Source organism: Rhinopithecus roxellana, chromosome 6 (genome assembly GCF_007565055.1).
Source record: "Rhinopithecus roxellana isolate Shanxi Qingling chromosome 6, ASM756505v1, whole genome shotgun sequence".
Lineage (NCBI taxonomy): Eukaryota > Metazoa > Chordata > Mammalia > Primates > Cercopithecidae > Rhinopithecus > Rhinopithecus roxellana.
Window position 1 is genome coordinate 664824 of NC_044554.1, and position 72089 is coordinate 736912.

General features: G+C 40.7%; 1 protein-coding gene across 1 annotated transcript; it reads left to right on the forward strand.

The window, feature by feature from the left end:
* Nucleotides 1–11289: 11289 nt before the first annotated feature.
* On the forward strand, nt 11290–45837 carry LOC104679414 (zinc finger protein 273). Its single transcript, XM_010384975.2, has 4 exons — nt 11290–11456; nt 28528–28654; nt 29159–29254; nt 44209–45837. Exons 1-4 carry the CDS (start codon nt 11454–11456, stop codon nt 45591–45593), a joined length of 1611 nt encoding a protein of 536 aa, XP_010383277.2. The 5' UTR covers nt 11290–11453; the 3' UTR covers nt 45594–45837.
* Nucleotides 45838–72089: the final 26252 nt, after the last annotated feature.

Consider the following 72089-nt stretch of genomic DNA (forward strand, 5'->3'; position numbering starts at 1 on the left):
TAGGAGAAATCAGAGTTCCTCTTTCATAGATAAAAAACAGTATTCAAACCTAAAAAGAAAACAATTCTCCTAAATGCTGCCACACTTGGAGAAACAATGGAAAACAAGCACTGGAATCAGCTAGGCCTACCAGAATTGCTGAGGGAGAATTAAATGAGTTATTATGTAATTTGCTTAGCAACCATGCTTGGCTCATAGTTAGTGCTCAGTAATATCAGCTAGTCTTGTTTTTATGGTAAATAGAAGAGAAGCTAGGAATGAATCCATGACCTTGGATGGGCATCCTCTCTGTCTTCCCCAGGACAGGGGTTCAGTGTCATTTTCCAGGAACCTAATGAAGCAGCCTTTTTCTTCTGGGGTGATACCTGAGATTTGTTGTCTAATGACCATAAAAAACTAGCATATGGACACACAAGAGTGAGGTTAAGAGCAGAAGTCTAATAGGTGGAAGAAAGAGACAAGCTCCCTCCGCTGCAGAGAGAGAGGTCCCAAATGGGCTGCAGGATCCACAGTGAAATGCAGGGGATTTTATAGATGCCTGATGAGGGGGGCGGTGTTTGATTTACATAGGGCATGAAAGATTGGTTGGACCAGGTATGTCATTTGCATGAAGCATGAAAAATTGGTTAGAGATATGTCATTTGCATGGATAATGGAAAATTTGCATAGGGTGAAAATTTGTGTCCACTCCCACCCTAATCTTATATTATGTAAGCAGGTCTTCTTCCTGAGCTGCACCATATTACCTATTTCTTTACTGTACATGTAGTAACAACAACAACAACAACAACAAAAATGGAACCTCCATGTTGGACATGCCTGGCTCACAGCCCTTTTCTATTGGCACAGCTGCCGTCCCTTCCAAGCTTCCAGCTTGCTTATCTATGTTTGCAGCTCCATTTTTCAGGCCAATCTTTGTTAGTAAGAAAAAAATTTATTTGGCTCTCTTGCTAAAGGGAAGCTCTGCCAAGTATTCTTTTATGCTCACTATCCATCAAATAATTTTATTCTACTTCCTGTATTATTAAGACTCATCATCACTCAGAGACAACCAAACACTGTGACACTTTGATATAACCCTTTCCTAAAGTGTATATTTTTCACAACTTCGAGCATGCATGGCATACCATTTTTTCACTGAACACAGTCTATCATGAACATCTTTCCATAACTTAAAAGAAGCTGTGTACCAGAACAGTCCATCATGTTCTGTTTTCTTTCAGTAAATAGAAATCTTTAGAGATGGATCATTTTCCTTACAAGTACATACCAAGTAAGAAGAGCAGACTCTAAAGCAGAGAATAGCAGCTCATGCATGCTAATTATTTGCTAACTTATCTGGCTCCCCTAGTGAGGGCATCTTGAGGGCAGGTGTGAACATGTCATGCAGTCTCCAAGCAACACACAGTAGGCCCACCATAAACGGATTTTCTGACCCGCATGGGAGGTGCAAAGGTGAGTTGCTCTGTTTCCTCCCTCCCGTTCCCTTCCCCTCCCCTCCCCTCCCTTCCCCCTCCTCTCCTCCCCTCCCCTCCCCTTCCCTTCCTCTCTCAGGAATCTTAGTCACAGAGAGAAAGGACAGCAGGGAACATGGTGAGGTGCTGACGATTCTGGTCCACTGGATCCCACCATCCCTAGGACAGTAAATACCGTCCTAGTCACCACCCAGCAAGTTACCACCACATCATTTCCTACATGTTCCCAAATGAATAAAGGTAATTAAGCATAAATGCAAGCATAAGTGCAAATAAAAAGTAATTTCTCATGTTTTAAATCTAAACTGTCACAGTTTAGTTTACTATTTCAAGTTCTTTTCATGCTAAATCATTTGTTTTTATTTATTTATTTATTTGAGACGAAGCCTTGCTCTGTCGCTCAGGCTGGAGTGCAGTGGTACGATCTGGGCTCACTGCAACCACCGTCTCCTGGGTTCAATTAATTCTCCTGCCTCAGCCTCTGCAGTAGCTGAAACTACAGGTGTGTGCCACCACACCTGGCTACTTTTTGTATTTTTAGAAGAGACAGGGTTTCACTGTGTTTGCCAGGCTGGTCTCACACTTCTGACCTCAAGTGGTGCACCAGTCTCAGCCTCGCAAAGTGCCAGGATTACGGGCATGAGGCTCCATGTCCGGCCAATCATTTGTTTTTTTAAAGTGGCAGCCATAGTTCCTGTCCGTCTGGATATATTTTGAACTTTTGTATGTTAAATATAACACTAAAAAACTTTATTATGTTTTATGTAATCTAAGATTGGTGTATACAAACAAACATTACAGATTACTGTAGGGTTCAGAAAATGATGTATATATTATGACATTTATATCTCTAGTTTTTGATATATAAATCTTCCTTTAGAAAAGATTGGCTTCTTTAAAAAATTTCTCCACAAATTTAGGCTTATTTTATAAAATGGCACAACAGTAAAAAAAATAAAAATACTTTTTACTTTTCTAAAAAAGTAAAATACTCTTTTGCCATTTCACAAAATAAGCCTGAATTTGTCATACTATATAAATACTGGTACTCAAATAAAATACCAAATATTTTAATCAAAATTGTTTAGACAGTATATTTATATAATTTTATGATTTTTAACTACAGTGATAGACATTCACAAATCTTCCATAAATCAAACATATTAGTATTAGGTTTTACATAGTAGTTATATATGAAAGATTGAGCCAGGCACAGTGGTTCATGCTTGTAATCTCAGCACTTTGGGAGGCTGAAGCGAATGGATCACGAGGTCAGGAGTTCAAGACCAGCCTGGCTAACATAGTGAAACTCTGTCTGTACTAAAAATACAAAAAACAATTAGCTGGGTGTGGTGGCAGATGCATGTAATCTCAGCTACTCGGGAGTCTGAGGCAGGAGAATCGCTTGAACCCAGGAGGTGGAGGTTGCAGTGAGCCCAAATTGTGCCACTGCACTCCAGCCTGGGTGACAGAGCGAGACTCCATCTCAAGAAAAAAAAAATTCCAAGATCTTTTCAAAATGGATATTTTTAATTAATAATTTGGTGTTTTCAAATACACTGGAGTCTTGCGTTAATCACGGTAACTCTGGGGATAGTTAATTAATTTTATTTTTTTATGGTGTGTTTAAAAATTTTTAGTTTAACCTAATATTGATTGATGATGAGTAAACAAATTTATTTTTTTCAAATTTCATAGGTCTATTAAATTGTCAAATATATTTTTAATTTAAAAATTCTGTCTTTCAATATTGTTTCAGGGATTTAGGTCTAGTTGAATCTGCTCAACCTGTTAATCAGTGTCACATGCCAGATTCCAATTCACTAACAGTGTGCCTGTATGACTTTTCTTTCCATAGTGTTTGAATTAAATTTTTATTACTTATTATATATAAGTTATATACACACACACACACACACACACATATAGCAGCTCATACATTTCAAGTGAAACCACAAGGTAAAATGAGTTCTGGCTTAGGTATAAAATGAGTTCTGGCTTAGTATAAAAAAGCTATTGGCAACTTAACATGTATAGATGGATGTGGCTCAACAAGAATTTAGACAAAAATATTGAACTATAACGTGTTGCTATGATTTAGTCTCTGATGAGCTTATAAATAAATCCATATTTCAGCACATATATCCAGTTGTGTTCAGTACCTCTAAAAGTGGTATATCAAGAATTCTTAGGCTACTGAGAAAACAGATTCTGCTATTACCCAAGAAATCAACTGGAAGGCACTTTTATAACCTTATACCACGTAAGGAAAAATTGAAAGGTAGTACTAATAAATGCAAATTAGCAAAATCACAGTACAGAAACCTATAGTCTGTTATTCCAGGAAAAATAATAAAATTCTTATTTTGGCATTTTTCAGAAAGAATAAATACATTAAATATGACAAAATATACCCAGTCAAGTATAAAAAAATCTTTGAAATATAAATGATTTTATTCTTATTCTTAAATATTTACTGTAATATATTTAGAAGAGTTTTTCAGTGAAAAATGCTTGTAGCTACTATGTATAAATTAAAACAATCCTTGGAAAAATAGTGTCTTTTATTAATAATGTAGATCGAAGCTCCAAGGATATAAAAGAATTTCTCCTGGGTTCATAGCTCATGACCCAAATAAAGCTCAAATGAAGATATGTAACAGTCATAAGATATATTATTAAATGAAAATACTTCTAGAAATAAAAATAAAAAGAGTTAAAAGCAAATGAAAAAACGGAAGGAAGTGGATTGCTCACAATTACTCCTAAGGTATGGAATCAAACTAAGTGCTAATCAACAGGTGAATGAATATAGAAAATGTTGTATATTTACACAACGGAATGCTATTCAGCCCTTCAAAAGAAGCAACTCTAGTTATTTGCGACAACCTCAATGAACCTGGAGGACATTATGCTAAGTAAAATTAGCACAGAAACTATAGAAGCAGAGCATAGAATGATTGCCTGGGGCTGGGGGTGGAGGAGATGTGGGTCAAAAGTAATGGGTCTTCCCTATGTCTCTTACCTTAACATATAATTTATTCTTCTCTCAGTTTTGATTCACCAGGGAATGGAATCACATCCTGAGGAGTCAAAACTGAAGGAAATATATATTTGTTAAAGAAATGCAGGCGGTATATTGAAATTTCAGAGGCTTAGAAAAATAATATATTTTCTGCTCACATCACTATCCCCTGTGGTTTTTTTCGTTGTTTTGTTTTGTTTAGTTTTTCGTTTTTTTCAGGTTAAGAGGACTTCATGATCTTACAGGAATCATTATTTTTCATTATCTGCATTCTTCTTTTTCTTCAGTGAATAAATTAAAAAAGAGATGAAGAGAAGACACATTTGCTTCTTATCCACACATCACTTTCACTCGCTATTAGTTAATGTTGGTAGAGCTGAGAACAGCAGTATCCTGGTAGAACAACCACTTCTCAGCAGTACAGAAATCACTGAAAGAAAAGTGTGTCTCTCATAAAAAGCTTTTTTTTTTTTTTTTTTTTGAGACGGAGTCTTGCTCTGTCGCCCTGGCTGTAGTGCAGTGGTGAGATCTCAGCTCACTGCAAGCTCCGCCTCCCAGGTTCATGCCTTTCTCCTGCCTCAGCCTCCCGAGTAGCTGGGACTACAGGCGCCTGCTACTACGCCCAGCTAATTTTTTGTAGTAGAGACGGGATTTCCCCTTGTTAGCCAGGATGGTCTCGATCTCCTGACCTCGTGATCCACCCGCCTCAGCCTCCCAAAGTGCTGGAATTACAGGCGTGAGCCACCGTGCCCAGACAAAAAGCTAATGTATTTTAAGCAAAATAAGCATATGCATCAATACTAAAATGCTTCTGGTAAAATAAAGATTCATTTTATTGATTTCTTTTTCTCTCCTTTTTTTTTTTTTTTTTTTTTTTGAGACTGAGTCTCGCTTTGTCGCCCAGTCTGGAGTGCAGGGGGCGATCTCCTTTCACTTCAAGCTCCGCCTCCCGGGTTCACGCCAGTCTTCCGTCTCAGCCTCCCAAGTATCTGGGACTACAGGTGCCTGCCACCACGCCTGGCTAATTTTTTGTATTTTTTAGTAGAGACGAGGTTTCACCGTGTTGGCCAGGATGGTCTCAGTCTCCAGACCTCATAATACGCCCGCCTCGGCCTCTCAAACTGCTGGGATTACAGGCGTGAGCCGCTGCGCCCGGCCTCATTTTGTTGATTTCTATTGAGCTCAGGTAATATTTCACCAAAATGCTGGCATATATGTAGCCAAAAAAGGAATATTGTTTGAAATAAGAATATTGTGAATAAAGTTATTCTGTCAATAGGACAACATTATGACTTCATACAAATCTTACCTGTAGTTGTACATCAAATGCTACTTTTTATTAAAAATTGTATTTTATATAAGTATTCAATTTCTATCACCTTTCTTCTCTATTTCAACACCTTCTTCACTTTATACCAATGAAAAGCAAGCCAGCTGGTGACAGGAAAGCACGTGTTGCTATTGCCATTTTAATGATGACAATGAAGAGCACTCATTTCAGTAGCACTCACGTGCCAAACACTGTTATTACTGATAAAATTTTTGGCTAAGAAGACTATCTCATTCAAGTGTGTTTTATGGAATTTGATTGACATTTAAGTGTCTGTGACTTACCTGGATTATTATAATTTTTCACGAATCCAGATTGAGTACTATCAATAAACAATCTTTTACTAAAAGCGTTTCTGAGGCAGAGTTGGATACATCAAATTTTATTATAATATGGTAAAAGTGTGTTAACCATGTGTAATCCCTCTGAACACAGCACTCTCAGTTTTCAGTATTCACATTGAGTCACTCAGGGGAAATCGGTATCTCCGTAAACAGGCAGAAGAAGGTGCCCAGTGGAGGTGCACCACATTGCATGGAAATGCTGTCCACATGCACCTTTGGGGTCTTAATGTAACTAACTGGGCTGTCATTTGCATGGCTAGATACTCACTGAATCTGGTCATACTGTTTTTGGCAGCTAATGGTATTTGTTGCCCATCAGTTTTCTACAATTATTTGCTTTGCTGAAAAATAAATCTTTTGTTAACTTACTCTAAGAGACTAGATTTTCAATTTTCAATTTCAAATATGAAAGCAAATCAGAGAAGAACAATATGTGTATGTAGCATGCATTTTCCTGCCTATCAAAATTCTTCTTGTATTGCCTTGGAAACCCTAGGAAACCACCTAAAGAATTCTCCCTTCAAATTGTTTAGCCAGAATTTTAGATTTCAAAAGATCCAAAACTTAACGATTGAGCAAAGCAAAAATCTTGTCTTTGCTTCTTGTTAGTAATCTGTCATTTCAGAAAACATGGCAATTATACCAAGCCATTGAAAAAAAGGTGGTTTTGGTTAATTTCATCCCATTTAAAATGTTGTCTTTGTTACTTTTATCATGTTAATCTAAGATAAACTATCTACATAACTATTTATGCATTCAGGAAATATTACGTCAGGCACGGTGGCTCACACCTGTAATCCCAACACTTTGGGAGGCCAAGGCGAGTGGATCACTTGAGGTCAGGAGTCCCAAACCAGCCATGCCTACATGGTGAAACCCCATCTCTACTAAAAATACAAGAATTAGCCAGGTGTGGTGGTGTGTACCTGTAATTCCAGCTATTTGGAAGGCTGAGGCAAGAGAATTGCTTGAAACTGGGAGACATATGTTGAACTGAGCCAAGATCTTGCCACTGCACTCCAGACTGGGAGATAAAATGAGATTCCATCACACACAAAAAAATGTATATATATATATATTTATATTAAGGAAGGTGTTTAAAGTTGAGTATTGTAGTACAGTATAGCAGAATTCTCTAAAATTAGCAGAAGTTCAATGTAATTTCAGGTTTTTTTTTTTTTTTTTTTTTTTTGAGACAGAGTTTTGCTCTTGTTGCCCAGGCTGGAGTGCAATGGCGTGATCTTGGCTCACAGCAACCTCTGCCTCCCGGGTTCAAGCGATTCTCCTGCCTCAGTCTTCTAAGTAGCTGGGATTACAGGCATGCGACACCAAGCCTGGCTAATTTTGTATTTTTAGTAGGGATAGGGTTTCTTCATGTTGGTCAGGCTGGTGTCGAACTCACAACCTCATGTGATCCGCCTGCCTCAGCCACCCAAAGTGCTGGGATGAGCCACCACACCCGGTCTGGTTTCAACGTTTTTTAACTGTGAAAACAAATGATTAGGTATGCTTTATGCTTTTTCTTTTCTTTTCTTTTCTTTTTTTCTTCTTGTTTGTTTGTTTTGAGACCGAGTCTCATTCTGTCACCCAGGCTGGAGTGCAGTTGTGAAATCTCAGCTCACTGCAACCTCCATTTTCTAGGCTCAAGTGATCCTCCCACCTCAGACTCCTGAGTAGCTGGGAATACAGCCTTGTGCCACCATGTCGGGCAATTTTTGTACTTTTATTATTAAGAGATGGTGTTTTGTCATGTTGCCCAGGTTGGTTTCAAACTCCTGGGCTCAAGTGATCCATCCACCTCAAACTCCCAAAATGCTAGTGGTACAGGAGACATAAAGAAATTGTTTAGATAGATAGCAAGGGTAAAAGAGTCCCTGGCAAGGTTTCCCTTTTAACCAAAAGCAGCCTGAAAAATTGAGCTGCAAACATGGATAAGCAAACCCGAACCTTGCACTAGTGAATGCCAGAAGCTGTGCCAATAGAAAAGGGTTACCTGAGAGCCAGGTATGTTCGACATGGAGGCCCTGTCCTCCCTTTCCTCATCATGCCTACGTTAAAGAAACAGGCAATATGGCTGCTGGCCAGGCAGAGAACCTATCTGCATAATAAAAAATTAGGGTGGGGGTGGCCAGATTTTCGCACCTACGCAAATAGCACAACTAGACCTAACCAGTTTTTTGCACTGTATACAAATGGCGCACTTAATCCAATCAATATTTCATACCCTATGTAAGTCAGGCACCTTGCATTTCACCAGGAAACTGGCAACCCACTTCTCCAAGAACCCTCTCTGTCGCAGAGAGCTCTTTCTTTTCTTTTGCCTATAAAGTTCCACTCTGAACCTGTGGTGTGTCCATGTTCTAGTTTTCCATGCCACGATGCCATGAGGATTATAGGCATGAGCCAAGGCACCAAGCTGGTATGCTTTTTTTTTGGAGACAGAGTCTCGCTCTGTCTCCCAGGCTGGAGTGCCATGGCTCCATCTTGGCTCATTGCAGCCTCTGCCTCCCAGGTTCAAGCGATTCTCATACCTTGGCCTCCCGAGTTGCTGGGACTACAAGTGCACACCACCATACCGGCTAATTTTTGTATTTTTAGTAGAGATGAGGCTTCACCATGTTGGCCAGGCTAGTATCAAACTCCTGACCTCAGGTGATCTACCCGCCTCAGCCTCCCAAAGTGCTGGGATTACAGGCATGAGCCACCGTGACCAGCGCTGATATGCTTTTTCATAATAACTTCAATTCTAGGAGGGTGCCCACTGGTCTTTATGGGGTTTCTGTAAGGATACTGTAACCCTATGCCACCAGAATGGTGCAGACATGCTGATTTTATTAGAATGAGTTCAGTCTTCTTGGTAGACTGTCGGTATCCCAGAGGCTGACCATTCACCTCAGCTTACTAAATGTAGCTTCATGATGCCAATGAGTCCTTTCAGCCAGGATGCCTTTTTCTTCTCATTGACGTAGTCATGTTGTGACCTCTTTTGCTTGTCTTATGCTATTCCAGATGATAGGTGATTCTTTCTTCCATAAGTCAGACCTTTCTTTCTTTCTTTCCTTCCTTCCTTCCTTTCTTTTTTTTCTTTTTCTTTTTTTTTTGAGACGGAGTCTCCCTCTATCGCCCAGGCTAGAGTGCAGTGGCGCGATCTCGGCTCACTGCAAGCTCCGCTTCCCGGCTTCACGCCATTCTCCTGCCTCAGCCTCAGGAGTAGCTGGGACTACAGGCGCCCGCCATCTCGCCCGGCTAGTTTTTTGTATTTTCAGTAGAGACGGGGTTTCACTGTGTGAGCCGGGATGGGATGATCTCGATCTCCTGACCTCGTGATCCGCCCGCCTCGGCCTCCCAAAGTGCTGGGATTACAGGCGTGAGCCACCGCGCCCGGTCCTCTTTCTTTTCTCTGCCATGGGATCCTCCTATGACGTGTCTGTCTCTTTCTCTTAAAAGCACTTGTAATCCCAGCACTTTGGGAGGCCGAGGCGGGCGGATCACATGAGGTTGGGAGTTCGAGATCAGCCTGACCAACTTGGAGAAACCCCGTCTCTACTAAAAACACAAAATTAGCCGGGCATGGTTGCGCATGCTTGTAATCTCAACTACTCAGGAGGCTGAGGTAGGAGAATCGCTTGAACCTGGAGGTGGAGGTTGTGGTGAGCCCAGATCATGCGAGTGAAACTCCGTCTCAAAAAAAAGTATCTCTGGGTCGGGCGCGGTGGCTCATGCCTGTAATCCTAGCACTACTTTGGGAGGCCAAGACGGGTGGATCACTTGAGGTCATGTATAATATTATACATAATATTATATATTATTATATATTTTTTATATTATATACAATAATATATTACATGAAAAATTACATACTGCTCACATATTAAAATAATATTTTGAATAATAGAATATTTGAATTCTAGAACTAGAGTATTTAACGATGAAATTGTTACAATAAATTCCACCTGCTTTTTTTTTTTTAAGTTTGGCTACTAGAATGTTTAAAATTCACATGTTACTTACATTTTGTTTCAGAGGATTGCCTCCGTTTTAAAATTTCAGGCTGCCTGCTTAAAGGACCAGAAGCTAGGAAGGTCCTAAAATCTGAAATTGTTGAATAATGTTATTATATTTTTTCCATTTGTTAATAGCCATATAATTGTGAACCTCAAATATCTGAGACAGATCTCAGTTAATTTCGAAAGTTTATTTTGAGGCCAGGCGCGGTGGCTCACGCCTGTAATCCCAGTACTTTGGGAAGCCGAGGCGGGTGGATCACCTGAGGTCAGGAGTTCAAGACCAGCTTGGCCAACATGGTAAAACCCCAGATCATGTGAGTGAAACTCCGTCTCAAAAAAAAGTACCTCTGGGTCGGGCGCGGTGGCTCACGCCTGTAATCCTAGCACTTTACTAAAACAAAAATTAGCCGGCTACTCTGGAGGCTGAGGCAGGAGAATCGCTTGAACCACGGAGGTGGAAGTTGCAGTGAGCGGAGATCGGATCGTGCCACTGCACTCCAGCCTGGAAGACAGAGCGAGACTCGAGAGAGAGAGAGAGAGAGAGAGAGAGAGAGAGAGAGAGAGAGAGAGAGAGAGAGAGAGAGAGAGAGAGAGAGAGAAAACTGGACATGGGGAGGGGGCTTCCAGGTCCTAGGTAGATAAAAGACAAATGGTTGCATTCTTCTGAGTTCCTGATTAGCCTCAGAAAAGGAGGCAATCAGATATGCAGTCATTTCAGTGAGCAGAGGGGTTACTTTGAATAGAGTGGAAGGCAGGTTTGCCTAAGCAGTTCCCAGCTTGACTTTTCCCTATAGCTTAGTGATTTTGGGGCCCCCAAATTTATTTTCCTTTCACACAGTATACTATTTATTAATACAAATGCGTATGACTTTATACTCAAGGGTAAATGCAAATACCCGGTGGGTGGGCCTGGCTCAGTTCAGGGAGGAAGCCCTGACTGAAAAGCCTGCAGCTTACGTTTCATTCTATCTTCTTTCAGCCCAGCAACTGAGCACGTCTTCTGTCATTCAGGGCCTGAGGGGGCGGGTCCTTAAACATCATCCAATCAGAGACGCTGGACTGGGACCCGTCCAATCAGGCACACAGCTGGAGCGAACAGGACGGCTTCCGGGAATTGGCGGGGCCTTTGTCTCTCGCCTCAGCCGGAGCTCCGGCTCTCGTCTTCATTGCTCTGTGTCCTCTGCTCCTAGAGGTCCAGCCTCTGTGGCCCCGTTACCTGCAGGTATTGGGAGATCCACAGCTAAGACGCCAGGACTCCCTGGAAGCCTGGAAATGGTGAGAGTGCCGGATCCCAGATCCCGAGAGAGGGGGAGGGGCTGGTTGGAACTGCTGGGAAGTGGCGGTGGCGAGACTCCGGCTGCTCTGCAGTCGATTCCAAAATCCGCGGCCGGGAGTTCTCCTTGGCGCAGCTCGGCCCTCAGTCCCCTTCAGTCATAAGATGGCTGCTGGGCTGGCAGCCGGGACCCCGGGCGTCCTGTCTCCTACCTGCGGAGTGACCGTGCCCTGGCCTGGAACCCTTTCTGGGCAGCTCTGCACCCGCAGCGCCGCATCTCTCCCCGATGACTCAGGGTGCAGGGTTCATGAATAGGAAGAGCTTTGGTTCGTGGGGTTCCCAGACCCTCCTTTTTTAAATTAAAATATATGGAAGTCACCCCGAAAATATTAAAGAATTTAATCAAGACAGTCATTCACAGATTATAGAGCACCCAGCTGTGGTTTGTAGTTTGTGGTCCATGGGAGGGGCTTGAAAGAAAGACTTTTATAAGGTGTGTGATGAAGAAAACCAGTAGTTGGTTAGGTACCGTTATGTAGTTTCTTAATTTGTAAAATCAGGGTGAACATGTCCTGGTTATGTCATCAGAGGTTAATTGGTAGTTTATGGTTGGTTAAGCCTGAATTTTGTTTCCCCCATGTTGTAATTTACAAAAAGTTTGAGTTAGATTTTTTTTTTTTTCATTTCTTTCTGAGACGGAGTCTGACACTGTGGCTCAGGCTGGAGTGCAATGGCGCGATCTGGGCTCACTGCAACCAGCGCCTCCCGGGTTCATGCAATTCTCCTGCCTAAGTCTCCCAACTAATTGGGATTACAGGCGCACGCCGCAACGCCCAGTTAATTGTTTTGTATTTTAGTAGAGACTGGGTTTCACTGTGTTGCCCAAGCTGGTCTCGAACTCCTGAGCTCAGGCAATCCACCGGCCTCTGCCTCCCACAGTGCTAGGATTACAGGCGTGAGCCACTGCGCCCGGCCAATTTGACTTAAATTTTTTTTTTAAATGGGGACCCTGGGACTGGAGCTACCTCAGTCTGATTGCCTACTACTTAATTATGTTCACACTCCACAGGGGACAGATTTTCCCCTGAATTTTTCACATGTGGCCCAAGCAGAATCTCAAGACTACTCCCCACCCCCAATTCCTCCAGCTTAACTCTGACTTGCAGTAAAATACCAAATTTCCAGTTCTGACATTCCGAAATGCCAACTTCCTCATCCTACTTCACATTGTTTTAGTGTACATTTTAGATACTGTATTTTAATTAATCATTTTTTGACAAAGCATCGGATAGCACTTTAGAAAAATTTTTGTCTGTTTGAAAATATTTCCCAGGAGAAGAAAGCAAAGAATCATCCCCTGACACTGTGTTGTAAAAAATGTCTGCGCCTCTTTTTAAAAAAATCTTCCCTAGGCACAGAGATCTTATCAAAATGTTTTTGGGTCAAGGTTTCCCTTTGGAAACTTTATGGAGTGATGTTTCCTCAGCCGCTCCTCAGTGTTTTCCTGGTTTTGACTTTTAGTACTGTCTGGGGATAAACCAAGATACCCACAATTGCTATGTCTGCTAGAATGTTTAGTGAATATCAGCTCCTGGGTCATTTTCTCCCATAGGACAGTCTCATGTATGGAGTGTAGCTTTTCCAAAGAGCAGATGGATGTCATGGGGCTGACAGGCATCTCCTGGTGCACTTTTTTTTTTTTTTGAGACTGGCTCACGCTGTCACCCAGGCTGGAGTGCAGTGGGACGATCGTGGCTCACTGCAACCTCTGCCTCCCAGGTTCAAGCGATTCTCTAGTTTCAGCCTGCCAAGTAGCTGGGATTACAAGTGCACGCTGACACACCTGGCTAATTTTTGTGTTTTTTGTAGAGACAAGGTTTCACCATGTTGGCCGTACTGGCCTTGAACTCCTGGCCTTAAGTGGTCTGCCCACCTTGGCGTCCCAAGGTGCTGAGATTACAGGCACCCTGCGCTGGCCACACTTTTTGTGTTTTTTGAAAAGCTAACCCGTTGAGACATTAAGATTGTCTTCACCCAGCCCAGCTTTCATTTCTTGGAGACAGATTGCTGGTCAGCCAATCAGATGCTGGTATTAAGGGGAAAACAAATAATTTCTTCCCCCTGAATTCTCTAACATTTGTGAAAGAAAAAATAGTGTACCAAAAAAAAAAAACAAACAAACAAAACTTAAAAAAACTTACTCCAGTGAGGTGGTGCAAGAACTTGCAAACGGCCGGGCGCGGTGGCTCAAGCCTGTAATCCCAGCACTTTGGGAGGCCGAGACGGGTGGATCACAAGGTCAGGAGATCGAGACCATCCTGGCTAACATGGTGAAACTCCGTCTCTACTAAAAAATACAAAAAAAAACTAGCTGGGCGAGGTGGCGGGCGCCTGTAGTCCCAGCTACTTGGGAGGCTGAGGCGAGAGAATGGCGTGAACCCGGGAGGCAGCGGAGCTTGCAGTGAGCTGAGATCTGGCCACTGCACTCCAGCCCAGGCGACACAGCGAGACTCCGTCTCAAAAAAAAAAAAAAAAAAAAAAAGAACTTGCAAACTAAAATGCATCTGGAGCAGTAACTGAGGTATAGTGTCTCTGAACAGCGTGGTCATTGAGCACTTAGCAGGATGGGGTGGGAGAGTCAAGTGATCATGGCGTGACTTGACAGGAGTCAAACACATCAGTTTTCTGATCAGCACTGCCACTCTATGGGGGTTTATAATCTTGAAAAATGTGTTCACTTTTTTTGACTTCAGTTTTTTACTGTAAATTGCTTTTATTAGTAAAACTTGAAAGGTAAAAATTTTTTAAAAAGTGGGTTTCAGGGAGAGAAATATCTAATTATATAGTCCATTTGTTAAAAATCATCATTTATCTTTTTCTTTCCCAGAATGAGTTTAAGAATTTTCTCAGGTGTGTCTTTTATGGGTGAGATCAAACAGAATTCCAAGTCTTGACTTTTAGAATGCTACCAAGGAAAAAAATAGGGAGAATCTCTTTTTAATTTTGGCTGTAGAAAATAAATACTTTTGGCCGGGCGCAGTGGCTCAAGCCTGTAATCCCAGCACTTTGGGAGGCCGAGACGGGCGGATCACGAGGTCAGGAGATCGAGACCATCCTGGCTAACACGGTGAAACCACGTCTCTACTAAAAATACAAAAAAAAAAAAAAAAAAAAAAAAATACTAGCCGGGCGAGGTGGTGGCACCTGTAGTCCCAGCTACTTGGGAGGCTGAGGCAGGAGAATGGCGTGAACCTGGGAGGCGGAGCTTGCAGTGAGCTGAGATCCGGCCACTGCACTCCGGCCTGGGTGACAGAGCGAGACTCCGTCTCAAAAAAAAAAAAAAAAGAAAATAAATACTTTTCCACAAGAATATGTAGTAGATGATTGGTGAGTTACTTACATTTGTGAAAACATCAGTTCGTACATGTAGAGTACATTTGTGACAGTGAATATCTCTGGCCTATGTCCTGTTATCTTGATTTCTGAGTTTAATGCTGAATTATATGGTAAAACTTGGTACCTCCCAGAAGTGTTCCCATATGACTAACTGTTTACTACATGATTTTTAATAAAAATTATAAAATAACACATTTATCATCTAAAAGGAATGGATACTTTTGCTTTTCTTGTTGAGGTATAAAATGTAAACACCTTAAAATGTCTTCCCCTTATATAATCACTGTGTTTGAGTAATTTTGCTGGATTTTTTAAAACACTTTCAAAAACCAAGTGAATACCTCTGACATGGAAATTAAAGCTTCAGCCCAGTGACTCCAAGCTAAGGCTAATATGGAGCCTGCAAAAGGAGGTTATTAAAGGCCCAGTTAGGTTTTTTCTGGAGAGCCTCCCCTGCAGATGTCCCAGCCTGCTTACACCAGCCATGGAAGAAGCCTTTATACTGAGAGAAGCAACAGAGCCCAGGAAAGCTGGGGACACACAGGCAGATGCAGTTAAGGTTAAGATGGAAGGGGACTGGGAGGGTCTTACTGAAGATGAAGTTGTTACTGTTTTAAGGTAGTTTCTAGACTTTATAAAATAAAACAAAGTTATATTTATGTACAAAAAAATTTGAATTCCAAAGGAGTATTGCAACAGGCAAAGTACCAACTATAAGATCTTTACGGATTGCAAAGTTTAGGCAGACAAGATTAGAAAGAAGGTGGGAGGAGATGGCAAATAGAGGGTGGGAAAATTAGATTTTATATCAGAATGTTTTACTCTGAAGTCAGTGTGTTCTTAGCTGGGACATAAAATGGTGTATGTTGGCTCAGACTGAGGGTAGCTCAAAGTTCTGAACCTGTGGGAAGAAGATAAACTTAAGAAAAGTTTGATTAAGAAGTATTTTTTCTTAGCCACTGAGACCAATTCAGCTGTTTTTTTTCTGTTGTTGTTGTTGTTTGTTTTTTAATGAGAAAAGAAAATGTGGAGTCTGTGTTTGGTTATGTGATAAGTAAGAAAAGAGAGCACCATCTAAATCATAATGGGAAGGGTGTTTCTTTCCATAAACTGTTCCTGGAGAACAAAAAGGATGGATAATTTTATTAATCACAGCTATTTACCAGGATTATCTATGTGCTTCATCTTTCCCCACCTCTTTTCTTGGTCCTGTTTCTTCCATTTGAGTTTTCCTGTGTTGTGTCTTTTATAATAAACTGGTGAGCATAACTACAGTGTTTGCTGAGTTCTGTGAGTAGCTCTATCAAATTATTGAACTTGAGGGAGGTTATGGGAATCCCAGATTTTTAAACGGTAACCCCAGTGTATAGATGGGCCTATGGAATTTGTGACTGGCATCTGCAGTGAGGATAGTGTTGTGGGACTGAGCCCTGAATCAGGGTCTGTGCTGACCCTGGGTGGTGTCAGAATTCAGATATTAGACAATTAGTTGATGTTAGAGAATTGCTTGGTATTCAACAAACTTTAGATATTTGGTACCAGAGGAGAGATATCACAGAATCCTGGCCTGGAATGGAACTCTGGGTATGTGGGAATGGGAGACTCTGCTCTCCTGTACACAGGCTGTCACACTGCCCATTGTCCTGTGATTCCAGGTCTCCTCCCAAGGTAAGCAAGAACTGAAAACTTAGAGGAAATGAGCTGTGATAACGGACCCCTTTTTTCCACAGCTGCCACCACAGGATTCCCATCCACTCTCAAACATACCCACTAGACATTGATGTGTCCACACCCCTCCCAGGACTAGGCACCGCCCTCAGGAATTTCACCATTTTTGATCCTGGTATTTTTTGCCAAAAATCCACAAAAGTGTCTACATGTCTCTGGGCATATCCCCACCCCCGTACACTGAATCTGCAGTAGCAACCTGCTTTCTCCACCAACCAACAGTTCTGCACCACCTGTTCATCATCTCGTCTGCCTGCATGGACACAAATCAGAGTACAGCCCCCCGGGCTATTTGTCTGATAGCACAAACAAATCCTTCCACCTACATTGTACTATTCTCCACTCATGGATTTTTTTTCCTTTTAACTTTTATATTTGGTTCGTGGTACACGTGCAGATTTGTTATATAGGTAAAATTGTGTCGTGAGGCTTTGGTGTGCAGATTATTTTGTCACTGAGTTAGTAAGCATAGCACCAAACAGGTACTTTTTCTGATCCTCTTTGTTCTCTCACCCCCCACACTCAACTTGGCCTCTGTGTTTGTTGTTCCCTGCTTTGTGTCCATGTGTTTTTGTTTGTCTGTTTGTATGTTTTTAGATGGAGTCTTGCTCTCTTACTCAGGCTACAGTTCAGTGGCATGATCTTACTGCAACCTCTGCCTGCCAGGTTCAAGTGATTCTCCTGCCTCAGCCTCCCTAGTAGCTGAAATTACAGGCACCTGCCACCATGCTTGGCTAATTTATTTATTTTTAAAAATAGTGACAGGGTTTCACCATGTTAACCAAGCTGGTCTCAAACTCCTGACCTCAACTGATCTGCTGGACTCTGCCTCCCAAGATGCCATGTGTTCTTATTATTTAGCACTTACTTATAAATGAGAACATGTATTTGGTTTTCCATTTCTGCATTAGCTTGCTAAAGGTGATGGTCTCCAGCTCAAACCATGTTGCTGCAGAGGACATAACCTTATTATTTTTTTAGGGCCACATAGTATTTCATGATGTTTATATATCGTATTTTGTTTTTATTAAATCTTTTGTTTTATTTTGGAGACAGGATATTCTATTGCCCAGGCTGGAGTACAGTGGTGTGATCTTGGCTGACTGCAGCCTCAATATCCTGGGCTTAAGCAATTCTCCTACTTCAGCCCCCAAAGTAGCTGGGACTACAGGCATATGCCACCACACCTAGCTAGTTTTTCTTTTTGTATTTTTTGCAGGTACGGGGTTTTGCCACATTGTCCCGGGCTAGTTTCAAACTGCTGAGCTTAGGCAATCCAACTGCCTCGGCCTCCCAGTGTGCTGGGATTATAGGCGTGAGCCACTGTACCCAACAATATGTTTTCTTCTTTTTTTCTCTTTCACAGTCTCCCTCTGTCACCCACACTGGAGTGCAGCAGTGCGATATTGGCTCACTGCAGCCTCCACCATCCAGGTTCAAGCGACTCTCCTGCCTCAGCCTCCCAAGCAGCTGGGATTACAGGCATGCACCACCATGCCTGGCTAATTTTTTTCGTATTTTTTAGTAGAGATAGGGTTTCAACCTGTTGGCCAGGCTGGTCTTGAACTCCTGACCTTAAGTGATCTGCCCACCTTGGCCTCCCAAAGTGCCAGGATTATAGGTGTGAGCCACTGTGTGAGCCATAATGTTTTCTTTATCCGGTCTACTATTGATAGACATTTAGGTTGCTTCCATGTCTTTGCTCACAAGTACTATTGTGAATAGTGCTGCAAGGAACATGCATGTGCATATGTCTTTAAAATAGAATAATTTGTATTTTAGGGGGTATATAGGATATTTTTTGGGTATCCAGGTTGCTGAATCAAATGGTAATTTTGATTTTAGTTCTTTGAGAAATCATCACACTGCTTTCACAGTGGTTGAACTAATTTATACTCCCACTAACAGTGTATAAGTATTCTTTTTTTTTTCTTTTTGCAGCCTTACAAGCATCTGTGTGTGTGTGTTTTTTTTTTTTTTTTTTTGACTTTTTAGTGATAGCCATTCTGACTGGTGTGAGATTGTATCTCACTGTGGTTTTTCTTTACATTTCTCTAATGATTAATAATGAGCATTTTTTAATATGCTTGTTAGCCACATGTGTTTTCTTCTCTTGAAGAACATCTCTTCATGCTTTTTTCCTACTTAGTTTTTTTTTTTTTTTTTTTGTAAACCTGCTTAAGTTCTTTATCAATTTTGGATATTAGACATTTGGCAGAAGCATAGTTTGCAAATATTTTCTATTATTCTGTAGGTTGTGTTTTTACTTTGTTGATAGTTTCCTTTGTGAAGAAGCCCTTTAGTTTAATTAGGTCTCATTTGTCCATTTTTGCTTTTGTTGCAATTGCTTTTGGTATCTTCATAATGAAATATTTGCCAGTTCCTATGTCTAGAATGGTCTTTCCTAGGTTATATTCCAGGGCTTTTGTTTAATTTTAAGTTTCAAATTTAAGTCTTTAATTTATCTTGAGTTGACTTTTGTATGTAGTGTAAGGAAGGGGTCCAGTTTCAATCTTATACATAGTGCTAGCTAGTTATGCCAGCACCACTAAATAGGGAATTCTTCCCACATTCCTCTTGTCAGCTTTGTAGAAGATCAGGTGGTTATAGGTGTGTGGCATTATTTCTGGGCTCTCTATCCTGTTGCATTGGTCTATGAGCCTGGTTTGTTTGTTTGTTTGTTTGTTTTTTTGGTACCAGTACCATGCTGCTTTGGTAACGCAGCCTGGTACTATAGTTTGAAGTTGGGTAATGTAATGACTCCAGCTTTGTTCTTTTTGCTTAAGATTGCCCTGGCTATTCGAGTTTTGTTTGTTTGTTTGTTTTGTTTGTTTTTGTTTCATATGAATTTTAAAATAGTTTTTTTTCTGTTAAGAATCTTTTTGGTAATTTGATAAAATAGCATTAAATCTGTAAATTTTTATTTATTTATTCATTTATTTTTTGAGATGAAGTTTTGCTCTTGTCGCCCAGGCTGGAGTACAATGGCTCAGTCTCGACTCACTGCAACCTCCGCCTCCTAGGTTCAAACAATTCTTCAGCCTCAGCCTCCTAAGTAGCTGGGATTACAGGCATGCACCACCACACCCAGCTAATTTTTGTATTTTTAGTAGAGATGGGGTTTCGACATGTTGGCCAGATTGGTTTCAAACTCCTGGGATTACAGGCGTGAGCCACCATGCCCAGCCTTAAATCTGTAAATTTCTTTGGGCAGTATGGCCATTTCAATGATACCAGTCTTTTCTGTCTGTCAGCATTCAGTGATTTTCCATTTGTGTCATCTCTGACTTCTTTAAGCAGTGTCTTGTAATTCTTGCCCTGGTTAGCTGTATCCCTAGATTTTTTATTTTATTTTTTGTGGAAATTGTGAATGGAATTGTTTTTGATTTGGCTTTTGGCCTGGATGTTTTTGATGTACCAGAGATGCTACTGATTTTTGTACATTTATTTTGTATCCTGAAACTTTGCTGAAGTTGTCATTTTAAAGTGCTTTTCTGTAGAGAATACAGAGTTTTCTAGGTATAGAATCATGTCATCTAGAAACAGGGATAGTTTGACTTTCTCTCTTCCTGTTTGGATGCCTTGGATGCCTTTTTTTTTTTTTTTTTTTTCAATTGCCTGACTGCTCTGGCCAGGACTTAGAATTCTGTGTTAAATCGGAGTGGTGAGAGAAGGCATCCTTGTATTTTGGCAGTTTTCAAGGAGGAATTCCTCCAGCTTGTGTCCATTCAATATGTTGACTGTGGGTTTGTCATAGACAACTCATTACTTTGAAGTATGTACCTTCTCCCCCGCCCCGCTGGATGGAGTCTTGCTCAGTTGCCCAGGCTGGAGTGCAGTGGCGTGATCTCAGCTCACTGCAAGCTCCGCCTCCTGGGTTCACGCCATTCTACTGCTTCAGCCTCCCTAGTAGCTGGGACTACAGGCATCCACCACTATGCCCGGCTAACTTTGTTTTGTGTTTTTAGTAGAGAGGGGGTTTCACTGTGTTAGCCATGGTGGTCTCGATCTCCTGACCTCATGATCTGCCCGCCTCGACCTCCCAAAGTGCTGGATTACAGGTGTGAGTGAGCCACTGCTAGGTTAAAGTATGCTAGGCTAAAGTATGTACCTTCAATGCCTAGTTTGTTGAAGGTTTTTTATATTAAGTAAGTTAAATTTTATCAGAAGCTTTTTCTGCATCTATTGAGATAATCTTGTGGGTTTTTCTGCATCTATTGAGATAATCTTGTGGGTTTTGTCTTTAGTTTTGTTTATGTGATAAATAACATTTATTGATTTGTGTTTGTTGAACCAACTTTGCTTTTTTTTTTTTTTTTTTTTTTGAGGCGGAGTCTCGCTCTGTCGCCCGGACTGGAGTGCAGTGGCCGGATCTCAGCTCACTGCAAGCTCCGCCTCCTGGGTTTACGCCATTCTCCTGCCTCAGCCTCCCGAGTAGCTGGGACTACAGGCGCCCGCCACCTCGCCCGGCTAGTTTTTGTATTTTTAGTAGAGACGGGGGTTTCACCGTGTTAGCCAGGATGGTCTCGATCTCCTGACCTCGTGATCCGCCCGTCTCGGCCTCCCAAAGTGCTGGGATTACAGGCTTGAGCCACCGCGCCCGGCCCAACTTTGCATTTTAAAGACAAAGCCTACTTGATTATAGTGAACTAGCTTTTTTTTTTTGAGATGGAGTTTCACTCTTGTTGCAATGGCATGATCTCAGCTCACTGCAGCCTTTGCTCCTGGGTTCAAGTGATTCTCCTGCCCCAGCCTCCCAAATAGCTGGGATTACAGGCATGCGCCACCATGCCCGGCTAATTTTGTATTTTTAGTGGAGACAGGGTTTCTCCATGTTGGTCAGGCTGGTCTCAAACTCCCGACCTGAGGTGATCCACCCGCCTCAGCCTCCCAAAGTGCTGGGATTACAGGCCACCGCGCCTGGCCGAACTAGCTTTTTGATGTACTACTGGATTTGGTTTGCCAGTATTTGTTGAATTTTTCATCAATATTCATCAAGGATATTGGGCTAAATGAAATTTTCTATTTTTTATTATATCTCTACCAGGTTTTGGTTTCCGAATAATGTTGTTCTTATATCATGAGTTGGGGAGGAGTTTCTTCTCAATTTTTTTGGAATAGTTTTTGTAGGAATGGTACCGGCTCTTTTGCGAACATCTGGTAGAAGTCAGCAGTGAATCTGTCTGGTGCGAGACTTTTTTTTTTTTTGGTTGGTAGGCTGTTTATTACTAATTAAATTTTGGAGCTTGTTATTGGTCTGTTCAGGGATTTGATTCCTTTTTTGTTCAGTCTTGGGAGGATGTATTTTTCCATAAATTTTCATTTTTTTCTAGATTTTCTAGTTTGTGTTCATAGTAGATTTCAAGTTATTTATTTATTTATTTATTTATTTATTTATTTATTTATTTATTTTTTAATATGGAGTCTCGCTCTGTTGCCCAGGCTGGAGTGCAATGGCACGATCTCGACTCGCTGCAACCTCCGCCTCCCAGGTTTAAGCGATTCTCCTGCCTCAGCCTCCCGAGTAGCTAGGATTACAGACGTGCGTCACCACACCCAGCTAATATTTGTATTTTTAGCAGAGATGGGGTTTATCATGTTGGCCAAGCCAGGCTGGTCTCAAACTCCCGACCTCAGGTGATCTACCGTCCTTGGCCTCCCAAAGTGCTGGGATTACAGGCGTGAGCCACTGTGCCTGGCCAAGTTATTTGTATTTTTGTACATTCAGTGGTAATGTTCATTTTGTCATTTCCAATTGTATTTATTTGAATCTTCTTCATTAATCTAGCTATTAGTTTATTATTTTTTTCAAAGATTTAACTTCTGAATTTCTTGTTATTTTGTAATTTTTTTATGTATAGATCTCCTTCCGTTCACATCTGATTTTAGTTTTTTTCTTGTCTTCCGCTAGTTTAGGGGTTGATTTGCTCTTGCTTCTCTCATTCTTTTATTTGTGATATTAGGTTGTTAAATCTAGATCTTTCTAACTTTTCGATGTGAGCATTTAATGGCATAAATTTCCCTCTTAACACTGCCTCAGCTGTGTTCCAGGGATACTGGTGTGTTGTATTTTTGCTCTCATTTGTTTCAAAAAACTTCTTTATTCCTGTCTCAATTCCATTATCTACCCAAATATCATTCAAGAGCGAGTTAAGTTCCATGTAATTGTATGGCTCACTGTAAACTCCGCCTTCCAGGTTCAAGTGATTTTTGTGTCTCAGCCTACCTAGTAGCTGGGATCACAGGTGCCCGCCACCATACTCAGCTAATTTTCGTAATTTTAGTAGAGTCGGCATGGTTTCACCATGTTGGCCAGGCTGGTCTTGAACAGATCTGAGGTGGTTTGCCTGCCTCGGCCTCCCAAAGTATTGGGATTACAGGCGTGAGTCACCATGCCGGGCCATTTATGTTGTTTTAAGATGGAGAGTAATTTCTATTAGGATTATTTGACCAAGTATTGAGTTTAGGTCCTAATATCTTTGTTAATTTCCTGCCTCAATAATCTGTCTAATAGTGTCTGTGGGGTGTTGTTGTCTCCCACTGTTACTGTGCTAGAATCGAAGTCTCTTCGTAGGTTTCCAAGAACTTGCTTTATTCGTATGCACTCATGAATAACACCTCTTTTCTTCTGTTTTTCCCCTGCCCCCATAAACATTCTTTAAAGTGCACACAGTGTGCCCAAGGTTACTGCTTAGATGCCAGAAGCCAGTTATCTACTGAGTTCAGATGTCCAAGAGTTCAACAGTATGTCCAGAGGCCTGGCTGTTGTAGGAGAAAATATAAATTAGAAATAAGAGACTTTATTACTCTGTTTCCTGAAAATAAGGAGAATATTTTGCTCTTCTCTGTTTTCTTAAAGCATTTAGATTATATGTAGATATTTTTCTGCTTTTTTGAAATGTATGTAAATCATATGAACAGCTAAATCCTTTGTTTTTCTTTTTGACTCAGGGTTCATTTCAGTTTTTTTTTTTTTTTTTTTTTTTTTTTTGAGACAGTCTCGCTCTCTGTGTCACCCAGGCTGGAGTGCAGTGGTGCGATCTTGGCTCACTGCAACCTCCGCCTCGTGGGTTCATTCGATTCTCTTGTTTTAGCCTCCTGAGTAGCTGGGACTACAGGTGTACACCACCATGCCCAGCTAATATTTGTATTTTTAGTAGAGATGAGGTTTCGCCCTGTTGGCCAGGCTGGTCTCGAACTCCTGACCTCAGGTGTTCCACCCACCTACCTTGACCTCCCAAAGTGCTGGGATTACAGGCCTGAGCCACCGCACCCGGCCAGCAACTTACTTTCTATTCCTGCAGATGCAGTGGTTGTTTCACAAATCACAGAAAACTAAATATAAACACAATAAAAATTCCTTTAAACTACATTGAAATTTTCCTTTCTGTGTCTCTCTCATCTGTCTGTATTTTGTTTTTATTCTGTACATTTTTTTTTTTTTTTTTTTGAGACGGAGTCTCACTCTGTCGCCCAGGCTGGAGTGCAGTGGCCGGATCTCAGCTCACTGCAAGCTCCGCCTCCCGGGTTTACGCCATTCTCCTGCCTCAGCCTGCCAGGTAGCTGGGACTACAGGCACCTGCCACCTCGCCCGGCTAGTTTATTGTATTTTGTAGTAGAGACAGGGTTTCACCATATTAGCCAGGATGGTCTCGATCTCCTGACCTCATGATCCGCCCGTCTCGGCCTCCCAAAGTGCTGGGATTACAGGCTTGAGCCACTATTCTGTACATTTTTTAAAAACTCAATGACAGAGAAACAGAAGAAGAAATAAAAATACTGGGTCCTTCATCTAAATCCTGGGAGTTACTGAACGTTTAGTACTAGCTCCCAGGGTGTTATGAGGATTCAATCACATAATGTGTTATTCCCAGTGAAGCGCTGTGTGAGAACTCTTGAGAGTGAGAACACAGTGAACGCAGTGTCTGCTTAATAAACATTGCAGTGTACATGTGTATGTGCTGTTTTCCAAAGGCAGACTTATTCAGACATTGCTGCCTTCTTTTTCATCTGTAAACTTTAAAGAGACAGCAAAGAAGATACTTTAGGGTGGAGATGGATTGTCTTCATTTGTGTTGTGACAAGAGTGCTGAGTATAAGCTACGCTTTGCTGTGCCTGCTTCCTCTAACTAGTGCTAATAATGAGCCTAAGGGGAGCAACATCAGCATTGACAAGGACTTGTTTAAAATACCCATTCATGGACCCTTTCCAAACCTGCAGAATCACATTACATAGAGTGGGGCCAAAATCACCAAGTGATTTATAAGCTCGTTAAAGTCTGAGAGGCAATGCTTAGCTAAGTGATTATCAGCTCAGGCTTCTAATGAGGATTACATGGCCAGTTTGCAGAAATCTTTTTACTTGTGCCCTTTCCGCAAGTTCTGTTTAATGTCCTTGGTGGAAGCATCCATGTTGTTTTAATTATTAGATTGGTGCAAAAGTAATTGTCGTTTTCGCCTTTTTTTGTTTTTGAGAGATTTTTGCTGTCGCCCAGGCTGGAGTGCAATGGCTCGATCTTGTCTCACTTCAACCTCCGCCTCCTGAGTTCAAGTGATTCTTCTGCCTCAGCCTACCCAGTAGCTGGGATTATAGGCATGCACCACCACATCCTGGTAATTTTTTTCTTTTTTTTTTTAAGTAGAGATGGGGTTTGGCCATGTTGGTCAGGCTCGTCTTGAACTCCTGACCTCAGGTGATCCACTCGCCTTGGCCTCCCAAAGTGCTGGGATTATAGGCATGAACCATCGCACCTGGTCTGTTTCTGCTGTTAAAAAACAAAACAAAACAAAAAAACAACTATTATTATTACTTATTATTTTTATTTCTTTTTCCTTGCCATTAAAAAGAAATTGGCAGCAACGACAATTACTTTCACACCAACCTAATGAGTGCCTCAGGTGATTCTAGAGTGAGAACAGAATCAGCTATGAGGGGTTCAAAATACATTCATAAGAATTAATTTCTGCCTTTGTACTAAAGGGTGGTCACAGGGCCAGTTCTGTTTGAATTTGGTAGGAACAGAACAGTGCAGCCCATATTGCCATTACTGTAGCAGAAATTGCTGGTGTCTGTGGCAAGGGAGGGCACCTGAGGACAGAGAAAGAGAAACTTTATTTTTATCTCTGTGGAGCAGCTCATTGTTCCTGAATCTTTGCTGTTATAAAGAACAGAAATGGGTGGACTTTATCTGTTTTGGACTTTTTCTTGTCATCTGCCTGTGGGTGTGGTGCTAGCAGGTAAACAGGTGGTGCTGACACTTTAAAGGCATATTCTCAAGATGCAGGTGTAATTTGTCCAGAGAATCTCATCTGACAAGGAATCCCAGAGAAGGAGGAGAAAAGAGGAAAAAATGGTCTTTTTTTTTTCTTAGCTAAACATGTCTCAGATCATGCCCACTCTTCTTCCTGGAATGCCATGCGTTTAGTACTTGTGAACCTTTGCTTCTCTAATTGCAGTTTTCTTCCCTAATAAGTTTACTTTAACTACTTTAAAAAGTTCTTATGATAAGTCAAGGGTCTCTGAAAAATACTCCTTTCCTATATACCAGAGCCTACTGTACTTTCTCTACATCATGGCTTCTTATATTCCATGCAGAATTCTCACCATGAATTTGTGATGTGCAACATTAAAAATGTTTCCTTTGTGGGTGTAGATACTCAAAATTCCTGTTGGGGAAAAGCTGGTGCCGAGACCATCTTGGTTGGGGAGACCCTAACCCAGCGGCGCTAGAGGAATTGAAGACACACACACAGAAATATAGAGGTGTGGAGTGGAAAATCAGGGGTCTCACAGCCTTCACAGCTTAGAGCCTCAAACAGAGATTTACCTATGTATTTATTGACAGCAAGCCAGTGATAAGCATTGTTTCTATAGATTATAGATTAACTAAAAGTATTCCTTATGGGAAATAAAGGGATGGGTTGGGCTAGTTATCTGCAGCAGGAGCACATCCTTAAGGCACAGATCACTCATGCCACTGTTTGTGGTTTAAGAACTCCTTTGAGCGGTTTTCCGCCCTGGGTGGGCCAGATGTTCATTCCGGTAAACCCACAACCTTCCAGCATGGGCGTCATGGCCATCATGAACATGTCACAGTGCTGCAGAGATTTTGTTTATGGCCAGTTTATGGCCAGATTTTGGGGGGCCTGTTCCCAACAAGCTGGGGTCATTTGTAAAATACGGAGAACATGTAATGTTGGGGTTCCATTTGTGTTCTCCATTAGCTCTATGCAAAACAGAATTAACAAAATGCTTATTTAAACAGGATAACATTTATTACCCAAAAAGTTCTAAAAAAAAATTACTCAGAGATGGCCAAACATGGTGGCTCATGCCTGTAATCCCAGCACTTTGGGAGGTTGAGGTGGGCAAATCACCTGACACCAGGAGTTCATGACCAGCCTGGCCAACATGGTGAAACCTCATCTATCCTAAAAATACACAAATTAGCTGAGTGTGGTGGCGCATGCTTGTAGTCCCAGCTACAAGCTAGGGAGACTGAGGCAGGAGAATCGCTTGGGCCTGAGAGGCAGAGGTTGTAGTTATCAGAGATTGCATCACTGCACTCCAGCCTGGGCAACAGAGTGAGACTGTATCTCCAAAAAAAAAAATATTAGGAGAAAAACCTCTCTATGGTGTTAAAGACTACTTAAAATTACTATTAAAAATAACAACATAAGCCAGGTACGTGGCTAACGCCTGTAATCCCATGCACTTTGGGAGGCTGAGGTGGACAGGAGTTCGAGACCAGGCTGGCCAACATGGTGAAACTCCATCTCTACTAAAAAAAAAAAAATCAGCTGGTCATAGTGGCCGGCTCCTATAATCCCAACTACTTGGGAGACTGAAGCAGGAGAATCGCTTGAATCAGGGAGGCAGAGGTTGCACTGAGCCGAGATTACACCATTGCACTCTAGCCTGGGCAAGGGAGCAAAACTGTCTCAGAAAAAAAAAAACAAAAAACCACACACACAAAATAACAACCTAAGAGTTATCTGTATCTTAAAGAGGGCATAAAACTGATATTTATGTATGGTTACATTCAGACTATAATTTGCTTTTGCGAGGGGCAATATTGAAGCAGCGATGCTGTGTTTTTCTGTTTGCCTCAGCACATCATACAAATTTGTCCTAGTTCAGTTGACGTTAGTGATTCATTTGGTATACCTATGTAACAGAACATGTAACCCAGAACTTATGTATAATAAAATAAAAGAGCTCCCTGACAGATTTATTTTCCTTACTATAGAGTTGTTTTTCTCTTCTTTATTAAGTATCTTTATGCAGCTAATGTGCGTAAACCATCACATTTAATCTGGAAGCTGCCCTTCTTTCTTAGGTTTCCTTTGTATATATTTGTCTTTGGAAAATAAAGGCTCTCATCTTTGTTTACAGGCCAGAAAATCTGGGAAAAACACAGGCTCTTCCACTTACTGGATGTTTGACAAAATATTCTTCTTGGGCCAAAAACATTGGCATTACTGGTGAGCTTGTTAAAAATTTGGAAACTCAGACTTTATTCCAGATCCTCTGGAAAGAAAATCTGCATAACAAGATCTCCAGTTTATTATTGTACACATTAAAATTTTAAAGCTAGCTTGTAACACAACATTTCTTTCCATCTGAAAAATATACACAGCTCATTCTGTATGATGTAAATATAGCACTCACAAATGTACATGTTTGTGTTTGTGTCATTAATTCTATACTTTATTATTTAGAAAAGTATCATATATAAACTGCTGTTGTGGATCTTCTGCCACTCTTTTCTCAGAGTTGGAGAATACATTTGAGAATATTTCTGTTTTGAAAATTATTTTATTGGATAATTTTAGTCACTCCTATAAGTAAAAACCAGTTATCTACTTTCCCATTCCACCTTGAGTCAAATTAAAAATTCTGTCCAGGGCAAGTTGGTAAATATGTTTGTGTGTGTGTGTGTTTTTCAGGGACCACTGACATTTAGGGATGTGGCCATAGAATTCTCTCTGGAGGAGTGGCAATGCCTGGACACTTCACAGCAGAATTTGTATAGGAATGTGATGTTAGATAACTACAGAAACCTGGTCTTCCTGGGTGAGGATAATTTTAATACATAATTTAAAGGTTTCATTGCTCCTTTCTGTAGGTATTTTTTTGGAAATTTGTGCTTTGCATAAATAAGTTTTAGATCCCTGTTGCATAAATAAGTTTTAGATCCCTGTTTTCAAGAAAATCCTGGGGATTTGTTCATTTAGAAACGAATCTCTTTAAGATGTTTCATCTTGACCTGAACTTTCCTCATTCCTGAGCTACTCTGTATCCTTCACTCTAGATTAATGATAATTCCAAAAATTTAGTGGCATAAAAATTGCCTACACCTTAAAATCTAATTGCTACCACCAATGATGCAGTAGTACGGAGTAGTGAAATTAAGAACATACAAATTTAAAGTATTTTCTAAATATTTAGAAATTTATGTTATTAGATATTTTGGGATTAATTTACTAAAATAATTACATCCTCTTTACTGAGCACATTACTAGGTTGATAATGGGAGAATATGAGCAAGATTCATGTTACTCATTTTTAACAAAACAGGTATTGCTGTCTCCAAGCCAGACCTGATCATTTGTCTGGAGCAAGGAAAAGAGCCCTGCAATATGAAGAGACATGCGATGGTAGTCAAACCCCCAGGTAGGTGAGAGTGACAGTGAATATAACAGATGACACAGATAACAGGTCTAAAGGTCAAGGAGAAAGCCAGTTCTTAAAATGTGATTTGGGCCAGGCGCGGTGGCTCATTTCTGTAATCCCAGCATTTTGGGAGGCGGGGGATAACGAGGTCAAGAGATTGAGAGCATTCTGACCAACATGGTGAAACCCTGTCTCTACTAAAAATGCAAAAATTAGTTGGGCGTGGTGGCGTGTACCTGTAGTTGCAGCTACTTGAAAGGCTGAGGCAGGAAAATCACTTGAACCAGGGAGGCGGAGGTTGCAGTGAGCCAAGATCATGCCACTGCACTCCAGCCTGGCAACAGAGTGAGACTCCGTCTCAAAAAAAAAAAAAAATGTGATTTGGGAAGCTGTGTTCAAAAGAAGTTGTTTCTGGGGAGCTGGGTTTTTTTTCTTTTGCTCTTGCATAGGAGCATATTCTGTCTGTGCTTTTAAATTCTCTAAGGATTCTACTTTCCCTTCAGTGATTTTTCCTTCAAGTTTATGGTGAAAGCTCAAGTCCTCTTCATGGCATATAGGAGACTGCACAATCTTAATGCTTTTCCATTGTTTTTGGGGACACACAGATATCTGCATAATTTTGAGAAACTATGTTAAACTATTTTTCAAGTTCTCTTTTTGCATCGTGTCTGAAATATGTGGGAGTAGTTTCTATTACATTGGATTTTTCTTCATTTTTCTGCACATACAATCCTGTTTTTATTACTATGGCCTTGAAATATAGTTTGAAATTATAAAGTATGATGACCTTCTACTTTGTTCTTTTTCCTCAAGGTTGCTTTGGCTATTAAAAGTTTATTGTGGTTTCATGTAAATTTTAGGATTGTATTTTCCATTACTGTAAATAAAATACCACTGCAATTTTGATAGGGAGTTTATTAAATCTGTAGGTCACTTTGGATAAATGACACTTTAACAGTATTTATTTTTTGAATCCATATATGTAAAATATTTTTAAGTTTATTTGTGTCTTAATTTTTTTCATTGATATATCTTTCATTGTGAAGATTTTTAGGCTGGGTTTGGCTGCTCACGTCTGTAATCTCAGCATATTGGGAGGCTGAGGCGGGTGGATCACTTGAGGTCAGGAGTTCGAGATTGGTCTTGCCAACAAGGCAAAACCTCGTCTTTACTAAAAATACAAAAAATAAACTGGACGTGGTGGTATGCACCAGCTACTTGGGAGGCTGAGGAAGGACAATCACCTGAACTTGGGAGGCGGAGGTTGCAGTGAGCTGAGATCACCCCACTGCACTTCAGCCTGGGCAACAGAGCAAAACTGTCAAAAAAGATTTTTTACCAGCTTGGTTAAATTTCTTCTCAGAAATTTATGATTTAATGCTAATGTAAATAAGATTGTTTTCTTCTTCTATTTTACCAGATAGTTTAAGTGTATGAAACGATAACATACGTTAATTTTACATTTTGGTAATTTACTCAGTGTATTTATTAGTTTAAACAGGTTTTCACGTACTAGTTGTGGTTTTTAAAAGATAAGATCATATGATTTACAACAGCAGCAGCAACTTATTTGTCCTCAATTTCAATGGCTATTTTTCTTTTTTTTTTTTTTTTTTTTTTGGAGATGGCGTCTGCTCTGTTGCCCAGGCTGGAGTGCAGTGGTGCTATCTAGGCTCACTGCAAGCTCCGCCTCCCGGGTTCACACCATTCTCCTGCCTCAGCCTCCCGAGTAGCTGGGACTACAGGCACCCGCCACCACACCCGGCTAATTTTTTCTATTTTTAGTAGAGACAGGGTTTCACCATGTTAGCCAGGATGGTCTCGATCTCGTGATCCACCCGCTTCGGCCTCCCAAAGTGCTGGGATTATAGGCATGAGCCACTACGCCCAGCCTCTTTTTTTTTTTTAAACTAATTCTTCTAATACATACTTCCAGTACTATGTTAAAATAGAAGCAATTAACAATGGCACATATAGTTTTGCATTGATGTCTGTGAATTTGAAGAAACAAACACCTCTTTAAGTTTTTATAACCTGGTTTCAGGGGGTAAAGATCTCTTTATGTTGGCCCCCAGAGTGATGGGTTGCCCTCTGGGTTTGTAGTAGAGAGGTAGCTTGCTCACAAGGATGCTGGGTCTGCTCTAGGGTCCACCTTTAGTTGACTGTTACAAGGAGCTTGGGTAGTTGTAATTCCCATTATATTTTTGGACAGACTGAATCTTTCAGGACTTTGCTTTGTGGGGAATACACCAGGGCAGGTTTTTGCAGTTGGGTCTATATATGGTGGGCCTTTTATTGGGATATGGATGAGTATGGATTTCACTGAGTACCAGAGAGGATTTTCCCAGGTCACTGTGTGGATTTCTATGTAGGCAGAACTGGCCATGAGCTGTATGTAGCTCAGGGAGCTGGAACTGAGTCATTGAACTGCTTCAGGGACCATAGTAAAACCCAAGGTCTGCAGGCCTGTCCACATGGCTATAAATGTGTGTCTTTCTCCAAGCCTCTGGAAGGGCAGGACCTCTCCCAGACTGTGGCTGGGAGGAGTTTGGGATCATTACAGAGTAAGTTCAGAATTCGCGGTGAGACCAAGTTGGGTGGGCCATTTCATGGTCTGCAGCCAAGAACAGGGGTCCTGTAATTTGCCTCCTGAATGAGGGCCTACCTCCTGGAAAAAACACTCCTCAATCTTGGACTTTAGCAGAATTTCATAACTTCCTCCCTGGATCTCAAAGATTCTTTAAAGGAGTTTATTTTGAAGATGGAGTGTTGCTACATAACCCAGGCTGGTCTTAAAATTCCTGCCTGAAGCGATTCTCCAACCTTAATGTACCATGTAGTTGTCCTTACAGGTGTGAGCCATGATGCCTGATTCTCTCATAGAGGCATTTTTTTCAGGGATGGCTGACAAATTTTCTTGTTGTGAGGGGATAAACGAATAGGGCACCTTTTATTTTTGCATCTTACTAATGTCACTCTCCCTATATAGTTTACTTTCTATGTGCTAGTTCCAATTTTTTCTGTTATTTTATTTTATATTTCTTTTTCTTTTTTTTTTCTTTGAGATAGAATTTTTAGCTCTTGTGTCCCAGGCTGGAGTGCAATGACATGATACAGCTCACTGCAACCTCAGCCTCCTGAGTAGCTGGGATTCAGGCGCCTGCCACCATGCCCAGTGTACTTTTAGTAGAGACGAGGTTTCACCACTGTGGTCAGGCTGGTTTCGAACTCCTGACCCCGTGATCCACCTGCCTTGGCCTCCCAAAGTGCTGGGATTACAGGTATGAGCCACCACGCCTGGCTGAGAAATTCTTTTTTAATGGTACATCAATGTTGCATACCATAGTTTACGAGTAAACATTTTCTATTGTTGCCATTCCAGATTAGTGTTATTTTATTGTAGGTTTCTTAACATCAGTGTATTGTGTTTTTTGTTTTTTACTTACATATAATTTTAGACAATTTGCAATTCTGTTTGTATACTTTAAGACAATGTGAAGTTTAATTAAGAGGTAAGTTAGTCATGTCTATCACAATCAGATTTTATATATATGTGTGTTATTGTCTATAAATATGACCTCAATTTTGGTCATGGCTTATCTTGTATATATTCTTTCTTAGATGATTTTCAATGGTTGTTTTATCTAAGTGAGTAGTCATGGAAGTAGTCTTCTTTTCACCATGTGTTTTTAACAATGTGTATTTTTGTTGTTGTTGTTGTTTTTTTTTTTTTTTTTTTTTGAGATGGAGTCTCGCTTTGTCACCCAGGCTGGAGTGCAGTGGCACAATCTTGGCTCACTGCAAGCTCCGCCTCCCGGATTCATGCCATTCTCCTGCCTCAGCTTCCAGAGTAGCTGGGACTACAGGCACCCACCACCACACTCGGCCAATTTTTTTGTATTTTTAGTAGAGACGAGGTTTCACTATGTTAGCCAGGATGGTCTTGATCTCCTGACCTCGTGATCTGCCGCCTTGGCCTCCCAAAGTGCTGGGATTACAGGTGTGAGACACTGCACCTGGCCTGAATATATGTTTTCCTTATGTAAGAAAAACACTTTTGTTATTTGAAGGTAATTTTTGGAAAGATTTATAATTGTGTATTTTTTCAGTTTTTCTTTTAAAAAAGTAATTCTTGTAAAAACACATAACATAAAATTTGCTATCTTAAATCTATTTAAGTGTACGTTTCAGGGCCAGGTATGATGGGGGCTCACATCTGTAATCCCAGGATTTTGAAAGGCCAAAACAGAAAGATCACTTGAACCCAAATGTTTGAGACCACCCTGGGCAACATATGAAGACGCCCTCTCTACAAATAATTTTTTTTTTTTTTTTTTTGAGGCGGAGTCTCGCTCTGTCGCCCGGACTGGAGTGCAGTGGCCAGATCTCAGCTCACTGCAAGCTCCGCCTCCCGGGTTTACGCCATTCTCCTGCCTCAGCCTCCTGAGTAACTGGGACTACAGGCGCCCGCCACCTCACCTGGCTAGTTTTTGTATTTTTAGTAGAGATGGGGTTTCACCGTGTTAGCCAGGATGGTCTCGATCTCCTGACCTCATGATCCGCCCGTCTCGGCCTCCCAAAGTGCTGGGATTACAGGCTTGAGCCACCGCGCCCGGCCTCTACAAATAATTTTTAATAATAGTCAGGCATGGTGGTGTGCGCCTATGGTCCCAGCTACTAGAGAGATTGAGAGGGGAGGATAACTTGAGCCTTAGAGTTTGATGTTGCATTGAGCCAAAATTGTGTACTCCAACTTGGATGACAGAGTGAGACCCTGTCTCAAAAAAGAATTAAAAAAAAGCTGTACATTTCAGACATGTGAAGTATATTCACATTGTTATGTTAAAAACTTCTAGAAATTTTATATTTTGTAAAACTGAAACTCAATACCCATTAAGTAACAACTGTTCATTTTACTCTCTTTGGCCCTTGACAAACACCCTTCAACTTCCTGTTTTGATTAGTGTGACTACTATCTCATATAAGTGGAATCATATAGTATCCATCATTTTGTCACTGGCTTATTTCAGGAGACAATATTCTCAAAGTTTATCTTAAAATGTGACATGATTTTCTCTTTAAGGCTCAATAATATTCCATTTTATGTATATGTTATATTTTTTGATGTCTTCAAGGAATATCTGGGTTGCTTCAGCCTTTTGGGTTTTGTGAATAGTGGTATAACAAACATGAAAGTTCAAATATGTCTTTCAGGTCCTGTGTTGCATGTTTTGGATACAGATTCATAAATAGGATTGTTGTATTTGGTGATTATTTCATTTTTAATTATCTGAGGAACATTTATAAGAGTTTTAAATAATGGCTGCATCTGGTTTTTCACCAACAATGAACGTGGGTTTTATTTTCCAATAAAAATGATTAAGATTTGATGTTTTTAAAAATTAGTAGTGGCCATTCTGTTGGATGTGAGATGATTTTATTTTTTATTGTGATTTTTATGCATTTCTCTATAAATTAGTAATTTTGTGTGTCCTTTCAAACACTTTTTCCCATTTGTGTGTGTGTGTTGTGTGTGTGTGTGTGTTTTTGAAATGGACTGTATTGCCCAGGCTGAAGTGCAGTGGCGTGATCTCAGCTCATTGCAACCTCCAGCCTTCCCGGGTTCAACCGGTTCTCCTGCTTCAGCCTTCCAAGTAACTGGAATTACAGGTGTGCGCCACCACACCTGGCTAATTTTTGTATTTTTAGTAAAGACGGGGTTTCACCATGTTAGCCAGTCTAGTCTCGAGCTACTGACCTTCAATAACCTTCCTGCCTCAGGCTCCCAAAGTGCTGGGATTATAAGCACTAGTCACCGTGCCTGGCCTGTGTATCTTTGATGAAAATATCATTAAATTAATTATCCATTTCTAAACCAAGTTATTCAACTTTATTTTTCTGTTTTAAGAGTTGTTTATATATTCTGAATATTAACTCGCATCACATGTGATTTGCAAATGTTATCACCCATTTAGTAAGAGGCATTGTCACATTATTGAATGTTTTCTTTGATGTGCAAAAGTTTTGAAATATAGTGTAGTTAAATTTTTTTATTCTTTATGTTTGTTGCTTTATGCATTTAATGTCATGTCTAAGAGAATGTTGCCAAGACCAATGTCATGTCTTTGCCCTATATTTTTTTCTAAGTACCTTTTTTTTTTTTTTTTTTGAGATGGAGTCTTGCTCTGTCACCTAGACTGGAGTGCAGTGGCATGATCTCGGCTCACTGCACCCTCCACCTCCCAGGTTCAAGCAATTTTCCTGCCTCAGCCTCTTAAGTAGGTAGGATTACAGATGTGCACCACCATACCCGGCTAATTTTTGTATTTTTAGTAGAGACGGGGTTTCATCATGTTGGCCAGGCTGGTCTCAAACTCCTGATCTGATCCTCCCACCTTGGCCTCCCAAAGTGCTGGGATTACAGGCGTGAGCTACCGCACCTGACCAATTTTCTAAGTATCTTATTTAAAATATTTTTCATATATGGTTCACGGAAATAATCCAATCTTCTGTTATCAGTGTTGAGGTCCAGTTTTCAACATTATATTTTGAAGAGAATATCTTTTCTCTATTGTGCTCATGACAACTTTGTGGAAGATCATTTGATCATATACAGAAGAGTTCATTTTTGAGTTCCCTGTTCTGTTCTTTCATTTGTTTATCTGTTTTTGCATCAGTACCATGCTGTTTTGGTTATTGTATCTTTTAATATGTTTTGAAATCAGAAAGTATAATGTCTGTTTGTTCTTTTTCATGGATATTTGACTACAGTTCGTAATCAAAATTTAACAATATTTCTGTAAAATCTGTGCTATTGGGATTTTTTGTAGAAATTATATTGAATTTGTATGTTCAGGCTGGAGTGCTGTGGCACAATTTTGGCTTACTGCAACCTCTGCTTCTCAGGTTCAAGCGATTCTCCTGCCTCAGCCTCCTGATTAGTTGGGATTACAGGTTCACACTATCACACCTGGCTAATTTTTGTATTTTTTTTAGTAGAGACTGGGTTTCACCATGTTGGCCAGGCTGGTCTCAAACTCCTGATCTCAGATGATGCACCCACCTCGACCTCCCAAAGTGCTGGGATTACAGGCGTGAGCCACCGTGCCTGGCCGATATTTTTTTAAAAATTTAATGTTTTGACCCCTGAGCAAAAATATGTTGAAGAGTATTTTATTTTCATATATTTTAAGATTTGCCAGTTTTACTTTTAATTCCTAGTATCATTCATTTTTGGTCAGAAAACACACAGTGTATAATTTTGGTCCTCTATACTTGTTGTTTTGAGACAGGATCTTAATCTGTCATCCCGGCTGGAGTGCAGTGGGCGTGATTTTCACTGGCTGCAGCCTCAGCCTCCTTGGCTCAAGTGATCCTTTTACCTCAGGCTTTTGAGTAGTTGGGGACTACAGACATGCATTACCGTGTCTGGTTAATTTTTTAAATTATTTGTAGGGGCAAGGACTCTCTAGGTTGTGCACGCTGGTCTCAAAACACATGATTCTTTCACCTTGATCTCCCAAAGCGATGAGATTATAGGCATGAGCCACTGCGCCTGCCTGGTATTCTTTTTTTTTGGTCTGAGACGGAGTCTCGCTCTGTCACCCAGGCTGGAGTGCTGTGGCTCAATCTTGGCTCACTGCAAGCTCCGCCTCCCAGGTTCACACCATTCTCCTGCCTCAGCTTCCCAAGTAGCTGGGACTACAGGCGCCAACCACCACACCCCACACCCGGCTATTTTTTTTTTTATATTTTTAGTAGAGATGGAGTTTCATCATGTTAGCCAGGATGGTCTCTATCTCCTGACCTCGTGATCCGCCCGCCTCGGCCTCCTAAAGTGCTGGAATTACAGGCGTGAGCCACTGTGCCTGGCCATGGTATTCTTAAATTAAATGAGTTGATATGTGTCCTAACAGAATACACCAGGTGTAAATAAAAATATTGTGTAATCTCTTGCATTTGACTGGTAAATTTTCTGCATGTCTGTTAAGCCTAGTTGATCTATAATATGGTTTGAATGTCCATGTTCTCCAAACATCATGCTGCAATATAATCCTCAATGTTGGATAATGGGAACTGATGGGAGTTATTTTGGTCATGAGGCAAAATTTCTCATGAATAGCTTGGCACCATCCTCTTGGTAATCAGAAAGCTTACACTTTATTAATTCAAATGAAAGCTGGTTCACACTTGCTCACACTTGCTCTCTCACCATGTGATATGTCCACTCTTTGCCTTTCATCGTGATTGTAAGCTTCCTGAGACCCTCACCAGAAGCAGATGCTGGCACACACTTCTTGTATAGTCTGCTAAAGGGTGAGCCAAGTAAACCTTATTTTCTTTATAAATTATCCCCTCTCAGGTATTCCTCTATATGCAAAATGATTAATACGGTCTATAAAGTCTAAGTTTTCTATTTTTTTTTTTTTTTTTTTTTGAGATGGAGTCTTGCTCTGTTACCCAGGCTGGAGTACAATGATGCAGTCTTGGCTCACTGTAACCTCTGCCTCCTGGGTTCAAGCGATTCTCCTTCCTCAGCCTCTCAAGTAGTTGGATTACAGGTGCCCACCACCACACCCAGCTAATTTTTGTATTTTTATTAGAGATGGGGTTTTGCCATGTTGGTCAGGCTGGCCTCAAACTTCTGACCTCAGGTGATCTGCCTGTCTCAGCCCAATAAAGTGTTGGGATTACAGGCATAAGCTACCACACCTGGCCTTAAGTTTTCTTTGTTTTATTAATTTATTTGAATTTTCTATTTTCTATTTTTGAAAATGGGGTCTTGAAGTCTACAATTATTATGTTGGTATGTATTTCCTGCTTCACTTTTGTCGGTAATTGCTATATATATATTGGAGCCCTGATGTTATACATACATACGCAGATAGATAGATATAATAGTTATGAATTCCTGGTAAATTGACCTATTTTACCATTATGTAATATCAATCTTTGCCTCATGCTAATGCTTTTTTTTTTTTCTTTCTTTTTCTTTTTTTGAGACAGAGTCTTGCTCTCTTGCCCAGGCTGGAGTGCAATGGCACGATCTTGGCTCACTGTAATCTCCATCTCCCAGTTTCAAGTCATTCTTCCACCTCAGCCTCCCAAGTAACTGGGATTACAGGCACTCCCCCACCATCATGCCTGGCTAATTTTTGTAGTTTTGTAGAGATAGGGTTTCACCATGTTGACCAGGCTGGTCTCGAACTCCTGACCTCAGGTGACCCACCCACCTCGGCCTCTCAAAGTGCTGGGATTACAGGTGTGAACCACCATGCCCAACCACTAATACTTAAAGCGTATTGTGTCAAATGATTATGACCACCTCACCCACTTGTGGTTACTATTTTCACGGAATACAGATATTTTCCAATCTGTGACCTATTTGACTCAATGCTAAAATGAGTCTCTTGTAGGTAGCATATTTTATGCTTTTTTCTTAAGCCACTCTGGCATTCTATTTCCTTTTTTTTTTCTTTTAATAATTGTATTTATTTATTTATTTTCAAGATAGGGTCTCATTCTGTCAACTATGCTGGTTTGCAGTGGTGTGATCTTGGCTCACTGCAGCCTCAACCTTCCAAACTCAGATGATTCTATCATTTCAGTCTCTCCAGTATCTGGGTTACAAGTACATACCATGACACCCAGTTAGTTTCTTTGTTTTTGTTTTTTTGTTTTTTTTCCCCTGAGACAGAGTCTCACTCTGTCGCTCAGCCTGGAGTGCGGTGGCACGATCTTGGCTCACTGCAACCTCTACCTCCCAGGTTCAAGTGATTCTCCTGCCTCAGCCTCCTGGGTAGCTGGGATTAGAGCCACTAATTTTTGTATTTTTAGTAGAGATGGGGTTTCATCATATTGGCCGGGCTGGTCTTGAACTCCTGACCTCAAGTGATCCTCCTGCCTTGGCCTCCCAAAGTGCTGGATTACAGGTGTGAGCCACCATGCCTGGCTAGTTTCTTTGTATTATTTGTAGAGACAGGGCTTTGCCATGTTACTCAGGCTGGTGTCAAACTCCTGGGATCAAGTGATTAGTCCATGTCACACCTGTAATCCCAGCACTTTGGGAGGCCAAGGCGGGTAGATTACATGAGGTCAGTAGTTCGAGACCAGCCTGGCCAACGTGGTGAAACCCTGTCTCTACTAAAAATACAAAACATTAACCAGGTGTGGTAGTGCATGCCTGTAATCCCAGCTTCTCTGGAGGCTGAGGCATGAGAATCACTTGAGCTGAGGATGTGGAGGCTGCAGTGAGCCGAGATGGTGCCACTGCACTCCAGTCTGGGTGAAAGAGCAAGACTGTCTCAAAATTTAAAAAACAAAAAAAAAATCACAAAATTTACAATAAATATTCTTAAATATTCACTTGAGTCATAATTAGGCAACATTTTATTAAAATGTTTTTATCTTGCAAAGCTAAGTCTCAACACATATTAAACAACTACCAATTTTTCCCATTTTCATGGCACTTTTCAAACACCAGTCTTTTTTTTCTAGGAGTGTAACTGCATCATATATCTCAACAATCTCTGTCTTTTTATGGCTGGCTCATTTTATTTTGCATAATGTCATCAAAATTTATCTTTATAGTTGTTAGACTATCTTCTGCTTTTTGAAAACTGAATGACAGTGCAGTTTTGTTGTTGTTGTTGTTTGTTTTGTGTGTGTGTGTGTTTTGTTTTTTTTTTTTATAATACAGATTCTCACTCTTTCACCCAGATTGGAGTACAGTGGTATGATCTTGGGTCACTGCAACCTCTGGCCCTCGGGATTCAAGCGATTCTACTGCCTTAGCCTCCCAAGTAGCTGGGATTATAGGCGAGTGCCATCATGCCCAGCTAATTTTTGTATTTTTAGTAGAGTCGGGGTTTCACCATGTTAGCCAGGCTGGTCTCGAACTCCTGACCTCATGTGATCTGCCCTCAGCCTCCCAAAGTGCTAGGATTACAGGCATGAGCCACAGTGCCCAGCCAAGTATTGTTATATTTCAGATTGTACCTACTGAATGATTTGGTGACAGAAACTTGTTTTGCTTTTACCTGTTGGCTTTCAGTAGCAATGGTATAATAATTATGGGTATGAAAATGACTCTTCATATGACCGTATATATATGTGCTACATTCTATTTTGTCTACTTTTTTTTAACCTTTATACTTGTAGCAAATTGTTTTAATTCTGTAGCTTCATAATATGTTTTAAAATCAGAAACTATAATGCTTCCAACATTGTTCCTGTTTTTGAAGATTGTTAGGTACTTTATTGTCCCTTGAGATTCCATATACTTTAAGGGTTGCTGTTTTTATGTCTTCAAAAATGCAATGAGAAATTGGGAAAACATTGCATTAAATCTTGCGTATTGAGCAGTATAGACATCTTCACAATATTTCAACTTTTGAACAAAAGAATGCTAAAGAATTTGGTTTAATTTCTATATATTTGTAAACGTGTTAGCTTTTAATATTATTGTTTTATATTGTCATTCTATTTTTGTTATGGAAAGTAATCCATAATATTTCAGTTCTAAAATACTTTTTAAGACTTTTTTGACTTATTTGGTGGTCTATCGAGAAGAAAGTTGTATGAGCTATCGATAAGGGTGTGTATCTTAATGTTGTTGAGTTTTGTATACCTATGTTAGGAATATTTGTTTTATACTGCCTTCAGGTCCTCTGTTCTCTTACTAATATTCTGTCTTGTTTTATTCTTATTATAGAAAATGGGATATTAAAATATTCTATAATTGTTCTCTATGTGTTTCTTCAATTCTGTTGATATTTGCTTTATATATTTGGAACCCTAATGTGAGACACACATACACACACACACACACACACGCAAATTTGTCATAGGTTCTCATGAATCTGTTATTGTTTAATGTCCTTATTTGTCTCTTTGGAGTTTTGACTTAAAGTACATTTTGTAAAATATGACAGTTACTTAAGATGTAGCTTGGAATACTGTTTTGATGTCTGCTGCTCTCGTTTTGTTAATATTTGCATGGAATGTCTACTTCCATCTTGCCACTTTCAGTCTTTTTATTATTAGATCTTTTCTGACTCTTGTAGAAAGGCAAATTGGATCTCGATTTTTCTTTTCTTTTTTTTTTTTTTTTTTTTTTTTTCTTTTTTTTTTAGTGGGAATCTTGTTCTGTCACCCAGGCTAGAGTAGTGCAGTGGTACCATCTCAGCTCATTGCAACCTCTGCCTCCCAGGTTCAAGCAATTCTCCTGCCTCAGCCTCCCAAGTAGCTGGGATTACAGGTGTCTGCCACCATGTCTGGCTCATTTTTGTATTTTTAGAAGAGACGGGGTTTCACCATATTGGTCACGCTTGTCTAAAACTCCTGACCTAAGGTGATCCACCGCCTCAGCCTCCCAAAGTGCTGGGATTACAGGCATGAGCCACCGCGCCTGGCCGATTTTTCAATTTTTTAAATAAATCCCTTTATTAAATGTATGTCTCTTGATTGGAAAGTTAATTATATATATTCAAATAATTTTCTGAAGGAGAAAGTCTTATAATGTCATTTTATTAGTTGTTTTATTTGATTCTTGTATCTTTGTCCCTCATTTTTCTTTGTCTTCCTTTGATGCTTTCATTTCTTTCTTATTTGTGTATCCATACAGATATTTTTGGGGGTAACTTGGGGATTACATAAAACCTCTAAAAGATACAACAATATAGTTTAACCTGGTAAAAAAAATTAACTTCAGTTGCATACACAGTTTTTTTGTTTTGTTCTGTTTTTTGAGACAGAGTCTCACTCTGTTGCCGAGGCTGGAGTGCAGTGACGCAATCTCGGCTTACCACAACCTCCGTTTCCCAGGTTCAAAGAATTCTGCTTCAGCCTCCTAAGTAGCTGGGACTACAGGCGCGTGCCACCATGCCTGGCTAATTTTTGTATTTTTTTTAGTAGAGACAGGGTTTCACTATGTTGGCCAGGTTGGTCTCGAACTCTTGACCTTGTGATTCACCCGCCTTGGCCTCCCAAAGTGCTGGAATTACAGGCATGAGCTACCATGCTTGGCCGCATACAAGGTTTTTTCCTTGTTACATCTGTCCTCAACATTGTTATTGATGGTGCTAATTGTATCTTTTTATGTTGTGTGTCCATTAACAGTTGTTTATAATAGTTTCTATGCTTTTATCTTTCAAGTTCTAGAGAATAATTAAAAATGTGTACTGCACCATTATGATAATGCTAAGGAATAGTATTTTTGTGTATGTGCATATCTCTCCCAGAAAGTTATGTATTTTCATATGATTATCTGTTGTTTTCTTGCATCATGTTATTTTCAGTGGAAATAACTCCTTTTCACCATCTTTGATATGTAGGGCAAATGGAGTGCCAATATACTTTTTCAGGATTTGGTTATTTTGGAAGATCTTTTCCTTTTTATCTGGTAGGACAGTTTTGCTGATGGTATTATTCTCACTTGGCAGCTTTTTTTTTTTTTTTTTTTTTTTTTTTTTTTAAGGACTTGACTATATCACACAGTTTTTTTCTGGCCTGCAAAATTTTCTTGACAAATTCACTGGTTTTCTCATAAGACTATCCTTGTAAATGACACATCACTTTCATCTTGCAGTTCCCAAGATTCTCTTGCCTGTGACTGTTGAAATCGTGCTTATATATGTGTGTGTTATAAATATCTGTGTGTATATCCTAGTTTGTTGAGCATCTTCATGTTTACATCAGTTTTTCCTACTTTTAAAATTTTTTAGTTTTTTTTTTGTAATTTTACCTTAATAGTTTGTTTTTGATATTTTTAACACTTGTTTTTAATCCTCATATTTCTGATTTTCAATAGTTGTCCCTATTTAATTCATTGAGTATTCAATTTATTTTAAATTTTTAAAATTAATTTTTACAGCTGCATTCTTTAATAGTTGCTTTCAGAAAATTTTATAATGTTTTTGATGAGGCCATGTTGCCTTCATATTTTGTATGCATTATAATTTTTTATTGAGATTTGGACATTAAAAACAAGCTACCCATCACAATCTTTATAATGTATCTTTGTCTTGTCATAGTCTGAGACCAACTGTCTTGGCTAGAGATTTTGGTAGTCTTTCAAACATGTTCTTAAAGTGTGTCTTTTCTGAAATTTTTTGGGTTTTTTAGTTAGAGGAGTTTGTTCATGGGTCAGTAGTAGTCACTTGCTACACCTGTTCCCTGTCTGTGGTACTGCAGTTTCTCTGCTGCTGCAACATTCACCTTGGGTCTCAGTTGACTCAAACTGTCATTCCATAGTATGTCACCATTTCTTTTGCATTTTGTCATGAGAGACAGAAATCAGTGTCTGGAAAGGTCCCTAGAAGTCTGAAATGAATATGTGTGTGCCACTATTTTTCTTCTCTTTTCAAAAAGAAACCAAGAGTTGCAATTTACTTCTTTTTTTTTGAGACAGAGTTTTGCTCTGATCACCCAGGCCGTAGTTCAGTGGCGCGATCTCAGCTCACTGCAGCCTCTACCTTCCAGGTTCAAGGGACTCTCCTGCCTCAGCCTCCTGAGTAGCTGGGATTACAGGCATGCGCCACCACGCCTGGCTAATTTTTGTGGTTTTACCAGAGAGGAGGTTTCATCATGTTGGTCAGGCTGGTCTTGAACTCCTGACCTTGTGATCTTCCTGCCTCAGCCTCCCAAAATGCTGGGACTACAGGCACGAGCCACTGTACCCGGCCTGCAGTAGACTTTTCTTTTCCTTCTATATGGCTCTTTGCATTGTGCTCACCTGGGGCACTGCACACACTTAACTCATTTATAAATTTTCCACAAATGTATCTTGGTCAGTATGTTTTGTTACATTGATATGTCTGTGAAGGAATTAGGGCCTGTGGTATTTTGCTATGCCATCTTGCTTATGTAGTTTGTATATTTTTATAGGTTAGATTTGTAAAGTATATTCATCTGAGTCTAGTAAGTGAAGTAATTGTTATTTTTATTTCTTTCAGTTGTGTGTTCTCATTTTGCCCAAGACCTTTGGCCAAAGCAGGGCTTAAAAGATTCTTTTCAAAAAGTGATACTGAGAAGATATGGAAAATATGGACATGAGAATTTACAATTAAGAAAAGACTGTAAAAGTGTGGATGAACATAAGGTGCACAAAAGAGGTTATAATGGACTTAAGCAATGTTTGACAACTACCCAGAGCAAAATATTTCCATGTGATAAATATGTTAAAGTTCTTCATAAATTCTCAAATTCAAGTAGACACAAGAAAAGACATACTGGAAAGAAACCTTTCAAATGTAAAGAATGTGGCAAATCATGTTGCATACTTTCACAACTAACTCAGCATAAGAAAACTGCTACTAGAGGGAATTTCTACAAATGTAAAACATGTGGAAAAGCCTTTAACCAGTTCTCAAATCTTACTAAACATAAGATAATTCATACTGAAGTGAATCCCTACAAATGTGAAGAATGTGGCAAAGCCTTTAACCAGTCCTTAACTCTTACTAAACATAAAAAAATTCATACTGAAGAGAAACCTTACAAATGTGAAGATTGTGGCAAAGTCTTTAGTGTATTTTCAATCCTTACTAAACATAAGATAATTCATACAGGAACAAAACCCTACAATTGTGAAGAATGTGGCAAAGGCTTTAGTATATTCTCAACCCTTACTAAACATAAGATAATTCATACTGGAGAGAAGCCCTACAAATGCAACGAATGTGGTAAAGCCTTTAACTGGTCCTCAACTCTTACTAAACATAAGAGAATTCATACTGGAGAGAAACCCTACAAATGCAATGAATGTGGTAAAGCCTTTAACCAGTCCTCAACCCTTACTAGACATAAGATAGTTCATACTGGAGAGAAACCCTACAAATGTGAAGAATGTGGTAAGGCCTTTAAACGGTCCACAACTCTTACTAAACATAAGAGAATTTATACTAAAGAGAAACCATACAAATGTGAAGAATGTGGAAAAGCCTTTAGTGTATTCTCAACCCTTACTAAACATAAGATAATTCATACTGGAGCAAAACCCTACAAATGTGAAGAATGTGGCAGCGCCTTTAGGGCATTCTCAACCCTTACTGAACATAAGAGAGTTCATACTGGAGAGAAACCTTACAAATGTAATGAATGTGGCAGAGCCTTTAACTGGTCCTCAACTCTTACTAAACATAAGAGAATTCATACTGGAGAGAAACCCTACAAATGTGAAGAATGTGGCAAAGCTTTTAACCGGTCCTCAAACCTTACCCGACATAAGAAAATTCATACTGGACAGAAACCATACAAACCTAAAAGACGTGACAGTGCTTTTGACAACACCTCAAACTTTTCTAGACATAAAAGAAATCATACTGGTGAGAACTCCTAGAAATGTGAAGAATGTGACAAAGCCTTTAAGTGGTTGTCACACTTGATTGTATATAAGATGATTCATACTGGAGAAAACTCCGAGAAGTGTGACAAATGTGACAAAACAATTCTCATACCTTATTGCACAGGAAAGCATTTATACTTGAGAAAAATTGTATAAAGAATGAAAAAGTCATTAATATCTGCTCATATCTTACTCAACATCAGAAAGTTGGTACTTATTAAAAGCGTTATCAATGAAATTACTGTCAAAAGATCTTTCAGACAATATAAGCCTGTAAATTGCAGCAGAATGTTTTGAAGAGAAACATGAAAAATACGAAGAGGTTTGTAGTACCTTTGCTTGTATCATAGATCTTACTGTACACATTTTGTACTAGAGAAAAACCCTGAAGCAGTTGTTCAGACTTTGTTCAATACCAGAAAACTTACGTTGGAGAAAAACCCTATGAGTGTAATGAATTTGGAAAAATACTTTCTCAACAACAGCTTAGAAAACATGAGAGGAATTATACTAAAATATATTTTTGCAACTGCAACAGTAAATATGAAATACATGATCCAAAATTAGGTTTATATAAATATCAGAGAATTCACAGTACAGATATCTTAAGATACTGACACTTCAGACATTACACAAAATCAGAGTGCTGAGTACAGAAAGTTATCCAAAACACAAGTTGGTAGGTAACTAAGTGAAAAAGTTTTTTGCAGAGGTATATTTACATTCAAAGTACACTGTTTTCTTTGGAAAAAATTACAGGTTTTTTGAAAAGTGAATAATGATGTAATTAAACTCTCAAATCCATGTTTTTTTGGTTTTTTTGGACGGAGTTTCGCTCTTGTTGCCCAGGCTGGAGTGCAATGGCATGATCTCAGCTCACTGCAACCTCCGCCTCCTGGGTTCAAGAGATTCTCCTGCCTCAGTCTCCCAAGTAGCTGGGATTACAGGCATGTGCCACCACGCCCGGCTAATTTTGTATTTTTAGTAGAGACAGGGTTTCTCTGTGTTGGTCAGGCTGCTCTCGAACTCCCGACCTCAGGTGATCTGCCTGCGTCAGCCTCCCAAAATGCTGGGATTACAGGCATGAGCCACCACACCTGGTCCAGGCTTTTTCTACATTCCTATTGTATTCACATGTGAAAAGCATGTGATCAACTGTTGCTGCATCAAAGATATGAGAGATTTTTTTTTTTCTTAGATGGGCATTATTTATGACCTTTTTAATGGAAGAGTAAGAACATTAAAATGAAAGACGCATGATGAAAATCTAAGTAGTGAGGCTCTTGTGGTTAACTGATAATATTGAGTCACGCATGAGGTAGGTGTTCAGAGTAATATTCTGCATTAGAGTGAATTTTTAAATTTTAGTTAAAATTCAGTATTTTATGAATTGTGCTTTTCATAATGCAGTACATTTCAAAATTTTTAGATTATGTATGAACTTAGATTTTTAAACATATTTTAACATGTTAAGACTGTTGTGTATTCAGTGAAGCATTTTTATGCCACAAACTTTAACCTGCCCCACCTTACTCAATGGTGTAGGTAAAAGATGATGATAGCAATATACTATTTGGTTACATAGTGGACTAACATGTTTAGTAATCTCTTTTGCCAGTGGCTTTAAACTGCAAAAAATAAGTCAAAGAATATTCCCATAGGTTTTACATTTATATTTTTTCTTATTTAAATTTATTGTTCTTATTTTTCATGGGTACATAGTATGTTTTTATATTTATGCCATATATGGCGTGTTTTGATACAGGTATGTAATATGTAATAATCACATCAGGGTAAATGAGGTATCCATTACTAGCATTTATCCTTTGTATTACAAACTGTTCAGTTCTGTACTTTTATTTTAAAATGTACAACTAAATTGTTGTGGACTACAGGGTTATTTTTATGGTCATAATAAAAATTACAAAAGTGTAAATAAAATACATTTCTGAGTCCTGAATATTTTTAAAAATGTGTTATGTATTTTTCTTCTAACATGTGGCCTCTGCCTACAAACATATAAAGACTTTTAGTTTTGATTTACATAGAGTTAAATATAGATATATTTTACTTTAAAGATAAATCTCAAGTATAAGAAAATTGTAGAGTAAATGTGCTTGTGTGAGTATGTTTGTACCTATTTTCAGAAGAAAAGAGCAATATTGGAACAAAACAAATCATTTTAATAAGGTGACTAATTTACTAGAAAACTAACAACCTCAAAAATGCTGAAAGCAAATCTATACTCTTTCTGCTTTGTATTGAATTCATTACTGTAAAATATTATGGCTTATGGTTCAGAATCTCCCCATGCAGATGTTCTGTTTTTACTTGCCTGGTACTCATGGTAGAGCTGTACATTTCTTTTTTCTTACAATTTCTTTTACAGTTTATGAAGTATTATGTGAGCTGGTCAGGGATTACAACAATGCTTTTTTATAAAATTTAGTAGTGTACAAAAAGTAATTTTTAGATATAATTTTAACTATTAGTCTATTAAGTTATAATTTATTTATTTAATTAAAACATTGCCCTTTGTTCTTTTAATTGGAGAACGCTATGTGAGCCTACTTTTAAAAAGTTATTCTTTCTTTCACTTTTCATAATTGATATAAGTAAATTTATTTATTTATTGAATTTGTTCAGGTAAGTACTAGGAGGGCTTCCTGAGTCATGAGGATGCTGTTATATATAAACATAGCAGACAAACATGACAGTGCTTGCTGTGTAACAGATGCTCCATAGTAAGACATAAATACTCCTGTTGAAGTTAGTTTGTAACCTCAAGTCAGAAATGGAATATATCAATAGTGAAACAGTAACATTGATTCTTCATGTGGAGAGGACATTTTTTTTTTTCCGGGCTGCAAAGCTGAATTCTGCTGAATTTAAAGAGAAATTCTGGTAATTTTCTAATTATCGTCGGGTTTGTTTGTCTTATGTGTATTCCAACAATGTATGCATCACAGCTCTTCTTTTTCTGTGTTATGGCTACAGTTTTCTCACTGTTGTCTTTATGCCATGTCATTTCGCATGGTAATTTAGTAAGTTTTGATGAGAAATTTCGTAGTGCACTGAAAAATTGGTTTTAATTGGCGAGTTTGCTTATCAATATAACTCTCAGATTGTTAATTAAGATAAAAGACATATACTGTCCACAGGTGAGAGGATTAAATCACTTGGCTTTGTTTTTAACTGTAAAAGAAAAATCTTACTAGATTCTTACACAAAGTGTGGCACATATAAAATTTGCTAGAAAATATGTTAGAAATAAATTATTATTATTATTATTATTATTATTTTTTGAGATGGGATTTCACTCTTTTTACCCAGGCTGGAGTGTAATGGCCCGATGTTGCCTCACTGCAACCTCCACCTCCCAGGTTTGACTCTCCTGTCTCAGCCTCCGGAGTAGCTTGGATTACAGGCATGTGCCACCATGCCCAGCTAATTTTGTATTTTTAGTACAGATGGGATTTCTCCATGTTGGTCAGGCTGGTTGTGAACTCCCGACCTTAGGTGATCCGCCCACCTCGGCCTCCCAAAGTGCTGGGATTACAGGCCACTGTGCCTGGCCAGAAATTAAATTTTTGAGAGAGCTAATGGTAAATCTGACTGGGCACGCTGGCTCATGCCTCTAATCCCAACACTTTGGGAGGCTGAGCTGGGTGGATTACTTAAGGCCAGGAGCGTGAAACCAGCCCAACCAACATGGTGAAACCCTGTCTCTACTAAAAATACAAAAATTAGCCAGCTGTGGCCGTGTGTACCTGTAGCCCCAGCTACTTTGAAGGCTGAGGCAAGACAGTTATTTGAATGCAGGAGGCAGAGGTTGCAGTGAGCCGAGATCGTGCCACTGCACTCCAGCCTGGGCAACAGTGAGACTCCATCAAAAGAAAAAACAACAGCAACAACAACAAATCCCAATAAACATTTTGAATTTAATTTTCTATAATATAGCACAACTTATGTTTTCACACAGAATCTTCTATTTTTAAGTGTGGCTATTAAACATTGCAAAATAATAAAATGACTTGTGTTGATTTGAAATTTGGAATAGTATTTCTTTTCCATATTGATATTACAATTTGGAGGAATTTCTTACTTTTTTAGGTGGAGTCTCACTCTTGTCACCCAGGGTGGAGTGCAGTGGCACAATCTCCGTTCACTGCAACCTTTGCCTCCCGGGTTCAAGCTATTCTCCTGCCTCAGCCTCCTGAGTAGCTAGGATTACAGGCACTTGCCACCACGCCTGGCTAATTTTTGTGCTAATTTTTTTGTACTAATTTTAGTAGAGATGGCGTTTCGCCATGTTGGCCAGGCTGGTCTCGAACTCCTGACCTCAGATGATCCACCCACCTCAGCCTCCCGAAGTATTGGGATTACAGGCATGAGCCACTGCTCCCGGTCTCACTTTCAAAATATATATATATATATTTGGTTGGTGAAGTTCAGTCTACAGTTTTTATTCTTAGTCACCTATCTGTAGCCAACTGCTTGGTCATTTTCTCTGGAAAACTTGTGGAGATCATGGCAACTTTTGGATTAAAACATTTTCTATTTCTTTGCGTGTAAATTTGTTTTCTGAGTGGTGTCATGGGACCATAAACAACACCTGCCCTTTTAGTGTTTTTCATACCATTACCATCTGTACCAGAAACTCCAGGTGCCCCAAGCTTAAAAACCCTAAAGTACATTGACTTTTCCCATGGACTGTGCTGGGTCCAGAACATGGTGTTAAATATCAGAGTTTCTGTGATTATGACAGATGACAAAAACCACACAAGAACTAAGTATTTTTGATACTATTCAGCCAAGTTTATGAAAAAGACACAGTATTTGAAACATCGTTCCATAATGTTTTAAAAATGAATTTTTTGATGTGACATAAAATGTGCATTTTTTTCTGTAAAACATGTTTTGAAGTATATGTACAATGTCAAATGCTTAATTCTAGGTTAATACTTTACCTCACATAGTTAACATTTTGTGGTGAGAGCACTTCACATTTTCTTAGCATTTTTCTTAGCACTCTTCATTTTTTCAGTATTCTCTTAGCATATACAAATACATTATGAACTATAGTCACTGTGCTGTACAGAAAAATCTTTTGAACTTACTCCTCTTATTTAACTATAATTGTGTATTCTTTGACAGACATCTTTCCAAACCTCACTTTCTTCTAAATACCTCAGCATCTGGTCATCACCATTTTGCTCTCTACTTTGTGAGATTAATTTTCTTAGAACGCATGTGTAAGTGAAATTATGAGATATTAATCTTTGGCTTATTTCAAGTAATATAGTGTCCTTCAGGTTAATCCATGTGATTGAAAATAATACGATTTTCTTTTTAAAAGGTGAATAGTATTCCATTGTGTACATACACCACAATCTCTTTATTGACTCATTAGATGTTGAACTGTTGATTCCATGTTTTGGCCATTGTGAAGAGTGTTGCAAACAACATAGAAGTGCAGATGTTTCTTCATTCTGATTTTATTTGTTAGGGATATATATATATGCAGTAGTGGAATTGCTGTATTATACAATAGTTTGATTGTAAATTTTTTAAGGAATCTGTTTTGTTTTTCATAATGGCTGTCCTCATTTACATTTAAGCCAACAGTGTGCAAACATTTCGTTTTCTTCGTATGTTTACCAATACTTTTTTTTTAAATATGAGTAATTGTAACAGGAGTGAGTTGATATCTCATAGGTTTTTTTCTTTTGGCTTGCTTTTCCCTAATAATAATTGATGTTTAGCATTTTAAAAATCTGTTGGCCGTATGTATGCCTTTTTTTGAAAAAGTATTTTCTTAGGCCTTTTACTCACTTTTAATAGTTATTTGTTTTTTATTGTGTAGTCATTTGAGTTTCACATATATATACACACACATGCATATATGTATATATGTATATACATATATATGCGTATATATGTATACACACATGCATATATATACATAATATATTTCACATATATATACACATGCATATATGTGTATATGTATAGATATATGTATATACACATATTTTGAGACAGAGTCTCACTCTGTTGCCCAGACTGGAGTGCAGTGGTGCAATCTTGACTCACTGCAACCTCTGCCTCCTGGGTTCAAGCGATTCTTCTACCTCAGCTTCCCAAGTACCTGGGATTACATGCACCCACAACCATGCCCAGCTAATTTTTGTATTTTTAGTAGAGACGAGGTTTCACCATGTTGGCCAGGCTGGTCTCTAACTCCTGACCTCAAGTGATCTGCCTGCCTTGGCCTCTCAAAGTGCTGGAATTACAGGCATGAGCCTGCAGCCTGGCCCAGTTTCTTACATATTTTTTGATATTAACATCTTGTCACATGTATGGTTTGCAAATATTTTGTCCCATTTTTTACTTTTCTTGTCCTGTTTGTTGTATCAGATTTTTTTCAGCAGCTTTTTATTAATAATTTGAAGTAATCTGACATCAATTTTACCTTTGATTCCCTGGGATTTTGAGATTAAATCAAAAAAGTTACTGCCTAGACCAATGTTATGGGAGTTTTACTCTATATTTTTTTGTAGTAGTTTCAGAGATTCAGGCCTTACATTTAGGTAAGTAAACTATTTGAGTAGATTTTTAGATACGGTGTGAAATGAGGGTCTCATCATATTGCTCTGCATGTGGCTATAATTTTCTCAGCACCATTTACTGAAGATGCTGCCCTTTCCCTAAGAAAGTGTTACCTATATTTAAATTGAGTTAGCTGTAAATACATGGATATATTTCTGGTTTGTCTTTACTGCTCCATTGGCATGTGTGTCTATTTTTATTCAAGTACCATAGTGTTTTGGGTACTATAGGTTTGTAGTATATTTCAAAGTCAGGTAGGGTAATAACTTTAGTGTTTTGTTTTTGTTTTTGTTTTTCCTTGATTGCTTTGGCTATACTGGATCTTTTGTGGGGTACCATATAAATTTTAGATATATATATTTTAAATTGTCATTAAGTATGTCACTGGTATTTTCATAATGGTTGTGTTATATCTGCAGATTATTTTCTGTAATATGGGTATTTAACAATATTAAATCCAATTCATGAATTAGGACTATTTTTTATTGGTGTAGTATTTAATTTCTTCCTTTAATGTTCTTTAGATTATAATGTAAGGTGTTTTAACTTTTTGGTTAAATTGATTTCAAAGTGTAGTTATTACAGTTATTGTAGATGAGATTGCTTTTAATTTTATTTTGAGGTAGCTAATTGTTCTTGTGTAGAAATGCTACTGACTCTTGTGTGTTGATTTTGTATTTTGCAAGTTTAAAAATTTGTTCATTAGTTCTAAGTGAAGTCTTAGGCTTTTCTATACCGAAGAGTATGTCATCTGCAAACAGGGATCATATAACTTTTTTCCCAAGCTGGATGCCTTTGATTTTATTCTCTAAATTTTCTGACTTGGACATTTAATACCATATTTAATAAGACTGACCGAAGTGGGCATTCTTGTCTTGTTCTAGCTTTTAGAGTAAAAGCGTACATTTCCTTGCTTAATATGTTGTTAGCTGTGCATTTTTTGGTATATCTGGTGTGTATTGGCTTGAGGTGCATTTGTCCTATACCTATTTTATTAAGAGATTTATCATGAGTATATGTTGAATTTTGCCAAATGTCTATTCTGCACCTATTTTTTATTTATTTATTGAGACGGAGTCTTGCTCTGTCACCTATGCTGGAGTGCAGTGGTGTGATCTCAGCTCACTGCAACTTCTGCTTCCTGGGTTCAAGCTATTCTCTTGCCTCAGCCTCCCAAGTAACTGGGATTACAGATGCCCGCCACCATGCCCAGCTGATTTTTACATTTTAGCAGAGATGGGGTTTCGCCATGTTGGCAAGGCTGGTCTGGAACTCCTGACCTCAAGTGATCCACTCACCTCAGCCTCCCAAAGTGTTGGGATTACAGGGGTGAATGCATAAACAGTTATGTAGATAGTTTCTCTTAGATTGACAAGATAAAAGAAACAGTTAAAACATTTGAAATGGGATAAAATTATTCAAAACAACATCTTTTTAATAGCTTGGCATAATTGCCATGCTTTTTGAAATGACCAGATTACTAACAAGAAGCAAAGACAAGATTTTTGCTTTACTCAATTATTAAGTTCTGGATCTTTTGAAATCTAAAATGCTGGCTAAACAATTTGAAGGGAGAATTCTTTAGGTGACTTCCTAGGGTTTCCAAGGCAATACAAGAAGAATTTTGATAGGAAAATGCATGCTACATACACATATTATTATTCTCTGATTTGTTTTCACATGTAAAAATTGAAAATTGCAAATCTGGTTTTTCAATTAACAAAAGATTTATTTTTCAGTAAAGCAAATAATTGCAGAAAACCGATGGGGAACAAATACCATTAGCTGCCAAAAACAGTATGACCAGATTCAGTAAGTATCTAGTCATGCAAATGACAGCCCAATTAAATTAAGACACTAGAGGTGCATGTGGACAGCATTTCTGTGCAATGTGGTGCACCTCCATGGGGCACCTTCTTCTGCCTGCTTACAGAGATAACAATTTCCCCTGAGCGACTCAAGGTGAATACTGGGAACTGAGAATGCTGTGTTCAGAGGGATTACACATGGTTAACACACTTTTACCATATTATAATAAAATTTGATGTATCCTACTCTGCCTCAGAAAAGCTTTTAGTAAAAGATTGTTTATTTATAGTACTCAACCTGGATTCATGAAAAATTACAATATTCCAGGTAAATCAGAGACACTTAAATGTCAAACAAATTTTATAAAACACACTTGAATGAGATAAAGTCTTAGCTAAAAATGTCTACTCTCTACTTCTATGGTTTAAATTGTTTGTACACTCTACATAGAAAATACTAGTATGTGGCCGGGCAGGTAGCTCACACCTGGAATCCCAACACTTTGGGAGGCCTAGGCAGGTGGATCACCTGAGGTTGGAAGTTCGAGACCAGCCTGACCAACATGGAGAAACCCCGTCTCTACTGAAAATGCAGAATTAGCTGCGCATGGTGGTGCATGCCTGTAGTCCCAACTACTCTGGAGGCTGAGGCAGGAGAATCGCTTGAATTCGGGAGGTGGAGGTTGCGGTGAGCCAAGATTGCGCCAGTGTACTCCAGCCTAGGCAACGAGAAAAACTCTGTCTCAAAAAAAAAAAAAAAAAAAAAAGAGAAATAATATGTGGGTTCTTTTCTCTGCTGACTTATTTTACTTAGCATAATCTCCTCCATGTTCATTGATGTTTTTGCAAATAACAAGAGTTGCTTCTTTTGAAGGGCTGAATAGCATTCCGTTGTGTAAATATGTCACATTTTCTATATTCGTTCACCTGTTGATTAGCACTTAGGTTTAATCCATACCTTAGGAATAATTGTGAGGAATCCACTTCCTTTTTTAAATTTCTTTCTTGTTTTTATATCTCTCCTTTTATTTTTATTTCTAGAAGTATTTTAATTTAATAATATAACTTATAACTGTTACTAATCTTCATTTGAGCTTGATTTGGGTCATGAGCTGTGTGCCCAGGAGAAATTATTTTACATCTTTGGAGCTTCAATCTACATTATTAATAAAAGATACTATTTTTCCAAGGGCTGTTTAATTTATATATAGTAGCTATAAGCATGTTTCACTGAAAGACTCTTCTAAATATGGCAAATATTTAAGAATAAGAATTTATATTTCAAAGACTTTTAATAACTGGGTATATTTTGTCATATTTAGTGTATTCTTTCTGAAAAATGCCAAGATAAGAATTTTATTATTTTTCCTGGAATAACAGCCTAAGGGATTCTGCATTGTGGCTTTGCTAATTTTAGCATATGGTTTTGACTGCTACAATTGAAATTAGGTTGAATTTTAAACTCACTATTGTTTAGCTTGTGTGATTTTTGGTTCATTTGCAGAACCAAATATATTGGACATGAAGTGCATGGGGTGACTTGGCTTCATTTCTACTCTCTTTTGTTATTACATTTGGAAATTTAGAAATTATTGGGTTCAAATAACATTGGTTTTGAATCAAGCAACAGAAAATCCCAGAAATCACTGAAAGAAATAGCTACTGCATAGTGTTTTTCAGTGAGATTTATACATGAAACAGAGTTTATTGAAAGTTTGTTGAAATTTGAAACTAATTACCTACAACATATTAGGCACTTGTCTTAGTTTGTCTATGGCATCCCTAGCTTGGGGATGCTGACATTACAGAAAAAAATATTGCTACAGTAATAAGATTTGGAACAAATACTTACGTGCTTGTAAACCTTTGCCTTAATAATCCTTAGATAAATGTCACTCTGACTCAATCCTTTTGGCACAACTGCTTAAAATTCTAGAGTCTCCCTCCCACCAAAGTCAACTCATGGAATTTTCAGCTTTTTAAGTTTTTTTATTTTATTTTATTTTATTTTATTATTTTATTTTATTTTATTTAACCCAGTAAGCTTTATAGTTGACGTCATTATATTGGGATTCCTCAGGCAATTCCTGAGCCTTAGAGCTGCTCATCTTACTTCATCCTTCTTGTTTCACATTGTCTGTTGCTGGGTCCCTCTCACTCCATATTTGAGCCTTAACGAGGCCTCAGTTTGGAGGAACCAATGGAAAGCATTGCCATATATGTTGGGTTGAGAATCAGGATCCTCTTGAGGAAAAAGACTTTGCATTTATTATTCATAGTACAAAGCTGTATTTTTGAGATGTGGACATGTTTCACTCAAATGAAACCTAAATTATTTTATCAGCATGCCAATATGCTCAAAATAACTATCAAGTTCATCATATGTTTTGCTTTGGACTCCCACAGCACAAAGATTGATATATAAGCATTGGTTAGTTTTTTTTTTTTTTTTGGTGTCGGTTTTTGTTTTTCTTTTTAAGATATTTTCCTACTTTATGCTGATGTCAAGCTACACAAAGCTTACCAAAAGCTTTATTTTACCAAATTTTTTATATCAAAAATTCAAATACTTAAATATCGAAAGCGACATTCTGGATTACCGTTTTCCAGGTGATGTAGTTTGCATTTATTAGTACTACCTTTCAGTTTTTACTTATGTGGTGCAAGATTATAAAAATGCCTTCCAGTTGATTTCTTTCTTCCCCCCCACCCCCCACCCAGGACAGAGTTTCGCTCTTGTTGCCCAGGCTGGAGTGTGATGGCGTGATCTCTGCCTACTGCAACCTACGCCTCCCGGGTTCAGGCAATTCTGCCTCAGCTTCCTGAGTAACTGGGATTACAGGCCTGCGCCACATGCCCAGCTAATTTTTGTATTTTTAGTGGCAACCAGGTTTCACCATGTTGGTCAGGCTGATCTCAAACTCCTGACCTCAGGTGATCCACCTGCCCTGGCCTCCCAAAGTGCTGGGATTACAGGCGTGAGCCACTGCGCCCGGCCCACCTTCCAGCTGACTTCTTAGGTAAGAGCAGAGTCTGTTTTCTCAGACAGTAGCATAAGAATTCTTGATATACCACGTTTAGAGGTACTGAACACAACTGGATATATCTGCTGAAATATGAATTTATCTATAAACTCATCAGAGACTAAGTAATGGCAACATGTTATAGTTCAATATTTTTGTCTAAATTCTTGTTGAGCTGCATCCATCTGTATGTGTAATACTGAGTTGCCAACAACTTCTTTATACTAAGTCAGAACTCATTTTACCTGGTGGTTTCATTTGAAATATATGAGCTGTATTATGTAACATTCAAAGAAGTAATACAAATTTAATTCAAAGACTATGGAAAGAAGAGTCATACAGGCACACTGACAGTGATTTGGAATCTGGCAGGTGACAATGATTAACAGGTTGAGCAGATTCAACTAGACCTAAATCCCTGAAACAATACTGAAAGACATTTTTAAATTAAAAGTATATTTGACACTTTAATAGATCTATGAAATTTGAAAGAAAATGATTTGTTTACTCATCAATCAATAAAATTTTTGAACACTCCATTAAAAAAAATAAAATAAAATTAGTCAACTATCCCCAGACTTACTAAAACAAGACTTCAATATGTTTGAAAACACAAATTATTAATTAAAAATATCCATTTCTTGGCCAGGCACGGTGGCTCACGCCAGTAATCCCAACACTTTGAAAGGCCGAGGCAGGTGGATCACCTGATGTCAGGCGTTCAAGACCAGCCTAACCAACATGATGAAATCCCGTCTCTACTAAATATACAAAAATTAGCTGGGCACGGTGGTGCGTGCCTGTAATCCTAGCTACTCGGGAAGAGGAGGCAGGAGAATCACTTGAACCCGGGAGGTGGAGGTTATAGTGAGCCGAGATCATGCCATTGCACTCCAGCCTGGGCAAAAAGAGTGAAATCTCGTCTCAAAAAAAAAAAAGCATTTTAAATTTTTTTTTTTTTTTTTTTTTTTTTTTACTACTGTGCCATTTTATAAAATAAGATAAGCCTGAATTTGTGGAGTCATTTTTTAAAGAAGTCAATCTTTTCTGAAGGAAGATTTATACATTAAAAACTACAGATATAAATGTCATAATATATATCATTTGCTGAACCCTACAGTAATCTGTAAAGTGTACACCAATCTTACATTACCTAAAACATAACAGTTTTTTATGTTACACTTAACGTACAAAAGTTCAAAATATATCTAGACAGACAGGAACTGTGGCTGCCACTTTTAAAAAACAAATGTGGCTAGGCGCAGTGGCTCATGACTGTTATCCCAGCACTTTGGGAGGCCAAGGCAAGTGTATCACCTGAGGTCAGGAGTTCAAGACCAGCCTGGCTAACATGGTGAAACTCTGTCTCTACTAAAAATACAAAAATTAGCTGGACATGGTGGCAGGCACCTGTAATCCCAGTTACTTGGGAGGCTGATGCAGGAGAATTGCTTGAATCTGCAAGGCAGAGGCTGCAGTGACCTGCGATCACGCCACTGCACTCCAGCCTGGGCAGGAGTGAGACTCTGCCTTAAAAAAATTAAAAATAAATGAAAAACAAATGTTTGGCTAGACAGGGTGGCTCACACCTGTAATCCCAACACTTTGGGAGGCTGAGGCAGGTGCATCACCTGAGGTCAGAAGTTTGAAACCAGCCTGGCAAACATGGTGAAAACCCATCTCTACTAAAAATACAAAAATTAGCCAGGTGTGGTGGCATGCGCTGGTAGTTTTCAGCTACTGGGCAGGCTGAGGTAGGAGAATTAATTGAACCCAGGAGGCAGAGGTTGCAGTGAGCTGAGTTTGTGCCACCATACTCCTGCCTGGGTGACAGAGTGAGACTCTGTCTGAAATAATGAAAAATGTTTTAGCACAAAAAGAACAAAATAGTAAACTAAGCTGTGACAGTTTAGATTAAAAACATGATAGGCTGGGCACGGTGGCTCAAGCCTGTAATCCCAGCACTTTGGGAGGCCGAGGTGGGTGGATCACGAGGTCAGGAGATTGAGACCCTCCTGGCTAACACGGTGAAACCCCGTCTCTACTAAAAATACAAAAAACTAGCTGGGCGCGGTGGCGGGCGCCTGTAGTCCCAGCTACTCGGCGGCTGAGGCAGGAGAATGGCGGGAACCGGGAGGCGGAGCTTGCAGTGAGCCGAGATCGCACCACTGCACTCCAGCCTGGGCGACACAGCGAGACTCCATCTCAAAATAAATAAATAAATAAAATAAAATAAAAACATGATAAATGACTTTTTATTTGCACTTGTGATGGGAATCACTTTTATTCATTTTGGAACACACAGGAAATGCTGCAGTGGTAACTTGCTGGGTGATGACTGGGATAGTATTTACTGTCCTAGGGATGGTGGGATCCAGTGGACCAGAATCATCAGCACCTAACCATGTTCACTGCTGTCCTTTCTCTCTGTGACTAAGATTCGTTTCTCAGACTCCTTCATCAACTCTGTTTCTATTGTGGTGTGGAGGGTTTTTTGCTGCTTTAGCATCTGCCTTTGATTTCTTCTAATTTTCTTTGAAATTTTATTTTTCTTGTCTATCTCTAGTGCTGGCTTTGCTGTTCCACTTTGAGGAGTTCCGGCAGCTTCACCCTCAGCTACTCCAACAGTCCATCTGTTTGGCTCAAGTTTCTCAGGCAGTTTCTCTGAGTTCTTCTGTTCCTGGCGTCTGAGATTTCTCAGCAGAGCCTGGTTTTCAGGGACCATGGCTAGAACCATGTTGCAGGAAGTCAGGGACCCTGAACGGAGGGACCAGCTGAAGCCATGGCAGAAGAACATAAATTGTGAAGATTTCATGGACATTGATCACTTCCCCAATCAATACGCTTGTGATTTCCTATGCCTGTCTTTAATCTCTTGATCCCGTCATCTTCCTAAACTGAGGATGTATGTCACCTCAGGACCCTGTGATGATTGCGTTAAATGCACAAATTGTTTAAACAATATGAAATCTGGACACCTTACAAAAAGAACAGGATAACAGCGATGTTCAGGGAACAAGGGAGATAACCATTAGGTCCGGCTGCCTGAGAGCTGGGCAGAACAGAGCCATATTTCTCTTCTTTCAAAAGCAAATAGGAGAACTATCGCTGAATTCTTTTTCTCATCAAGGAACAGCCCTGAGAAAGAGAATGCATTCCTAGGGGTACATCTCTGAAATGGCCGATCTAGGAATGTCTCTTTTATGGTTGCAGATAAGGGATGAAATAAGCCTCGGTCTCCCATAGCACTCCCAGGCCTATTAGGATGAGGAAATTCCTGCCTAATAAATTTTGGTCATACTGGTTGTCTGCTCTCAAACCCTGTCTCCTGATAAGATGTTATCAATGACAATGCGTGCCCAAAATTTCATTAGCAATTTTAATTTCGCTCTGGTCCTGTGATCTCACCCTGCCTCCATTTGCCTTGTAATATTTTATTACCTTGTGAAGCATGTCATCTCTGTGACCCACACCCTATTCATACACTCCCTCCCCTTTGAAAATCACTAATAAAAACTTGCTGGTTTTGCGGCTTGGGGGGCATCACAGAACCTGCCGACATGTGATGTCTCCCCCGGACACCCAGCTTTAAAATTTCTCTTTGGTACTCTTTCCCTTTATTTCTCAGACTGGCTGACACTTAGGGAAAATAGAAAAGGACTCACGTTGAATTACTGGGGGTGGTTTCCCCCAGTAGTACCGCCTCCCACCTGTGGGATGGCTCCTGCACTTCTGGTGGGCGCTGGTACCAGTTGCGGCCCAGCCGAGCACAGCAGGAACCACAGCAGCAGCAGCCGGAGCACCCACACCCAGGGTCGCTCAGCCCAGGGACACCTTGCCTTCAACCTTGGGTCAAGGCCCAGCTCGGTGCACAGAAAGCCGAGGTCAACCAGAGCGTTTCCCACAGCAGGGTGAGCCCTCCTCAGCCTGCGGCCAGTTCCTCCCACCAGCTTCATGCTGCCACTGCCCCTTTCATCAGAGGGACACATAGGAAGATGCAGGGGCACAGAGACACCCACCATGGAAGAGTCCAGGGGAGTGAGGAGGAGTGGGGCCTGGCAACCTCAGGCCCAGGGCATTGCGGCACCCCTCACACCTGAGCAGAGATCAGCGACTGCCACCGCAGGGAGGACAGAAGGGCCCCGGGTCCTCCAGCCAGCCTCCTTCTCCACTGGGAGAAGAGAGAACTATTTCCTTAAAAGCAGCACAGAAGGCTGGATGCGGTGGCTCACACCTGTAATCCCAGCACTTCGGGAGGCCGAGGCGGGCGGATCACGAGATCAGGAGTTTGAGACCAGCCTGACCAACATGGTGAAACCCTGTCTCTACTAAAAATACCTAAATAAATAAATAAACAGCACAGAGGCCACATGGTGGCTCACACCTGTAATCCCAGCACTTTGGGAGGCCGAGGTGGGTGGATCACAAGGTCAGTTCAAGACCAGTCTGGCCAAGATGGTGAAATCTGTCTCTACTAATAATACAAAAGTTAGCCGGGCGTGGTGGGCACCTGTAATCCCAGCTACTCAGGAAGCTGAGGCAGAGAATTGCTTAAACCTGGGAGGCAAAGCTGAGATCGTGCCACTGCACTCCAGTCTGGACAACAGTGAGACTCTGTCTTAAATTAAAAAAAAAAAAAAAGCACAGAGTATAACTTGCAGATCTGACCCGGTCGGGTTTTCATTTTTTTTTTCTTTTATTGCCTTTTCCTCTAAATTATGCTTGCCTTCAGTCAGATTTCATGTTTCATACTCATGTGGCAATTTAAATGTAATTATAGTGGTCACAAATTTAGAAACAAAAGTTTTACCTGAGTGCTACTTTAACATTAAACTTTCAATAGTGCTTTCTGAATCCTACAGTTTATTACCTTCTATTTGAGTCTATTAATTAGCTGTAGTAACTAATAATAATAAAGTCTTGATCTGCATAGCTTGACCGTTTACAAGGCTGTGTATTTATTCATTTAACTGAAAGCGTGTGTTAGCAGACACGATGTACCATCCTTTTTGCTAGGCTTAGGAAATAAATTGAAGAAAAGAAAATATTGGTCTCTACTCTCATGAAACTTTCAGTCTGGCTGCATAACACCCTCACACAATCCTGAGAAGTGGATACCTCCCAAGTCTCCTATTAACTTCCTATTCCAATGTAACCACTATCTGAATTTTGTGTTATCATTTACTTTATGCAATTTTATCTATAAACAATATGCATTTGAATGTTGCCTGTTTGGGGGATTTATATAAAATCTACCATAAGTTATCATCTGTGACTTGCTTTTTTATTTATAATTGTACTTTTCTATTTTTCCATGTTGTCTAGAAACATAGCACATTTTCATAAAGAGGGAAGGGGGACATCTCAAGGTCTCCTGGCAGTGCAGCCAAGGCCGGTGAATTATCATTAAAGAGGCTGAGATTATCATTAAATAAAAATCTCTGAATTGCACCACTGCACTCCAGCCTGGGTGACAGAGCGAGACTCCATCCCCCCATTCCCCCCAAAAAGAAACATCTCGAAGCACATTTTTTAACACCAAATAGCAACAGGATGATCAGGTTCAGGATTCTGAACGAGGGAGTTTAGATCACCTTATTTCATTTTTTCATTTTTCTTTTGCTTTTTTTTTGTGAGATGGACTCTTGCCTTGTCGCCCATACTGGAGTGAAATGACGTGATCTCTGCTCACTGTAACCTCCGCCTCCCGTGTTTAAGCTGTTCTCATGTCTCAGCCTCCCGAGTAGCTGGGATGACAGGCACTCACCACTATGCCTGGCTAATTTTTGTATATTTAGTAGAGACGGGGCTTTGCCATGTTGGTCAGGTTGGTCTTGAACTCCTGACCTTAGGTGATCCACCCGCCTCAGCGTCCCAAAGTGTTGGGATTACAGGCGTGAGCCACTGTGCTCATCTTTTCCATTTTTCTTGTCTACCAGAATTGTTATTAATCATTGGCCTACCTGCTTTCTAAGGCTCTTGCCACATTTCCTCTAGCTTTCTGCAAAGCCACAGGGATTAAGGGGCCTCCAATTGTTCCAGAAAACCACCTGGAACCTTCCAGAGTGAGGAAAGGAGACAAACACATAAGCTGTTAGCTAAATGACATAAGTGCCCTAGTGTCAGAGCCCCAGAATGTCAGGGCAGGGGAATGAAGAATATTGGGGAGCAGGTAGGCCAACACTCCCCATTAGACATAGGTGAAACTGTAGCCTCCCATGACAAGTGACTGGCCCAGGGCTGAAGAATGAGGTAGTAATCAGGAGAATCCAGATTTCCTGTCTCCAATGTTAGTGCTTTTTCCAATGCCTCTACTGTAAAACTCATCTAATCCAACTATCTCAATTATTGATGAGGAAACAGAAGTTCCAGAGCGGACTGACTTAGCCAGGGTCACTGCACACATTAGTGGTGGAGTTGGGAGTAAATGCGAGCATTCAGGCCAGTCAGCAACCTCAGATGCCATCAAGCCAAGCCCCTCACTTAACTGTTGAAAAAACAGGCCTAGAAAGGAAGCAAGAGAATGGATTTCTTCCAAGGTCTGTTTTGCAGCCCAAGTGTCCTGGGTTAGGTGGGTAGAGTTGCCATTTCCTGAGCCTGGACCACAGGAGACACGGTAGCTTAGAGGGAGAAGGTGATTTGGTTTGAATGGGCCAAGAGGGAGGTTCTTGAGAGACATCAGCCCTTGAGTGAGTGAGGCTGCGTGAGGAGGTGCCTGCACTGAGGCAGGAAATGGGGCTATTTAGAGATCCCAGGTGAAAAACCAGACAATTCCAGAAGTCTCCAAATACCTGGAATGAAAGCCCTAGCTCAGCAAAGCAAGTACAGAATTTCTATTATATTTGCATGGGAACTTATGAATTAGTGAGTTCAATTCACAAGATGAGGAGAAAGAAGAAAAAGAGAACTAAGTCTCAAAATACAGTCTCAGAGCTTGAAAGACCTCAAACTTTTAACAGATAGGAAAATTGAGGCTGGGAGTTGGCAGAAACTTGGCTGAGGCTAAAGTTACAGTCAAAACCGAAACCAGCCCTTCTCCTCTCACCCACCCATTTTCAGCACATTGAGAAGAGTTTTCAGCACTAACAGCTGGGTTTTTTGTAGCTTCTAAAATCTCTGTAAACAGAGAGGGCAGCTGGGTCTTTCCCAGAATCTGACCCTTTCCTGTGTCTGCCTGAAATCCCTGCGGTCACTCCTGGTGTCAAGGCTTTCACCAGCCCTCCATCCACAGACCTCCAAGCTCTCAGTCCTTTGTCTTGGCTCCCAGACAAGATTTTCTCCTCTCACTGGTGTGCATCTGCCTCAAGCTTCAGGGCTGCCAGCAGAATCTCAGCCCTGGCTAATCCCAGAACTGTAGCCCCAGAATAGCCCTGGATGACTCACATGGGCAAAACATGTCTTTCAAAGAAGCTGAGACCTTGAGGTTTCTAATCTTAATTTTTTTTTTTTTTTTTTTTTTTTTTTTTTTTTTTTTATCCACAGACTGCAGTTTCCTTTTTGAGAACATGAACTCAGAGGATGCAGCCACTTGCCTCTCCAGGAATAGGCACTGAAATCTACGAACCAGTGGGGCCACCAGAGACTATGGCCTCAATCCTTTCTAAGTTCATTGTGAGGAAAGAGCCTGTCCCTTTCAGAGTGGCTGGAGCTAGCTTCAAGAGTCTGAAAAATTCATTATGGCACCAAGCCTGATGCAGTTCTGGACTCAATAGGAATCTTGGGGGATTCCTCACATCTTTACTCGCCCACCTTTAAATCATCCACACTGATCATTCTCTCCTTTCTTTAATAAGAATTTAATGATTACTCTTCTAGGTCCCAGAACTTTTGGAGACAGCAGATAAAATGGACAAAGATTTTTTATCTCAAGAAATAAATATCTTAAGCAAGGAATTGTTAAAAGAGATCTCTGTACTATTTTTTATATATAAAGATGCAGGCAAGTATAGAGCTTTGATGTTGGATGAATCTGAGTTTAAACCTGCTCTGTTCTGTGATCTTTGGTAGCTACTTTAACTTCCCCGATCTTCAATTTTCTCAATCCTAAAGTGAAGATAAAATTTTTACTTTATCCTCAATCAGTAAAATATAGATTTTTTTTTTTTTTTTTTTTTTTTTTTTTTTTTTTTTGAGATGGAGTCTTGCTCTGTCACCCAGGCTGGAATGCAGTGGTGCGATTTTGGCTCATTGCAACCTCTACATCCCGGGTTCAAGTGATTCTCCTGCCTCAGCCTCCTAAGCTGGGATTACAGATGCGCACCACCATGCCCAGCTAGTTTTTGTATTTTTAGTAGAGATGGGGTTTCACCATGTTGGCCAGGTTCGTCTTGAACTCCTGACCTTGTGATCTGCCTGCCTTGGCCTCCCAATGTGCTGGGATTACAGGCGTGAGCCACTGTGCCCAACCAAAATATAGAATTTTGAGCTTGCTAGCAGGATGAGAAAATAAAAAAAAAGAAAAGAAAACAGAAAAAAGAGAAAGAGGAAAGAAAGAAAGAGAAAGAAAGAAAGGAAAGAAAGAGAGAAAGATAAGAAAGAAGAAAGAAAGCAAGAAGCAAGCAAGCAAGAGGAAGGAAGAAGGAAGGAAGGAAGGAGGAGGGAGGGAAGGAAGGAAAAATGAAAGAGATGAATAAAAAAAGAAAGAAAGAAAAGGAAGAAAGGAAAATGAATAAAGGAAGGAAGAAGGAGGAGAAGAAGAGGAAGAAAAAGGAAGGAAGGAAGGAAGGAAAGGAAGGGAGGGAAGGAAGGAAGGAAGGAAGGAAGGAAGGAAGGAAGGAAGGAAGGAAGGAAGGAAGGAAGGGGCAAAAAGAAAGAGACAAAGTACAAAGAAACTCACCATTTCACCTCCCATGCTGGACACAAAATCTATGGTGGGCATTCTGTGTGTTGCTTGGAGATGGCATGGGTGATGGGGACAGGGCATGACAAATTCATACCTGCCTTCAAGATGCCATTAATAGGGGAGCCAGATAAGTAAGCAAATAATTAGCATGCATGAGCGACTACTCTCCGCTTTAGAGGCAGTTTCTGATACTTGGTATCTACTTCTTAGGAAAATAATTCATCTCTAAATATTTCTATTTACTGAAAGAAAATATTTACTGAAAGAAAATGATGGACTGTTCTGGCACAGAGCTGCTTTTAAATTATGCAAAGATATGCATGATAGTGTTTAGTGAAAAAATGATGTGTAATTGATGCTCAAAGTTGTTAAAAATATACACCTTTGGAAAAGGTTATATCAAAATGTCACAGTTGTTCATGGTCCCTGAGTGATGATGAGTCTTAATGACAAAGGAGGTTAAAAAAAAATTATTTGGCAGATAGTAAGGGTAAAAGAGTCTTTGGCAGAGTGTCCCTTTGAACAAAAAGCAGCCCAATACATTATTTTTTTCTAACAAAGAGCAGCCTGAAAAATCGAGCTGCAAACATAGGTAAGCAAGCTGAAAGATTGGAAAGGTGAAAGCCGGCAGCTGTGCCAATAGAAAAGGGCGACCCCGGGGCCAGGCATGTCCAACATGGAGGTTCCCTCTTCTTTTTTGTTGTTGTTACCACGTGTACCATAAAGGAATGGGCAACATGGTACAGCTCAGGAAGAAGACCTGCTTGCCTAATACAAGATTAGGGTGAAGGTGACCAGAAATGTGCACCCTATGCAAATGACACACCTGGTTCAACCAATCTTTCGTGCCCTACGTAAATGAAACACCGCTCCCCTAATGAGGCATCTGTAAAACCCCTGCATTTCGGCTGGGCGCGGTGGCTCAAGCCTGTAATCCCAGCACTTTGGGAGGCCGAGACGGGCAGATCACGAGGTCAGGAGTTCGAGACCATCCTGGCTAACATGGTGAAACCCCGTCTCTACTAAAAAATACAAAAAGCTAGCCGGGCGAGGTGGCTGGCGCCTGTAGTCCCAGCTACTCGGGAGGCTGAGGCAGGAGAATGGCGTAAACCCGGGAGACAGAGCTTGCAGTGAGCTGAGATCCGGCCACTGCACTCCAGCCTGGGCGACAGAGGGAGACTCCGTCTCAAAAAAAAAAAACCTGCATTTCACTGTGGATCTGGCAACCCATTTGGACCCCTCTCTCTGTAGCAGAGGAAGATATTCTCTTTCTTTCACCTATTAAACTTCTGCTCTTAACCTCACTCTGGTGTGTCCATATCCTAGATTTTTATGGCCGTGAGACAATGAATCTTGAGTATCACGCAAGGTGAATGAGCACACTTCATTAAGTTCCTGGAAAATGACACTGAACCCCTGTCCTGGGGAAGACAGAGAGGATGCCCATCCAAGGTCATGGATTCATTCCTAGCTTCTCTTCTATTTACCATAAAATAGAAGAATTGTTACCATAAAAACAAGACTAGCTGATATTACTGAGCACTAACTATGAGCCAAGCACCGTTGCTAAGCAAATTACATAATAACTCATTTAATTCTCCCCCAGCAACTCTGGTAGGCCTAGCTGATTCCAGTGCTTGTTTTCCATTGTTTCTCCAAGTGTGGCAGCATTTAGGAGAATTGTTTTCTTTCTTTTTAGGTTTGAATACTGTTTTTTATCTATGAAAAACGATACTCTGATTTCTCCTAAATGATTGATACATTTAAACGTTGTTGCAATATCCAGTTATTTCTTTTCACTGGAAGGAAAGGAGGCATGCAGTTTTATTTTTGTCAGCATGCTCAGGGCCACAAAGGTGTGGACACCTAGGAGCCAGGGTCATTTTCTGAGGACAATGAGAGTCATTGAAAGGCACAAGCAGGTGAGGGACAGATTGGGGTGCTGGTTTGAAAGCGCAACATGGAGCTTCCTAAGGTGCAGGCAGCTTGGAGGCAGAGAGGCAAGTGAGAGGCAGGAGTAGCAGCCCAGGCTGTCACCAAGGAGGGGACAATGTGGCAAAAATGGAGAAATGCACATGGGTCTGAAAGGTTTAGATAAATGTGGATTTCAACACCTCCTCTCCCACACCCCACTTATCAGCTGTGAACCTGGGACAAGGCACTCCTTTCTGTGTCTTTATGACTTAGCTGAGGTGACCACTAAATAGGAAAAGTGTCTGGCTGGTGACACATAATAAGTAGCTGCAAGTGGTAGCTTTCTTCCCTACCCACTTGAAGCAGAAATTGGTGACCAGTTTTTCCCTCTGAGATGTCCAGCTGGCACCAGAGAAATTCTGAGGCTGGTTGTTCAGACAGGGCCACCATGCCTGGGCAGCATGGCAAATCTGATCCTTGGGCCAGTTTGGAAAAGGTTGTGAAGGAGACAGAGCTGGAAAAACGGCCAGATGCCTGTATTCCAATTCATACCCAGGCCCTGCCCCTTCTGGTTCTGGCTGTGCTGTGTCTGCCTGGGTCCTGAGTCAACTGACACCTGGTCCCTACCCTCTGCCCTCAGGAAGGTCCCCACTGACCAGGGAAAACTCACCAATACAGCCATTGGGTAATGCCAGAGAATACCCAGGCCAACTCCTGAGGCTTACGTCTTACTAAACACCAATAGCTACGGTGGGAAAGAGGTGTCATTGTCACCATCTTAAAGATAAGGAAACAGTAGGTTAGATGCTATGTGGCCAGAGTCGTTCAGCCTGGGAGTGACTGAGGCAGGACAGAAGTCATAACTTGTCCAGCTGCAAGGCTTGAGTTTCCAGTCTAGCCCAGAAGATATCATCCTGCCCATGCTGGGCTGCAACCTCACTCACCTTTGGGACAACAGGCAGGAAGAGAAGCCTCTATTTTGAGCAATGAGGAGCCCATGCCATGCACTGCCAGCTGCCCCTGCAGAAATGAGTGGGGCTGGAAGTTTCATGGATTCTAGCTTTTTATGAATATCTCCCCTGAGCCCACATAGGCTTGTGTCTGTTGGTCAGGAGGCATATTGTCCAACCTCCAAATGGAGCAGAGCAGTGGTGAAGGAAGCCTGTCTGGTCAGCTCAGCCACTTCTGAGCTCTGTAGCTTTGCACAGGCCTTTTTGCTCCTCGCTGTGCCCGTTTTCTGCCATACAATGGGGACACTGATACAAACCACACACACAATGTGGATGAAAAGAGATAACCAGTAAAATGATCTCACCTGCCAGGGAGTCCATTCTTAGAGAACTCTCATGCTCCTGGGTGGAATATTTCCTCAGAGAAATAGAGCTTGGGGGTCAGGGACATGGGCCTGCTCTGTGACTCTGAGACAGTGGCTTCCCCTCTCTGAGCTCAGATCCACACTGGGCAGGCTGCTCTGATCTCCTGTGTCCCTATGATGGGAAGGGAGTTGGTCCTCCCCAGCTTGTCAGGGAACCATTGGCCATGGCTGAAGGCAATCTGGCCCCAGTGCCCTGGCTTATTGGAACAGCAGTAAAAGGCAAACACAAAACCCAGAACGCAGCTGACCAGGGAACCTGCTCTCCTTGACCTACAAGGATATGTTGTGATTGAAACAGCCTGTGACTCTGTCCACAGGCTGCTCCTCTGCAGGGATGCTGCTGTTCACTCCTACTCTACTGAGACACGCAATATCCTCGCATGGGAGAATTCTCTCTCTCTCTCTCTCTCTCTCTCTCTCTCTCTCTCTCTCTCTCTCTCTCTCTCTCTCTCTCACACACACACACACACACACCCTAACTCTTCCTCCAGGCTCGCAAATCACCTGTCCACAAAAACTGCCTTCAGTGGCCCCTTAGCCTGTGAGCTGCCCTCATCCCCCTCACAGCCCTGAGCGAAGGTGCGCAGCCTCCTTGGGCAGGAGGAGGCAGGTTCTGGGAGGTTGGGTCTCACAGCTCCAGTCCCCTCAGAGGGGCCTTTTGCCGGCTTGGGCAGTGACCTTGGGTGGGGAGCACCTCAGTGCTGCTCATAATTGCAGAGGATGTCCTTACCAGTCAGGGGGTCCTGGAGGGCCTGGGGACGGAAGGGACGCGGTCTCTGACTGCCAGCGAAAGACGCTGGGCACGTCTGGGCAGCAGGAGGCAAACACTGAGTCAAATGACTTGCCTGACTTTAACCCTCAGGTTTTTTTTAAAGCAGTAAAATACAGGTGCAGGGGCTTGGGCTCGGGACTCCTAGACCCCCGTGGGGCTGAGCGTGGATGGTGCTCGGTGTCCGGCTTCACTCCCCAACCACGCCGGGAGCGTTTGCTGGGCGGAGCGTTTGCTGAGTGCGGGTTCCCGAACAGACCCAGGCTGCTCCAGTCAGCAGCGGCACCGCCGCTCTCCGACCGGGAACCCTCAGCCTAGCCAGCCGCTCTCAGGTCAGACGAGCCAGTTTGGGACCGCGTGGCACACAGGAGCCGCCAGGAGCCAGGGCGACCCAGAGGTCTCCAGCGACCTGGTGTCCCGCGAGGACACAGCCCCCGGGAAGGGTTAGACCACCCGAGCCGGAGCCTGAGTCCCGGGGCCGCCGAGCCACTTTGGAATGGTCTCCAGGACCGAGTGGGAAGAGGCTCCGCGCTTCTGGGCGCCCGCAGGAGCTGCAGGGCCCTGCCGGCTGACGCCGGCTCGGGACCCTCCGCACCGTGTGTGGGGGCGGAGGGGACGCGGTGGGTGAGGCCTGGGCGCGGGTGGGCGGGAGCCTGGACACCGCCAGGAGCCCGACTTCTGGCGCTTTGCCGGTTGAGAACCGGAGCCAAGGAACAGCGCCAGCCTCTCTCCACAAGCCGGCGACCCTACGATCGGTCGCCGGCAGGTGAGCTCAGCCCGGGCATCCCCTCCGCCACCAGGTCTGGATACCTGCCCGGCTCCCCGAGCCCGGACTGTGCCTTCTGCAAGAGGGCTGCGCTCCAGGTGGGAGAATGATCCTGTGCTCCCTGCTTTGGGGTCCCTGGGCTCCTTGAAGACGGTTCTGCTTGGCCTCTTGCCCTTATTAACCTTGACCGCAGTGGCTGGGTTGGGGGTGGCCACCCTGGGCTCCACCTGAGTTTTCTCTTGCTGGATGACTTGGACTCCCGCACTCAGGGCCTCCACTTTCCTGGTAGATAGATGAACATGGCTTGAACCACTTTGTATTCAGACAGTTTCTTCTTTACAGAAAGTGGCCCCTGAGAGAAGTTAGTTCGCTTGCCTTAGGTGAATAACAAGGGAAGGGTCCCCGAAAGGCCACAGTCCATGGGTCAGTGCCTCATCCCCACAAAACATAAAAAGCCGCCTTGGAAAAGATTCAAGCTGCAGGCACCGATAAGGGAAGGAGCACAGGGTGTTGTCCCTGGAGACATGCCCACAGCTGCATAGATAGAAAAACCTCCTGCCCATTTGGATAAAAACTTGCACACACTTCCAGCTCACTCAGATAAGGTAATAAGGCCTGGCATAGAAACGCCTTTGTCCTTTGTACAGTCAGTGGTCTCCTAGGAAAAGTTTCTTCTCCTTTTTTGGGCATGGTCACAGTGGGCTCCGGTGGGCACTCTACTTTCCTTTATTAGGATTGTAAGTCCAGCCTCTAGGAATCATCACTTCATCCCGTGATTGGCCCCGGGCCAAAGTCCCAAGCCAAGCTTTTCCTTTAGCTCCTGATTGGTCCTGGGCCAAGCTGAGTCCTGCATTCCCCAAGACAGCCCAAAGACTAAGCACATTCCTTCCCCTTTCCAGTCCATAAAAACCCTGGAACCCAGCACCGCGCGGTAGCTCACGCCGGTCATTCCAGCGCTTTGGGAGGCCGAGGCAGGTGGGTCATTTGAGGTCAGAAGTTCAAGGCCAGGCTGGCCAACATGGTAAAACCCCGTCTCTACTAAAAAATACAAAAATTAGCTGGGCGTGGTGGCGGGCGCCTGTAATCCCAGCTATTCGGGAGGCTGAGGCAGGAGAATCACTTGAACCCGGGAGGCAGAGATTGCAGTGAGCTGAGATTTCACCGCTGCACTCCAGTCTGGGCGACAGAGCGAGACTCAGTCAGAAAAAAAAAAAGAAAGAAAGAAAAAAAAATTGTTGTCAAAATATGTACTATTATTTCCAACTTTGCTAAGTTTAGGTTCTGAAGCCAATTTTATAGTTTCATACACTCAAGTAAAAGATGTCTTCCTTTTAAATAAGAAAACCTACAGTTAATTAGCAAGTATCACTTAAAGACAGAA

Coding starts and splice junctions, on each gene's coding strand:
- LOC104679414 (XM_010384975.2), top strand. Junction 28,655..29,158: donor CAGAAACCTGGTCTTCCTGG/GTGAGGATAATT, acceptor TTAACAAAACAG/GTATTGCTGTCTCCAAGCCA. Junction 29,255..44,208: donor GATGGTAGTCAAACCCCCAG/GTAGGTGAGAGT, acceptor TATTTCTTTCAG/TTGTGTGTTCTCATTTTGCC.